General features: G+C 45.1%; 2 protein-coding genes across 4 annotated transcripts; one reads left to right on the top strand and one right to left on the bottom strand.

Moving 5' to 3' along the window:
• Positions 1-33,142: 33,142 nt before the first annotated feature.
• On the bottom strand, positions 33,143-48,904 carry Tyw3 (tRNA-yW synthesizing protein 3 homolog). Its single transcript, XM_075981037.1, has 6 exons — positions 48,731-48,904; positions 46,300-46,380; positions 43,876-43,974; positions 40,739-40,810; positions 39,048-39,181; positions 33,143-33,567 (listed from the first exon to the last, which is right to left on the bottom strand). The coding sequence occupies exons 1-6, from the start codon at positions 48,902-48,904 to the stop codon at positions 33,354-33,356; spliced, it is 774 nt and encodes a 257-aa protein (XP_075837152.1). The 3' UTR covers positions 33,143-33,353.
• A 110-nt stretch (positions 48,905-49,014) lies between these two features.
• Positions 49,015-70,320, top strand: Cryz (crystallin zeta). 3 transcript variants are annotated; one of them, XM_075981033.1, is made up of 9 exons: positions 49,015-49,138; positions 54,872-54,995; positions 58,048-58,200; positions 61,044-61,207; positions 62,640-62,691; positions 65,045-65,194; positions 68,576-68,677; positions 68,766-68,861; positions 69,272-70,320. In XM_075981033.1, the coding sequence occupies exons 2-9, from the start codon at positions 54,885-54,887 to the stop codon at positions 69,431-69,433; spliced, it is 990 nt and encodes a 329-aa protein (XP_075837148.1). In that variant the 5' UTR covers positions 49,015-49,138; positions 54,872-54,884; the 3' UTR covers positions 69,434-70,320. The 3 variants fall into 3 exon arrangements, with proteins under 3 accessions (XP_075837148.1, XP_075837150.1, XP_075837149.1); XM_075981035.1 differs by having other exon boundaries at positions 49,035-49,138; positions 54,879-54,995; XM_075981034.1 differs by lacking the exon at positions 49,015-49,138 and adding an exon at positions 51,174-51,305.
• Positions 70,321-71,534: the final 1,214 nt, after the last annotated feature.

The following is a 71,534-nucleotide window of genomic DNA, read 5'->3' as shown; positions in this document are numbered from 1 at the left end:
GAAAGCTGGGGGGGGGGGGGAGGATGGAGCCAGGTGCAGCTGGGAATGGAGCTGGGAATGGAGTGAGGAAGGCAGGGCATTTCCTGAGGATCCTTGCTCTCAGGTCGATCAGTGTGAGGCAAACCTGTTAAAGCAGGGCAAAGGCTGCACACTGTAGAGGGACAGCAGGGGACAGATTCCCAAGTGGATGTTGGAAACACTAGTGAAGGATAATTTGTTCTTCCAAATATTGTGATTTAGTGTTAATATAATTGAGTATCCACACAATGACCAAGGAGTTGAGTCAAGGTCACAGGGGTTTCTCCCTCTCCTCCTCCTTCTGTAGATGTGTGTGGCGTATAAATATGCATAAGCGTGTTTGCATGTTTGTGTATGTGTACGTGGAGGTCCGCGGTTAACACAGAGACTTCCCAGATGGCTCTCTGTTTTATATATTGAGGCAGGGTCTCTTGGTTGAGCCCAGCACTCACCAGTTCAGGTAGTATAGCTGGACAGCTAGGTCCAGGAATCTCCACCCCCATCCCATCTCTATCACCTGAGCTCCGGGATTCTGAGAGGGCTGGCATGGCCGCCTAGCATTTGCTGGGTTCTGGGAATCCGAACTCTGAAAGGAAGTTTCTTTCTAGAAGAACTGAAAAATCCAGGCCGTCCCAGTGCCCTCCCCCTCACTTCCTCCACCCCACCCCCACCTCCTTCCTCCTTCCTCTCCTACAGCATCGTGGTCTTCCAGGAACACTCTTCCTGCCATTTCTATTGTTACCTAGCTTACCAAAGAAGGCAAAGGTGCTTCCATTAGCTTTGCGATGGGGCAGGGGCAGCCAACGCAGTCCTTGTCCCACCCCTACCCCTGCAGACAGGCGCTCTCACAAGCCATGAGGGATGTGCAGCTAAAAGTCTGTTAACATAACTTCATAGGATGATGTTGAGGAAAGCTAGGTGAATTTTTAAAAATGATTCTTATTTTACATTGTTACAGGCTCTGAGGACTATTTGAAATTGCATCAACATTCCTGACTTACACTGCATGCAAAACAATGGAAACATACACATTTACCCAGTACTTTGGATTTCAAGTGGTTTTCTTAAAAAACAAGCAAACAAGCAAGCAAGCAAACAAACAAAAAACCCTCCAAAATCAACCAGCCAAAAACAAATAAAAAGCCTTGAATATCGTGAGTGATTTCTATGTGCCTAGTCAGGATCTTTCTCCTCCTCCTCCTCCTCCTCCTCTTCCTCTTTCTCCTCCTCTATCCCTGGGAACAGCATGGTTGGTTTCTTTTTCTCAGTCCCTTTTGTGTCTATCAAGAATCAAGTGGCTGACTTATATAGCTCCTTAAGTGTGGAGGTGACGTGTGCCACCAGATCTGAGGTAGACAGCAACCTGCGAAAGCCACCTTTTCCATTGTCTATGTGGATGAATATCATGGAGGTCTAAAGGATGTTTGACTCCATAAAAGAAGGTGCTTGGAACAAAACTGACCCAATGACGCAGGGCACCCTTGCCAGCTCACTGTGGATGATGTGATTGCTAAGTCATTCCCATAAATTACATAGCCTATGTCTACAATTGCGTGAGCATGTGTGGGGATAGAGCACAGAAGGATTGGAAAGTAGACACAAAATAGTCAACATTGGCTGATCCCAGAGTCTATGTACCAAATCCAAGAAAACAAAGTATTAGAAGCAATTAACAAAGGTTAGCTGTTTCTGAAAGGGAATTCAATGATTTAGATTTCATTGGTATTATATGTATATGCTCAAGCATTAAACGGAAAATGTTATTTATGTTTATAGTATCAACGCACCCTACATGGTTTTCAAGAACAAAGCTAATCAAAATGTAAAAGACTTCTGTGATGAAAGGTAGAAAAATGACGCAGGAAAGGGTTTGCACATGCGAGCAAGATCTGGCTTAGGGGAGAGTGGGGTCCAGCATGGGCAGAGATCCGGGGTTAGCTTCCCATGCCCCTCCAATGAAAGCCTGGTTTGCCTATTTGTATCATGTGATTAGAGATATGCAATTTTCCAGAGTTGCAGAACGAATTGGTAAAATGGAGACCCAGTAAGACTGACAGCCAGGGCCAACCCCCAAGATATCAAAAGCAAGAGCGTTGATAGTCCATGACTAGCTGGACTCAATCCAGTAAGAGTTCATCTTTTGATCTGTGTCTGAGGACAGGAAAACAGCCAGGGTCCCAATAAAATAGCAATATAAGACAAGCATTCCGACTTATTCTAAGGTAGCGAGGCCATTTTATTCAAGCCTTTAACTAGCTAGTTAGGTCACGAAGCATGCCCATTTATATCAGAGATGGTCCTCTGCCTTAGCCAGATTCCGATTTATGTGATACTCTTACTCAAAAAAGGCTGTTGTGGAACACCTAGAAAATATTTAACCAAGCACCTGAGCACTTCATGTCCTGATCAAGTTAACACAAAAAAATTAACCATTATTTCAGATTTATGAAATGAAAAGGTAATATTAGCAAAGATAGCATTTTTTTTACCAAGGTGGATAGAAAAAGCAAAACTATATTTCAACAATTTGATAAATATATTCTACAAACAATGAAAGAGTAAAGGGACAAAATAATTTAAAATATGGTAGAAGAGAACTATTATTTTGTATTAGTTTTCTATAGCTGCTGTAATAAATTGCCATCAAATTAAAGATGGAGAACCATACAAGCACATCCTCTTAAGTGTTCTGTGGATTAGAAACCCAGCATGGCTCGGTTACCTCTGGGAGCCAGAGAGTGGTGAGCCTTCTGGGAGCAACCGCAACAGCTCTTTTCTCGGCCTCATTCCCAGCTGGTGACTCCTCCCTCCACCTTCCTAAGGGACGACCTTCCCTGGTCTTCACTGTTCTGTGGTGGCACCACCTCCGAACTGGCCACAGCGGATTTCCTGTGTGCTGGATGAGCTTGCATCTGCCTGGATGATCCCAGACAATCTCCTATCACAGGGTCGGTCCTTCGTTTGATCTCATTCGCAAAATCTCTCATGCCATGAAAGGTAACAGGTGTGATCCAGAGGTTCCAAGATTTATTTCTCTGCCTACCACAGCGCTCGTCACAACGTCGATTATAGCATAAAAACCAGGACTCTAGCAGCAGAGGCTATGACAGCAAAGTTGAAAAAGGTCATGTGCAGTTGGTAGGTGACAGACCTATTAGTGATGTCACGCAAACGATAAAAGAAAAAGCAAAGTGCAAACAAGTACAACTCTAAGGTAAAATGAAACCCAGACTACACATTTGACAATGAAACACTATAGACTACCCTTCTGACATATGAAGGAGATTCTTCCACAGGAAAGGGAAAAGTTCACTATATTTGTACACGTTTACATGTAAGTAGTTTCAGAAGACAGCATCATTAAGTCGGTACACCAGTGAAGACAGGAATGTATTTGCGATCTACACCTTAAGAACTACTGGAATCCTATATAAAGTAAGAGAGCAACAAGCAAAAGCCAAGAGCAAGCAATCTTCAGGGGTGTGAATAGCTGCAGAAATAGAAAAGCATGCTCAGTATCATTAATAATCAAGGAATCGCAAATTAAAGCTCCAGAGGTATAATTTTATAACTATTAAAGACAGAATAATTAATGAGATTACATCAAGTGTGGGGAATGTATTAGTAATACTTTTCTGGTGTTGTTGCTGTTATAAAATGGCAGATAAAAGCACCATAAGGATGGAAGGGATTACCTTAACTCCTGGTCTGAGGGAATACAACCCCGGCTATTCTGAAACTCGCTCTGTAGACCAGGCTGGCCTCAAACTCAGAGGTCCACCAATCTCTGCCTTCAGAGTGCTGAGATTAAAGGTATGCACCACCACACCTAGCTCTAGGATTTTTGTTAATTCCTTTTCAAAAGTTGGGAATTTAGCTGTGTGGAACTTGCCCAGAAGTCACCACCCCCTTTATTCTATTTCTTCATCTGTTTATCTCCCTGAACACGGGACTTAGCTCCATTGCATTTCCTATGCCCCTTTCCTCCTCAAATATTTTACTTTGCTCAGCTTGCTCCTTTTCATTGTACATCTTCATTAGAGTTAATGCTAGGAATCACACAGTTTATACTATGCTGTTTTGAGATTTCCTTGCTAAGGGAATTAATCCAAACACTTTTCACTTTAGCCTCGGGCAGACTTTTTGGACAAGGGCAAAAATCAGCCACAGTCTTCACCAGCCATCACAAGAACAATTTCTAAGCAACATACTAAAATTCTTCTCTTCTGAAACCTCTTGAGCCAGCCCCCCACAGTTCAAATCACTCTTAGCAATGCTGTCTTCAAGCTTCTACTAGTATGGCCCATCAAGCAGTGCTTAAAGCATTCCACTGCTTTCCTAACCCAGACTCCCAAAGTCCAGATTTCTCCCAACACATCCGTGGTCAGACCTTTCACAGCCATACCCCAGCCCCTGGGGCCACATTCTATCTTAGGTAGGGTTTCTATTGCTCTGAGGAGACACCATGGCCAAGGCAACTCTTACAAAGGAAAACATTTAAGTGAGGTGGCTGCCCACAACTTCAGAGGTTTAGTCCATTATGGTGATGGCGTGGCAGCTGGGAGTGTAACAGCGTGTAGGCAGACGTGGTGCTGGAGAGGGAGCTGAGAGTTCTCACAACTTTACTCACAGGCCGCAGGAAGTGGTCTGTCTCCCTGGGTGTGGCTTGAGTATCTATGAGACCTCAAACCCACCTCCACTTCTGCCAACAAGGCCACACCTCCCGGCCATTTTCTTTCAAACCAGGACACAGTCTTTGTGTTAGGAAGGGCACACCCACAGAAGAGTGAGGCCTTGGTCACATGGTGTCTGCTGTCAGTCACAAAACACAGCAGGAGAGCTTCTGACTTCTGGGTGCTTGCTTAACTCACATCCTACCTTTCGTTCGGTTCAGAACGTCAGAGGTGCCGCTCACACCCAGGCCCCCCCCTCTGCTAAATCTCCCTGGAAACACCCACACAGACACGCTTAGGGATGTATCTCCTTGGTGATTCCAAATCCTGCCATGCTGACAAAAAACAACATCACAGTGCTGATGGAGTACAACAGGGACCCTGCTAATGACAGCAGGACTTGTCTCAGTCCTTTTGGGAAAGAATCTGGCACCATACAGAAAGGTTGACTGTTACTGCTCCAAGGGATCTGGTAGCTTGACTTCACACTTCTCTAGAAAAATACAGGCGTAAACGTGTTTAACAAGCAAACATGATGTCCATTCTGCAAGCTGGGATGAGCCTAGTAGATACTGAGGCCGAGCCTTAGGAGAGGAGTGTGTCCAGTACATGAAGCGGCAGTGGAGATCTATATTGGCCTGTGCTATAGCTGATACGAATAAATCTTAGAAACACCTTAATTAGGAAGTTGCAATGATGAAAGGATACACACAGCCCAAGGTCATGGAGAGAAATTATTGAGCAATTTCCACAAATTTGGTGTGCAGCATTTAGTAACACACGCCATGCAGTAGCGGTAGGAAGGCAGACGTAGAAATGTAACTTCTCAGGACTGAGGCTGGCTAAGGGCAAGATCATCGTGGGACAGGCCACAGCTCTACGCTCCTTAGTGGCTATACGCGGCGATGTTAAGTGTCGACTAACATCCCAAGCTAGGCTGTTTCAGCATTCTTTTCACCTTGAGGGTAGACATGAAGATCTGTTATATGACATTTTGTCCTTCTCTGTATGTTTTATATTTCAAGGAAGCAAAATCAGTGGCAGGCAAGAGACAAGAGGAAGGCCAAGGGTTGTAGGAAAATTCTGTTGATATAAAAATCATCCAATCGTTTTTTTTTCCCAACAAACATTTGCTACAGGTTTGCTCTGTGACTTATCTTTGTGCTAAGAATCTGGGTGGAATACTATTTTAATTTAACCTGTGCCAGAATTATTTAGTAGGTGAGCACTATGCCTTGTGACTTCAATCAGCTGATGCCAAACCCAATAGAGAGGCTTTATTTTGTGTAATACAGACCAGAGCAAGCCTTGGGTAACTGCCGAACTGGGCCTGACTGATTGGATGGCTGTTGAATCTTTTCAGGACATCCTCTGCCCGCTTGCCCGGCTCCTTCCTCATCATTCAAAGCTAAACCATCTGCGGTAATGAATGAAAGGCTTCCTGCTCTCAGTTGTCTCCTGATTCCTCTACTAAATGCTGCTTGTCGCTTTCAATTTAGGAAAACATCATTATGTTCTCCAATTCCTCCTGTAGGAGGTTCCTACCAGAATCTCAGCTCCTAGCCCACTGGAAGGGGCACTTCAGTTTGTCCAGAAGTTTCTAGATGTGGTATTAGCTCCACTGTGCTGACCAGAGAAGCAGTGGTGTTTTTTTTTTTTCCTTGAGCTTGCATCGTTCTTCAGGTTCAACATGGTGTCTGTGAAGAAGCCCAGAAAGTTGCTTTGAGATGAGCTTGTTACCTGGAGTGATTCAAATGCCAGTCCTGAGCGGACACAGGGAGGAAAGTTTCAGAAAAATGTTTCTGCATTAAAATCCAACCCGGAACCTTGCGCTGGCGGTAACTGACAGGATTTCAGCCTGTTTCCACTATAGGATGTGGGTGGTCTCTGCTTTGGATGCTGGTGGGCTGCCCCAAAACTGAATAGAAGCAGAGAAGGAGGCGGGGTACCTGAAAAGGGTCCTATGGAGGCTTACATAAGGGTAGGAAAGGCTCTCCCAGGGAAGTTAGGCCTGGGAAAGGAAGCAAGAAACAGCTTAGTTGTCAGCTCAGGATGCAGCTGTGCAGTCTGCAGTCTTTCCAGGAAGCAGCAGAAGTGGTCCTTGGGACACTGTCAGATCATGACTCTTGTTGGCCGCATCCGATCACAACAGCCTTCTATCACTGGTTTTCAGCCCACTCTGTTAAGGACTGTGACTTCCACCTTCTCCCCTGATCAACAGAGGACACAGCTTGCAGCACCCTGGACCACACCTGAGTCCTGAGTGCTTCATCAAGCCCCCTCTTGAGGATGCAATAGTCATGGTTCCTTGTGAGAGTAACACGATTAATCCGGCTTTATTAGAAAAATAAAAGCATCAGTGGCTTGATTGTGCAAACCCTGTCTTGCCATGTATCATCGAATAAGTTTCTTGTTCTCGGTGAGCAGAAACTATTTGTGTTTGCAGCACTTAATAATTAGACTTAGACTCTAACAGGAACATTCCAGAGAAACTTGTGAGGTTTCGTTCTCTTGCCCTTTTCCCTGACAGATTTGGATCTTTACTCCTTCAAGCCTATATCTTAAGTCTCTTTGTTAGGGACCAGCAATAAATTACCCGAGGTCAAGTTCTGTTTATACAGTGGACGGTTCTGAGAGAATTACCTTCTTGACTTAATAGCTTCCTTTCGGGTGACATTTCTCCCTGAAAGAAGACAAATTGTCCAAGGTCAGTCTGCAGATCAGCTCCGAGTGTAAGAGGAAATTGTAGTGGATCAGCCAAATTGCACCAGCTCCTCCAACCAGCGTCCGGCAGCACGCCGCCAGTCAGGGGCTGCCCTGAGGGACGAGCAGGGCAGCCTAGGGCTCACCCTGCAAGAATGGTTTTTGAAACTTTCTTTCTCTTCAGGCTGCCCTTCGATTTTTGTGGTCGTTCAGCCTCAGAAGTTCTTCCTGAGGTCTAGGAAACTTGCAGTGTTTGCTGAGTTCCTTTAAAATCTATCTCCCTCCACCCAAATCTCATTCAGGAGTCTGAAGGGAAAGAGTGTGTGGTAGGACTCAGTGTGAACTTGGACCTGTCTGGTTTCGTGTTGGCAGTGACATAGTGAGCGTCACATTGCCATTCTGACACAGGATGGAACTTGAGAGATTAGAAGTGGACTTAAGACCACTGATCATTCTCAGAGCACGGAAAACAGAGGCGCTGTTCCTGAAGGTGGCTGTCCCTGCAGGAAGAAGTGGCCTCAGACTCGTCTGTAACATATCCACATACCAGGGAAGTGGAAGACCGGCCATCGCTTCTCTCCCTCACAGAAAATCTCAGAGAAAGAGAGAAAACCAGACTCGCACGTCTCCTTTTAATTAAGCATTTCGCCCTTTGAAGTTACTCTGATTTTTTTTCACGTTGGTGATGTAATTTATGTAAATAATCATCTATCTATGGAAGGAGTGCGTCTGTCAAGAGCTGAAATAAAAAACATCCGTCATTTTGAAGTGATTAACATTCTCCAGATGTCTGCATCATCAGGTTTCAGGAGTTTCTCTTTGTTGTGATAATGACATAGTATCCAGAGCAAGGGTGTTTACTTTTTTGCATGGGTCAAATGTAGATCTTTCACAATCCTATTAAGGCATGCAGTTCATTGTAATTGTGTGTGTAGATGAAAGCATATTCGGTTATTATTATTCCTCTTAATTGTAAACTGCTGCTGGTAATTTTACTGTAAAGCTCAAACAAAAGGAGAGCACTTGAAAGGCCCACCACTGCCCACTTATGTAATCAATTTATATATGTCAAGTTTGTACTGGGATGGTTATCCCCTTCTGTTACCAGACATGTGACACGCTACCACCCTGCAGCTCCGGGCCACGCACGCATGCCTACGGTTCCCCATGCAGGCTGCTCGGAAATACAGTACATGTCGAAGATAATGTTAAATGACAGTTCCAAACTTGTTCCCTCAGGCCTGCTTGACCCTGGGGTTCAAGGTAAAACAGGAATGGTTCCGTTTACCTTCAGGGCCTGAGCATCCTCACGGCAGACAGATTAAACTCGGAGGCTCGGCGCAGGTCCCCGGAGGCCCAATTACCCCTGTTAGGGGACCCACTGAAGCATTAATGACAGATAGGTACTTCATTCATAAAGTCAGGCTCCACTCATGTCTAGCTTTACCCCCCGCACATCCCTGCTGGCTTCAGATCCAAAATGCTTGTAGGGATTTATTAAAACCGTTTGACTGGGGCACAAAATGACTACACGCTTATTAGGGGCTACCTAAGTGTGGGCAAGGGAGAGAGGGAGGTCTCAGATCCCAGCTCAGCCTTGCAGAGCTGGGTTAATTAAGAGCAAGAGGTGCAGAACAATTCCATGAAGACTGTTCATTAGGACTAATACGTCTTGTCACCGAACCTCCTGACACTTACGCCTCAGAACTTTACGTAGTCTTATCCCAACAATGGCCACACACTTTCCTCTCTCTTGAGCATGTCAACGACAATGTTTCCTTTAATATTCCCAGGATAAAGCTTTACGAAGGCTAGATGTTACAGAGTCAGACAGAATGCTTTTTTCCGACTGGAATGAGCCTTGGTCACAAGCTAATAATTAATAGTTGCCATCTGGTACGCCCTGTGCACAACCTCAAATCGTTCTTCATTTGTATTTGAACGCACACACATTTCTTTTAATCATTCCATGGGCACGTAAATACCTTGATAAGCCTTAAGTTCCTAAACGGTCCAATCAGGCCCATCTGATGCAGCCTTTGAATGAGAACTTCATTAAAGCCCAAATCCCTGTAATAAGTGACGGAGGGCTGGAATGCTGGGTTAGGGAGCCTGGACCATGGGCTCTCCATCTTGTCGTCCCCAAGCACCAGAGCCTGCGTTCCATTACCAATCTGAACATATGTAATGGCCTCTGTCATGTAAAGATGGATGTCTTAACCGTTCTTTCTGTGTGACCTTGCCTTTCCACCATGTAGAGTGCTGAGTCCAAGATTATCTTGGGTGCTGTGAACCACTATTTTTTTGTAGTAGAGAATAAGACACGCTTCAGGTTTTTTATACATAGGAACCTGGGTTTTTCTGTGTATCCAAAGGCTCCACATTGTCTTGAGTAAATATGTATGCATATGTATGTGTGATGTTTGTATGTATTATATATGTATGCATGTGCAGAGCAATCTGGGGACATATCAAGACCCTTTTCTGCTCAAGCACCTCCTCTGCCATCAGCACTGCTCTTCAGACAGATGGACAGTGAGTTTTACATCTACCTTCATATCAAACTAAAACGAGAATATTGATAAAAGATTAACAGATGGTCTACTAGGTAAGTGACTCACTTGGGGTCTTACCTTTGTTTACCTGCTGAGCACCCTTTTCCTGAGTAGTGTGCTTGCTGGTGACTGGGTGGTGATAAGGCTCCAGCTGTGTCAGATGAAGGAGGATAAGCCTAGGAGCTCCAGGGGAGGCTTGTTTCCTTTTCCCACGTTTTCTCTCACTTTGGACCCATTACTTCCACGTATAAAAAGGATTCGCATCATGATTTGCTTTTGAGAGCTAAGCTCATGAATCAAACTGTGGCCACACCTCTGCAGGTGGAACAGGTGAAGGCTGTGAGACAGTACAGGCTTTCTAAATGCTTATCCTTCTGCCTCAAGAGAGGCATCTAGGCCACAGTTCCTGTCTGTGTCAACAAACCGGAATGAGGTTCTCTGTGGTCATCCAAGAATTCCCAGCTTCCCACCTGCTTGGTCATTCAAGAATTCCCAGCTCAGTTTTCAGTTCTCTTGCAATTCCGTGGCCCCGACCCAGCTGGGGAATGTTGTCACTAAACCTCACCTCCAGCAGCTTGTCACTAACATGCTAGCGTCATGTAGTGTCATGCTATGGACCTGTGAAGTTCAAGGATGTATGAAGTTGAAAAGCCATGGAGAAAGTATGGCTGAGTTCTCAAGGCCGTGTAAGGACAAAGCAGGGACAAGAGACTATGCAACCCCCAAAGCCAAAGCATTTACAACAAACTTTTACAGAAACCGGTTTTTAGCATGTGTCCCAATGTCCAAGTTTAAGCATGTGGCCCAATATCCAGTTTCTAAAACTGGGTATCTCACTGCATACAGGAGATATGAAAAATTAGGCAACAGATGAAAAGTTCTCAAACTTGCAACAAACAAAAATTAATTCAGCATTGAATGCTAGAAAATTTGAGGTGTTTCTGGCAGAGCTCCTCCATGTTGCAGGCTTCCTTGCAGCCTTGGTTCTGAGACACAGGATATATACTTTGCATGGGTATGCAGCCACATCACGCATCACCAACAAATGCTGCCTGAAACTGCTAAGCCTCACATTTGGAGCTATTACATGTTATTAATTGTAGTGTTTTTAATACACACACAAAATTCCTTCTCTATAGAAGCATGATGTTTTCATTATAGATCGCAAAGGCTTCTAATATTTTCCTACCATCGTTCCTCTGCATGTGAGTATCCAATTAGTATTATCTCTGGGTTGTATTGAATTAGCATGCTAGATTTTAAAAACTGATGTTTGAGTTGAAGATTTGAGTTTCATAAAATATATTTTGATGGATGTTGTCTTGGGATTAGAACGGAGTATCTGGCAACTTCTGAAATCGCCCTAGAGATGCTTCCATTATTTTGTACTATACATTTATATGAAGCAGCATTCTCGTGATTGACAATTATAAATCAAAATACTGATTCATTCTGAGAAATATTTAAGATACTCTACATCCTGCAGTATCAAATGTTCAGCCAAGACTTAATTCTTTGTGTGAAACCAAACAAGCATACCCATGTCATTACTCTGAAAACTTTCTGTCATCTCTAACAGGAAGTAAAATACAAAGACTTGTTTAAATAAGGTTTGTAATGATTTGTTGTTATTAAATATTTGATTTATATTCCCATGTAACATACCTCTACATCTAGGGCATCATAAAAGTTTCTCATGAAAAAAGGTTGAGATAGGAAAAAGCTTGAGAAACCTAAGTCTAATGTATTTGAAGCTGGTATATAAGATAAAAACCAGAAATAAAACAAAAATGAAGGCATGCTTGTTCATGCTTTAACCCCAGCATTTGAGAGTCTAAACCAGGAGAATCACCAGGAAGTTCAGCCCAGGCTGGATACATAGAGATTTATCTGATCTCCAGCTAGCAAATGCTTTCCTAAACTTGACTGTAAATAAAACTAACTGTAATTTATTTATATAAAAAAATCATAATTGTGAAGGGTTTTCTTTCTGATAAATGAAATAAACAGAAACAACACAACTCTACATGGAAAGTACTTGCCATACTTGTGTGAGAAAAGGCATTAATATCATAAAACGTTAATAGTATTGTTATGCCCCAATAAGAATATTATTTTCACATAAAATCATCAAAATCAGTGAACAAATAACTTCCAGGGGAAGACAGACAAATGGCACAAAGTAGCTAAAAGGGCTCAATTTTTGTAACAACCTAAAACAAACATGGAAGTGATGCTTTGACTATATATAGAAATAAAATTCCAACAACTAACATTGATGAACTTATAAAAATATGGCTACTTAATATCTAATAATCAGCATTTAGTTAAATGACATAACGTCTAAGAAGTAGCAAGTTAAAATAAAAACAAATATAAAATATAAAGATAAAAATAAAATAAAAATAACTATAAAATGTTAACAGGGTTGAGTAGCCATGGCAAAGCTCTTGCCTAGCACTCAGGACCTGAGTTCCATCCCAGCACCACAAAAAATACTGAAAAGATATCCAGAATGATATGTTTAACATAACTAAAATAATTAATGAGAATATTTACAAAAATATATACCCAAACTCAAAAATCAGAGAGCTTTAAATATTGTTACCAGTGTTACCAAAGTACTCCCAAGTGAGGTAACCACAACAAACCCATCGAACCATGAAAATGACACTGACTTCTTTGTCATTGTCTTTCTCCATTTTGGTTGTGTCCCTAAGTGCCTATCCCAGCAGGCTAAATCTAGTTGACATGTTGCCTTGAGTTCTCAACGAGTCCCTTCAGCATGCTATCTCCTGAAACAGTCAAAGCATTTCTCAAGTTGTCTTTGACACTTCTGACCTTTAGAGTGCCCTTCCTTGATGTCTGTCCTGTACTCCTGGGACTAGACTCCAGCTGGGCAATAGTGGCAGGAACATCTCAGGACCTGATGCTGTACAGTTTCTCCTCTTTGCTCTGTGGTAGCTGGTGAGTTTAATCTGTGAGCACCATAGATCATGTCCACTCTTATTCCCTTATTAAAATCATGTCTGCCTTTGTGACTTCTAAACTAGGAAGTTGCTCTTCTTAGTTGTAACCAGGAAGTATTTTTGAAGAGAGATACTGTATATTATCTAAAGCATCCTGATCCTCAAACTGCAAGTCACTGTGGGTATTGTTTCTTACTTTATTGCAATCTGTTCATGACTCTACTCAAGCTTGGTGCGCAGTCTGCTCAAACAGCGAGAACTCATTCAGGTCACTAAATGTTCTTTTTTAAGTCCCTTCAACCATTCACAGATTTTTTTCCCTCTTTTTGTTCCAAGAAGACATTCTTGGGTTATGGCTTTGTGTTCTTACATTTGGGGGCTCCAGTGGTTGTGTGTAGAACTAGGAAGGCAAGTGGGTCAGGCTAGAGACCTTGATCACTGAGGGGAGACTGATCAAATTGCTTTATAGCGTTGATCATGAAATTTTAGGTTTCTTTGTTCTTCGTTTAATGTTTTACGTTGTGTTAGCTTATATGGTGATTACTGTGATGGAGACCACAGGGTCCTTTCTCCATGTCAGTCACAGTTCTTGACCTGCAAGTGTGTCGGCTTGCTATGTTCATCATGTTCATATTCACTGATAATACCAGCTTTACCCACATTTCATGTATGACAAAACTCAGGAACAAGGAACTTAAATAAACTCATTAAAATAACTACTGGGGCTAATTTTGATCATAAATAGTCCCGAGGGTCTAGCTTCTTGACCACTAAGGCAATTTTATAAATCTATTTACTTTTTTTTTCTATAACACATGACCCAAAATAAGTGTTAGGGCCTGAATTAGCTGTCCAAGAATTTCAGCTTCATCAGCAAGGACTTTAGGTTAGTAATGTAAATTATTCCATCCTAGCTCCTTCAGGTCTAAGCAATTTTTTTTCCTTGTATCATGTTTATATATATATATATATATATATATATGTGCATATATATATATGCTTATATCTATAGCAATGTTGCAATGCTTTGTAAGATACATCTCATCATCTTTACTAGATGTTAGTCTATTTATGGCAGTGACTTCATCCCTAAAGTCATTCTGCTCATTAGAAGCAAGTTGGCATTTCACTCATACTCAAAAGGAGAGATTTTTCTAGAATCTGAAGCCTTGAGGGTAACCACCCTAGAGTTGTCTGCCTTACCATATTTGATATGGAAAGCATTCACAGAGTTCTACAAAGCAGAGAAAGACATAAAGGATAAAAAGCGACCTCAGATATTAAAAATATAACTGGATTTAAAAAGAAATAATTATGCATATAACATAACAGAATTCCAAAGCCTGCTGAGATGTGATTAAAGTTCTGTCTGTGTTTCTGGTCCCCGGGAAGGGAGCACATCCTTCTGTCTCCCTGCAGTGCTGACTGTGTTTCTGGTCTCTGAGATTGGAAGGGAGCACATCCTTCTGTCTCCCTGCAGTGCTGACTGTGTTTCTGGTCCCCGGGAAGGGAGCACATCCTTCTGTCTCCCTGCAGTGCTGACTGTGTTTCTGGTCTCTGAGATGGGAAGGGAGCACATCCTTCTGTCTCCCTGCAGTGCTGACTGTGTTTCTGGTTCCCGGGAAGGGAGCACATCCTTATGTCTCCCTGCAGTGCTGTCAGGTTCATGTTCCACCTCTAGGGTCTGGCCAGCTGCCTTGTTCCCAATGAGAGGCAGAATTTCAGGAAACAAAATACATACATACATACATACATGCTTACATACATACATGCATGCATGCATGCATACATTCGTGCACACATACATAACTGGCTGCTGGTGCCGACTGAGATGAACCTAGCAGACAGGTTATCACATAAAATACCTAAATAACAGCGCCACCATTCAGCAGAAAGAAGTTTGGAGAGAAAAATCTGTGCCCATGTTCCCAAATATTGTTTATAAATGTTCTTTTACATTTAAAGGGGGAGATGATATAGATATGAATAATTTACATTGGTATGGTTTTTAAGGTCAATTTTATTATATGTATTTCTGTTCTTTATTTAAGGTATTATGGTTGTATAATTCATTTAAAAATGTAATGTATAATAGAAAATATATGTTGCTAATGAATAATCATCAATAATAATAAAGCTTGTAGTCATGTTAGTTAGATTTTCTAGATATATAGCGATATATTTCAATTAGATAGGCATTCTTCATATCTTTCAAAGACTAAAAAATATGGCATTTAATGTTTTAATAACTTAGGGTTTTAAATGACAATGAGACACGTCTGCTCCTGACAGCACCAGCTACTTCAAGAGGAAGATGGGCATCAAAGAGGATCCTTATGGAGTTGGTTAGCCATTTGGGCAAGAAACTGCTCTTGCCTGGACTGATGCATAAACTCGACACAAAACCCACAAAAAGAGGACAGCTGAACTTGCCTAAAGATGAGATGGTCTTTCGGGGTTCCTGATTCTTAAAAGCGTCTGCGAGACATTCTGCAGGACACAGCAGACAGTGACTAAACTGTCTTTGAAATTTCCTGCTTCATGAAAATGTCTGCTGGAAACTATGGGCCTGAAGACTGAAGATGGATGCCCCAGCAGTACAGAGGAACCTTGGGTGACTGTCCAGGCAGCAAGATGTCTCTGTCATTTCTAGAGTTTTGGACTTCTTGTTTGCTTAGATAATATTATATCCTTCTGGAGCCTTTGATGGAGTTAAAGAATGGTTAGTTATAGTTTTTTTAGTTATAATAAAAGATAAAATAGATATAAATATTATAATTATAATTCTTGCTTGATAACTATTTTGCTATATGTAATTTTACTATGTTAAAATAAAAGCCTTCTTTTTTGTTTAAACAGAAAAAGGAAAAATGATGTGGGAATGATTTCTTTCTTATCTGTTGCTTTTGTTGGTTAATTAATAAAAAAACTGCCTAGGCCCATTTGATAGGCCAACCCTTAGGTGGGTGGAGTAAACAGAACAGAATGCTGGGAGAAAGAAGCTGAGTCAGGCAGTCGCCATGATTCTCACTCCCGACACAGCCGCAGGTTAAGATCTTCCCTGGTAAGCCACCTCGTGGGCTACACAGATTATTAGAAATGGGTTAGGTCAATATGTAAGAGCTAGCCAATAAGAGGCTGGAATTAATGGGCCAAGCAGTGTTTAAAAAATACAGTTTCTGTGTAATTATTTCTGGGCATAAGCTAGCCATGCGGGTGGCCGGACGCCAGGAACGTAGCCCGCCGCCCTTATCACAACACAGCAGGTAAGAGCCCATACTGCTATTACAGAGAACCAAGTCCAGGTTCAGTATCCACTTCATATAGGTCACAATCTCCTGTAACTCTAGTTCCAGGAGCTCTGACATCCTCTTCTCGCCTCCCTGGGCACCTGCACTCATGTGTACATACCCATACACACACACACACACACACACACACACACACACACACACACACACATGCATAATAAAAGCAATTAAAAATATATTTTAAAGGACAAGCAAGTAGACACAAAGTTGTCTCCCAACTGACTCTGCTATGCCTTTGTTCGGTGGGCGGCAGACGACAGTGGAGGAGTGGACCATGTGGTCTAGCTGTCTTCAGCATCAATCTCAACCTTCAGCTCCTCTTGCTCCAGTTCCTGTGTTGTCATTGTCTGTTTCCAGGATGGATGTGTGAAGCAAGTGAGCCTCCTCCCCTCCTTCAAACACGGCAGGGCTGCTTCCGAAGCTGTCTGCTCCCTTCCCCATCCTCTCAGGCCTTATGATTTATGTCTATTTATTAGAAAGAAGAATCATGGACTTCGGGGAAGAATTGAATGCAAATGTATGCTTGGCGCACCATTTTTAACTTGAAATGACGGCTTGTAATTGACATCATTGATTTCACGCAGTATCAGGTTTCGTGTTCCACCCTATTCCTAGCATGTTTTTCTTCCCTGGGTCGCCCTCAATCTGAACCCAGCTCTTCACATGATCAGGAGAACCATCTCTCTTGGCTCTCTGGGTTTTATTCTTCCTTCTATTCTAGGAGACACACTTACTGTCCCATACATAGCCTGCACAGGATTTGGGGACTATGCTTTTATATCAGGTATCTCATTACATTACCAACAGCTGGCTCTTTAAATGGTGGACATGTGCACAGGATGGGGAAATGGCAAATGAGAAAACTGGGTTCAAAAGTCTCTTGTTTAGAGGCAGAAGGACTAGATTTGAAACCCTTGTCTACTGTTTGTACTTGCTTTGTGACATCTATGAGCCCAATTCCTGTGTGTGTATGCAAATGGAGGTTTGAGTATCTTCCAGCAGCCCACACAGTTAAGAGTTGTGAACTTAAAGGGATGTTCACATGTAAGGAGAAAGGGACACAAGCAGAAGAGGTGATGGGGTGGGGGTTGTAATTTCAATGCATTGTCTTCAGGACCCATGCTGAAACCTAGTTTGCAATGTGGTAGCATCAGGAAGTAAAGCCTTGATGACTGATTAGCTCAGAATGACAGGCCATTAAGGGATGGACTCGGTGTCCTTGTAAGAAGCCCAGGGAGCCGTGTGACCCCTCCACCAAGGAGAGGCACAGTAAGAAGGCACTGTCTACAAACCAGAAACTGGACCCTCGTCAGATGCTAGCTCTGTTTGCACCAGAGCTCAGACTTCCCAGCTTAATGCAGAGTAATGGAATTTCTATTGTTTATAATGGATTAATTTATAATATTGTGTTCTAATGGCTCACTCAGACAAAGACAGAGGTGATCTCTCTCTCTCTCTCTCTCTCTCTCTCTCTCTCTCTCTCTCTCTCTCTCTCTCTCTCTCTCACACACACACACACACACACACACACACAATCTACCCCAGGCCTTCATGGTGGCTTTGAGCAGGACAATGGGTATAGCAGTGGTGGGAGTGGACAATGCCTCTTAGCTCCTGCATCTGATTTGAGAAACAGTTTACAAAATCAGTGCCGATATGAGGGAAGCAGCTGAGTTCAGAACCCGAGTTCTTTGATACGGAGAACGGAAAGGATGCCTTTAGCTGAGCCAGGGGATGCACGGGAAAGCAGCCTTACACAGGAGGGTGGAAACGACAGGAACTGAGTTTTAGATGTGTTATCTGTCAAATCCTATCTTTGCTTGTTAAAGTACAAATTCAAGATTCACAATCAGATGAATGTATAAGTGTGGAACTCTGGGTTCTGTGCTGATGATACAAATTTGGGGATTATTGAAATAGAAATAATATATCTTTTGTGGGTGTATGTGAGAGTATAAATGTATATGATTGTGTGTGAGAGTGTTTGAGTGAATGTGGGTGTGTGAGTGTGAGGCGTGAGCATATATGAGTATGTGTGTGTACAAGTATGTGTGCAGGAATGATTGTAGGTGTGTGAGTGAGTGTATGAGCGTGTGCGTCCCTGTGTGTGCACAAGTATGTGTGCAGGAATGATTGTAGGTGTGTGAGTGAGTGTATGAGCGTGTGCGTCCCTGTGTGTGCACAAGTATGCGTGCAGGAATGATTGTAGGTGAGTGAGTGTATGAGCGTGTGCGTCCCTGTGTGTGCACAAGTATGTGTGCAGGAATGATTGTAGGTGTGTGAGTGAGTGTATGAGCGTGTGCGTCCCTGTGTGTGCACAAGTATGCGTGCAGGAATGATTGTAGGTGAGTGAGTGTATGAGCGTGTGCGTCCCTGTGTGTGCACAAGTATGTGTGAGTGACTGTGGGTGTATTGATGAGTGTGAGTGTGAACGCGTTATGGTGGAAATGGGAGAACTGTTGGGACATGCTTGCCGGTAAGAGTAAGGTACACATACCCTGGGGCCCTAGAGCAAAGCTGTGGATGTCACAAACAAGTGTTAGGTCTTTCTTACCGGTTCTGCCCCTCCCCACTCCCAGCAACTTCTAAATCGAAGCCTTTGTTACCAGCACTTCCACGTCACCATTTGTCTAACAGACTTGAGTGTTAGTTGGCTTTCCCCTGCTGTTATGAAGCATTCTGACCCCAAGGGACTTGGAGAGGTTGATGCTGTCCTATTTTTAAGGTCAGAGTGCATCGTGGAGGGAGGTTGGGGCAGGAACTGAGGCAGAAACCATGGAGGATGCCGCTTGCTTGCTTGCTCACAGGTTCCTACTCAGTTAGCTTTCTTCCACAGCCCAGGACCTAGGAATGGTGTGTGGCCATCCTAAAGCGATCATCACTCATGAGAATCTGTCACTGACACGGTCACAGGCTTACGGGATCCGGACGACTGTTGATGTGAGGTGTTCCCTCTTCCCAGGCGACTCTACGTCATATCAAGTTGACAATGAAATGTAAGTAGGACACTGGCATCCGGCAGTGACCGTCCTTTCCAAGAAGATGCATGAGGAATGACAGACTGCGCTGGGCCTGGGAGAGCGAGGCTCGGCCTTCTACCCATGAGATGATTCCTTGGCTCGATAATTTTCTTTGGGCATTTGCTCTTCTTAGCAGTGCTACAACAGGGATTTTTTTTTTTTTGCCTCAGGTTCATTTATAGATACATTCCTGCAAACAGCATGTGGCCAGGCAAGGCTGAAACTTAATGTTCTACCCTAGTTTTATGATAAGCATGATGCCAGCAGTGATATCTAGCAAACTTGTTCCCCTCAAAAGTTTCAGATTATTTTAAAGATGTAAACAACCAAAGCAGGATTTCCATTTCCTTATTTGGATGCAAAGATAATCATTGATTTGCCTTAAATCTTTGGCTTATTGATTTTAAACAACAGTATTTAAATCTATTTGTAAAGATTTATTTATAGTCATTGCATGGGTCTGAGTAGACAGTGGCTGTGGAGGCAGAAGAAGGCACTGGATCCCCTGGAAGTGGAGTTACACAGTTGTAAGTCACTGTGGGTGCTGGCGATCGAGCCCTGGACCTCTGCAAAAGCAGGCAGTGCTCTTAATTATTGAGCCTTTTCCCCAGTCCTATAATTGTATTCATAACTGGTAAAATATTGTGCTCCATTATGAGTTTAAGAGATTTTCTCAAAGCTAAAAACTTTGGGGCTTCAGAGAAATTAGAAAGAAAACAAAATTCACAGACTGGGAGTAAATCCACTAACTACACACCTGGTCACAGCTGGGTATCCACATGCTATAAACAGCCCAGCTTAAAGATGGGCAAAGGGATCAATGAGACATTCATTTAAAGAAATATACAAATGTCTGATATGATTATGGAATGATTGCTCCTGCCATTAGTCACTAGAGGGATTGGAATAAAAACCATGAGGTCATGCTGTCACCCACTGGAATAGCTGTGACAGTAACAAGTGTCAACATGGATACTTGTACACTACTGGTAAGAAAGGATCTATCTGCAAAAAGTTTGGCAATTTCTCTTCGTGTGTGTGTGTGTGTACGTGTGTGTGTGCATGTATTACATATATATCACCACAAAGGTTTGTGTAGGAATTGTGTAACAGCATATCCTTGCCGATGGCTGAAATTGAAACACTGTTACAGCCACGCCTCTTACATCAATAAATTAATACAATGTGATTCATTCACAAAATAAACTACTGCCCAGGAGTGAAAAGTAACAAAGGATGAAGAGAGCAACGATCTCTGTGTCTTCCTAAGCATCCAAGGCAGCCCAGTGAAAGCCCCGGATATAAGGAAGCATATACTGCACAACCGTATTTATAAAAAATGTCCTCAAGTCTCAAACCTACAGAGACAGAAAAGATATTAATGCTGCCCAGGCCGTGGGTGGGGTAGAGAGGGGCTACAAACAGAGGACCTCTGTTTAGGATGACAGAAATATTCTGTCTTTAGATTGTGGATACCTAAGGGCTGCACATTCAATAAATATACAAAAGCGAATGGATGAAAAATTATATTTTTTTAATTTTTAAAAATTGGAATTAAATATGGTTATAATATTTGGAAGCTGGTGAAAAGGCGATGGATTGTGATTTTAGAGACGTTGAGGAGTAGTGGCTTCCTGGGCACCTTACACATGCTCTTGTCACTCAGGTTCAGTGTCACCAAGACTTGCAGTGTACTTGGAAAAAGATGGGTTTTTTTTGGAAATTATTCTGACATCTTGGTTTGGGGCAACAGGGGCAGAAGAGGAGGGATAGGCAGGTTGATTGAGAAGTTGATGCACAGTAACTGGATCCAGAAAGTTTCCAGAATGATCAGCCTTCCAACCTGGAAACGCCTGTTTTCTTGGGTTTCTGTGCACCTCAAGGAGTGAGAGATGCCCAACTTGACTCTTAGGCAAAAACATCTGCTGCTCTTGACAACGAGGAATTCCTAAGTCAGAAGTCAGCCCATGCCATAGCTAATTTTGACAAAATAAAACTTCAGGAATTTAAAATCCCTCCTTAATACAGACCTTACAGTTTGGGGAAGATTTACTAAACCTCCCCCCACCCCCGAAACCCCAGACAAAGAGAAGAAAAAGTAGCCGTCTCTGTGCTATTTCCCTGAGAAAGAGGAAAATGTACATCCTGGTGCCACAGTTCCGACTCTGGACCCCACACCTGTCTATTTCTGAAGGGTTAAAGACATGGAAATATATGCTTCACGGCTCTTTCCAAACTTACTTATTGAGTATAGGAGTTCAAGGTCCAACGTGGTTGTTATCTCAAGTGAGAAACTTCTCTCTGAGAAACAGAAAATAGGTGCATTAGGGAGCGAATGTACCCTAGTTACCTGCTCCCATCCCCCACTCGCTCTGGCTCTTTAAAGACGCATTCTGCATGATGGTGGCTAAAAGGTGGCAGCTGTGCCAGAGTCGTGGACCCTAAATCGCTGAGCAGAAGCGCGCGAGGGGGGAAGCTGTGATTGCTCACAGTACAGGAGTGAATATGCGCTCTCAACCACAAATCAAGCAGGCTGGAAGAAAAAAAAAAAGGCCCAATCAAGGCAGTAATGGCCTCCACTTCACAATCAGACAAGTGCTTCATACTTGAAAAATCCTACCATTTATGGCTGATTGCTAACCCTGGCCTCATTTCTAATCTAAAGGGCGAGTAATAATTTGGACAAGGAATTAGAACAACTTCCCAACAATTTAGCAAATGGTTATTATTTTGGGGGGAGGGGAGGTGGAAAGGAGTTGCTTTTGTAACGAGTGTCTCTCGTGGGCTACCATTTTCATGACATCAAATCCCATCTCTGCCACGCTGGCGAGTAGCTAGCAGATAGTGGAAATAAGTGAAATAAAGGGGGGAGGGAGGAAGGGAAGGAGGGAGGAAGAGAGAGAGAGAGAGAGAGAGAGAGAGAGAGGAGTGTCTCCAATGAATGGAGAAACGGGGCTGTGGATTCTTTTGAAAACGCTACAGTATCCCCACATAAATTTGGACAATTGTCACTGATGGCTACTGTTTTAGAAAGGGTGTTGACCTTTCAGAGGATCTGACTTCTTAAAACATCGTAAAGTTTTTGCTGGGTGGTTGTTTTAGTAGCAGCAGATTTGAAGATCGGGGAAAGGTACTAATTGTAGACAGCTACAACACAGTATGTGTGTGTACTCCTGTTTTAATATGTCTTGTGGTACAGCACGTCCCTTTCCGTATTGCTATTTTTACTCATTAAACCGTGTACACACAGTTATTTCATTAACACATTAATCCACAAAATTGAGGAGTCTGTGATGTAGGTTATTTTGAGACGAATGTAACTTTTCTACCGAGCATGGCATATTTGTACAATTAATATTACTCAGACATATCAAATTCAGTATCATACTAGTCAAAAACATGCTGTTTTCTATTTTTAATTTTATTTTTATTTATGTGTATGTATAGGTGTATGCCATATGTGTATAGGTGCAGAGGCCAGAAGAGGATGTCGGGTCCCCTGGAGCTGGAGTTACGGGCAGTTCTGAGCTGTGCAGCAGTGGTGCTGAGGACAGAATGCACATCCTCCTTAAGAATATCCAGTGTTCTTCATCACTGAATTACCTCTCCAGCCCCTATCATAATTTTTTTCTGAAAAAGAATATGACTGGTGGGACTGGTGGACAGACAGACAGACACAGCAACTCACAGACTCAGGAGAGATCACAGAACTGCTTGCCCAGCTTCTTCTCCTACAAAGGAAGAACCAGAGGCAGAGGACAGGTAGGAATCTCATGAAGAAGGAGAAGGCAGTAAATGACGGCTCAGCCTGAGGCCTAATGTCCTCACCCACCCACCACACTTTCTGCGTTGGGAGTCTTTCCGTCCTGAGTCTGCAGTCTCCTGGATGTGCCACGGGCTTTAAACTGTTTTTTCTGGCTCTGGCACATTAGCCGCAGATAGCAGAGCCATCACGGACTCTGGGGGTTAGTGTGCAGGATGCAGTCCACGACAGGAATAACCACCTTTTACTATCTACCTAATGGGACTTGGATGGCCCAGAGAACACCTTTTGTATTGGGTCTGAGGATAACAACCTGCCAGCTTGGGCAGATACACCTCACTTTGCAAACTCTTGCATAGATATTTAGAACAGACACTTGGTAGTAGAACACAACACAGCGATGCTCTTCCAAGATGTCTGAGCTTCAAGGTACGCGACCAGCAGCAGGAAGGTCCTGCGGCTCCGCCTCCATAGCTATGCCAGGTAAATGACGGGTCTGGGCATCCAGGCCGAGCTTCCAAGCTAGAATAGGGGAGGCCTTGGTGAACATTTTTAATCATTTATTCCTTTCCAGTGGACAAAGTGACTTTCTTTCGGTACTTGTATGGTTAGCAAATACTAGGTGTGGGAAGTATGTGTGGTTTTTGAACTCAAGAAAGTATTTTTGTTTTAGACTGGAAACCCTGAACACAGCAGGGTGTCACTCCCGAAGCACGGCAGACTCTGTGCAGGTCTAAAACTCAGATTAAACGAACAAATACAACTTTTCTTCATTTCTGCAAGTCACTTCAGTAAGAAGGCTGTACCTTTAAGATACCCAGAATGGACTTACAGCTAGCAATTACCCATTCCAGTCCATGTAAACAGGATCATAATTCATATTACAGAGTCTACAGTGCATTTGAAAATGCCCACTGCGAATCTGAAAACAGCATCTATATTTGCATAATTTCACATGTCTGGCTCCCAGTCTCCAAGCGAGTTTTTACAAAGAAATAAGTAATTGGTATTGATAAATTCCAGGTAATGACAGCAAAGGTACTTTTTGAAGAGAGCCCGAACTTTCCACCACCTTCTGGAGTAGAATATCTGAGATATTATAAAGAAATGGGAATTGTATTATGGGTGGAACAGAGCCCCGTCCTCATGGCTGTGTGCTGCACAGCAGTTTGAAATCTAGAGATTCCCCGTGGCTCAGGGGGTCAGAATATTTGAAGCACCTGGCCACTGTGACAGAGTGAGGATAGCCCTCCACCCCCAGTCCTGAGTACCGGCCAATGACAGATGTCTGGGGAGAATTTACGAAAATGAACTCAGGAGAAACTGAGAGCATCTTGTTGTTTCACCTTCATAAAATCAGAAAAGGTTGACAGTGTGGTCCAGGTCAACCAGGATGCAGAGTAGGGACACCCTGGACAGAGACAGGCCATGACCCTGTCCCTACCGTGCCCTTGGGTCCTACTCTTATTACCACAAACTGAAATGACCCCTAGTGTTAAAACACGGACTTTCTTTTCCCAGGCACCAGACATTTCTAAAGGCAGGGAGGGTCAGCGCAGGTTTGCCAGCCTCGATCGATCCCACTCCCTGCTCAGTCATCTTCAGAGACCCCAACGCGGCTCTGTAAAGGACATCGCTTTTTCTCTTGTCCATTTAACACGGGAATTTATAACCCTCTAGGACTCTCGACCGAGCCAGATTTTCTTTCCAAAAGGGACTTCTCTTCAGAGTCACAGCGGATTCCTGGGACTCTGAGTTCCTAGAGCAGTTGTAGCTACAGAGGCAGAGGGAGGCAGACAACGAAATAAAACAGAGTTTCGCGATCTTTCCAGCAGCGTTGTTAAGCGCGAAGTGCGGAAAGCTAGCAGGACAGAACTGCCCAGGCGCAGTCCCCACGTTAGGAAACACAGGCAGGCTTTCATGGAGGGAATGGAAAAGTACCGCGCTTCTCAGCTGTGTAAATCGTGACTTCGCTGTGAGAAGGCGTTCGGCGTTTGTGTTTAAAAGAGCTGTGTCACCAGCCCTGCACAAATGCTGCAGAATCTGTTTAATTGATTCTTTTTCACATCTTAAAGAGCAAATCTGGGGAGAGGAATGGAGTACCGAGGGATTCGGCTCTCAGTCGTTCTCACAACGCAGCACAGCCTTTAGAAGGAAGCCATCTAACACTGCCACTGACCAAAGGCCATCTTGCTGGGTTTGCAACAAATAAAGCTATTAAATATTAGTGTGGTTTACAGAAGGAAGACATAATTTTTAAAAAAAAGCTTTAAAAAACCTGATTCTAACTATGGCAAAATGAAACTGTGTTATGCACAGACATACAGGCTTCATAGAAAGCCGTTTATGACATAAACACTTATTGTGAGCCAAGAGATTCAGTGATTGTAAATGAAAATCAGGAAGAAGCAAAAATAAGAACGAACAAAATGCAGGTTTGTAATACAGGCTGAAAATGAAAATTACCCAACAAAGTGTGATGTAATTAATTTCAGAAAATTATATACTGATGAATACTAACATATAAAAAACCACTTTCATATATATATATATATATATATATATATATATATATATATATATATATATATATGCTTTGAATCAAGCTAAGAGTTTAATTTGGAAGCCTTTCTGGAGGAAAAACATGAATGTCCCAGTGTGTTCATTGCTACCAGAGTAATTATCTACAAAGAATACTCCATGATGACAAACTTCATTACTCAATAACACTGGTAAACATTAAAATATTTAAAGAATAATGCTGTGCATCATGATTTATTCTATTTAAATGTCACAATCACAGCAGCCTTTTATGCCTGTATTTCATTGAATTGCTAGGAATTGATGTGCTACTTGTGCAAGCTGATATTATAGTCATATGACCTAATTAAACATCGGGATTCATATTTTAAATATATAATTACCAGAGTCATCATTTTAAAAAACGTAATTACCGCTTTCTACATTAATAGCAGAAATTGGTATTCAGTGTCAACAGGCTATGGAAAGTTCCTGGATAATGTTTGTCTTTTCTGTAAAGAAACAATGAAAATAATTTTGGTGTGGAAACCCATTTTAAATATTATTTTCATAGAGCAGATTGCCCTGCCTTTAAACACTGAGAATTCCCGCTTTCAGAACCTTCCAGAATTTTCTGATGTCATTTGCTGTCACTTGTAATTCATTCATTTTTTGTCGGTAGAAGCACATTTTCACTCTGAGAGTTTGGGAAATCCACACACAACATCAGCAAGATGTCTAAGTGACGCAACATTCTCCCATTATTTCAAAACAGAGCCGCTTCAAAGATTCGGGGGCTTTGGGGAAGATTTCATTTCTGAATTGCAGAATCAATCATCACGACCTCTTCGTGATTTCAATATTGCAAATCCCTTCTGATTAGCCCTCTTTAAGCGGGAGATGAACTGGCTTCAGGATTGTTCGGCCCTGTTGGAAGCCCTGTCTCAGAGAACAGCAGATGAGGTAATTAAATTGCATCGTGTGTTTTCCATAGAAAGAAGGCATGATTTGAGGGCTGATGTGAACGATCAACTCATTCCTATATTTAGACTGCTCACGTCAGCAGGGCAGCAGGCCACGGACCAACAGCTGAGGGTCCGAATCATATGTAGCTTTTTAATTTTAAAAATACGAAAAGATAAAAAAAATAAAGTAACTGAAAAATGGCCGATGAAATGTTCCCCCATTTAAAGAGCTATTCTCCATCCCTGGAGTGAAAGAACGCCCCATTTTCCCATTCAGAGGATTGATTGACTCAGACTGCAATCCAGAACCGTCTGGGGAAGCAGTTAAGCTTGGGATCCAATAAGGAGCCAGACCAGAAAGCAAGCCCTTCAAGTTCATGGAGGGGCGCCTGCCAAATTCCTCCTTAGTTTGTAAGTGAAAATACAAATGTGATATTTAACAAAAATGCTCCTTTGTCTTTTAAATGGAACGTGTAAACGAGAGATTATGCGGCTAAGCCAGATCTTATTTGAGCTCCATCTGGCACATAATAGCAGTAGCGAGGAGGTGAGCCATTGGCCGGTTCTCAGCATTGGATCACACTCGCATTTACAGGAAGGACGATAGCTCTAACCAGGCTCCGCTCTGGTTTCTCTTCACGGATTCCCACTTTTATAGTTAGACCACAAGGTTGCCCCACATTCTCGCTGTGTTATACTTGAAATTATCAACGCTGCACTCAGTTGAAAAGGGTACCATTTACCCTTTAGGGTCACAGAGAGAAAGCAGTGTCCCTTGACACCAAGAGATGGCACATTCTCGGGAGAGGCTGGGACGATGCTCAGTTGACAGGGGGCTGCATGTGCGGCCATGAAGTCCCGAGTTCAATTTCTAAAAACAAGTAAAAGACCAGAAGCAGTGGCGTGCACCTCACAGTTCCAGCCTTTGGGAAATGCAGACAAGAGGTTCCCGGGGTTCACTGCCCGGCCAGCCCATTCTGACTGGTGAGAAAACCTGCCTCACAACCCAGGGTGGATGGGTCCTGAGGATCAGCACCTGGGGCTCACTCTCTCCTGCTCTCTTCGATGCACAGGCTACATGGACCCGTGGACCCATGAACAGCACCCCTCCACAAACACACTTAATGAACAGGTGTGCAGTGTTTAGATGGGATTATTAAATGTAGATATTGAAAGGTTTTTTTTGTTTGCCGAGCGTGAAACAACATAACGAGCATAGATAGACAGACTCTTATGAAAACTTTAGAATTGTCGGAGAAAACGATTTAAGGTGAAAACTCATCCCAGGACAGCTGGAGATTTAATTCACATATATCGAGAGATCAATTTCTCTAGAGGCCTACACACACACACACACACACACACACACACACACACACGAGAGAGAGAGTCATCTTTTGAAATTATACAAATGGATTCTGATTATGAATTTGTTAGCTTACATACCCAACAAATGAAATATACTTACAGTATGAAGATGAGCAGAACAATTATATATACTAATACATATAATATATTTTAGATGTAGAATATATTGTATGTATATATACATATGTATATGTGTGTATACACACACATATATCTTTATCTACACACACACACACACACACACACACACACACACACACATATATATATGACTAAAAGTTTGAAGCTGCTGTTGTTCTGATGATGTTTACTTCTTTTTGTGTGACAATCCCAGTGTTGTCCTTCAACAACAAGGCTAAAATATCCCCAGTAAGTAGCTTTTTGGTATAAAAAAAATACCAAATGACTAAAATATCATTAAGTGATTTCATTATTTAAAAATGTCGATAGAAGTTAGCTTTCCAATGCGCTTTAAAAATAAACCGTTAGCATATTCGAGGATTATAAAGAAAGCTCAGCCAGGCTCTGCATGTCATGGGTGACTCGGGCAGCAATGTGGACTGTATGTCCTACTCTGCCACCTGGTGGCCAAGGTGGGCAATTAGACGGGTCCACATCCACCCACTTCTTGCTCCTCTCTCTTTTGTAAACTGGTTAACCAAGCTTCCTGCTGCTGTGATTCCTGATGCTGTGGAAGCCTTTGACAGTTCATGCAAATGACCCATTCCAAAGCAACAGGACAGACAAGACAGGCGGCTTTAGGAACCTACTCCTTTTTTTTCTTTTTTGTTTTTGGAGTCAGGGTTTCTCTGTGCAGGCCTGACTGGAACTCACTCTTTAGACCAGGCTGACCTGTGTGAGAGATCTGCCTGCCTTTGTCTCCTGAGTACCGGGATTAAAGGCCATCACCACTGGGCAGAAACCCATTGTTAAGATAAGGAAATTCAAAACAATTCTTTTATCTTTACGTGGTGTGTCTGAAGATGTATAACAGTTTATTTTAGTCTCGTTGTACATTGGAAGAGAAGCAGGGGTTTAGTCGTGGAAAACCGAGGAACAAAGGACCAGTAAGGACTTCTATGCACAACACTAGGGGCTTCAATGGGAACTTCTCACTGCCTTCCTAGAGAAGAAAGCAGCCCATGACATTCCTATCAGCACATCTTGAAGGTGACGTGCACTGCAAAACCTAACCTTGGAATAATGATCATTTGCTAATGATTACCATGCACGATGAACAATTTCATAATTATATACAAAGATAACCCACTGTCATAAATGCAGAAAACCTCTAGGCACAAATGTCAAATGGGCTGCAAACTCACAAGCTGAGCCTGGAGTTTCTTCTTGTGCAAGGTAAGAAGACCCGCGAAACACACAAGGGACAACTGGGAGACTCCCATGGGCTACACCTCGGACAATGTAAACATTAACACAGATAGTAACAGCAACGACACTTACATCATTGAACAGAACAACCTACTTGACAAATGTGTGTGTGTGTGTGTGTGTGCACGCGCGTGTGCGTGGTGCATGGGTATCCATTCCTGAGCATGTACACACATGCTCACGGACAAAGTAGAACCCCAACTAATAAAAAGAAATAAGAAAGCAAACATAATGATTGATTTGAATATGATTGTGAGTGGATGGTGAATCGGGTCAGTGAGACTTTGATAAAAAAAGGGGGGGATATTTATAGATTCCAAATTATAAAAGCTCAAACGAATTTCCTTTTTTCTAGCATTTATTCTCTTATGTTTCTAGCATTTATTCTCTCATCATACATGAGAACTCTGTCTACACCCTGTCCCCGGCTCCCCTCACTCCCTTTCACTTCCACGACTTTTTACTTACTTATCACTGTTTCCTGTGTGCACCTGCTGAGTCTCTGTAGTGCCGCTCACACGCACATGTGTTTAGAAATGGCTGTTCGGGGCTGGGTAGCCTTCCAGGGGCCTCTTTTCTAGAGGAAACTGAGTCTCTCTCTCTCAGGAGCCACTGATTACTGTAGCCCTTAATCTAGAGGGAGCCTTGTGAGATTTCCCCATCCAGGCTGGTGTCATTGTTCGGGGGACCATGCTATTGAGATTTCATGGGTACGGCTCCCGTCACAGATAGAAGACACTGTCTCATAGCAGCTAACCTCATCCCTGGGCTTTTATAATCTAGAAGACACCATCTCCCACTAGTCACCCTGGTCCACTGGCTCTTACAATCTTCCTACCCTCTCTTCTGTGATATTCACATTTCTTATGAGTTACAAGAGGAAAAAGTATAGATAGGACTGAGAAACTGAACCAACACCGTATTAGCCAAGTTGTTTAAAGAAAGGAAATACAGTTAGCTATCACATTGGTAGGCTGTGTTGAGGAAGCACAGTTGGCCATCACATTGGTAGGCTCTATTTCTGTGAATTTGCCAACCTAAGTCAAAAATACGTTGAAAAAGTTGCATCTATTCTGACTGCGGAGACCTTTCCTTGTTATTATTTTCTAAGCATTCTCAGGGCATAAAGCGTTATAAGACATCACAGTATGTTTTAACACTTATGGGAAGATATGCATGGGACATATGAAAATACATTGCTGTTTTATATAGAAGCCAGAGCACCCACTAATTTGGGTATCCAAAGGCATTCCTGATCATATTCCCCACAGATATTGAGAGATGACTGCATATATTGACATATGTAATAGTTAAAAAAGGTTGGGCTTTATTTCTATGGTCAGAACTGGGAAACAACCCAGATTTCTCTCAGCTGAAGAATGGATCAAGAGATTGTGGTACATTTACATGATGGAGTACTACTCAGCTGTTAAAAATAACGACATCTGGAAACTTGTGGGCAAATGGATGGAAGTAGGAAAAAAATCATCCTGAGTGAGGTAACCCAGACCCAAAAGGACAGACATGGCATGTACTCACTCAGAAGTGGATATTATCTGTAAAGGATAACCATGCTACAATTCACAGACCCAGAGAGGCTAGGTAACAAGGAGTTCCAAGCACCTCCCTGAGGGAGGAAGGACCGCTTGGCTCCTAGTTTCCAGTGACATAGCATTCTGTGATGAGGTCCGGCAGAGTTCATGACAGCAGGCTGTGCAGCTGCAGCCGCTCTCATCCCAGGACCCAGTGCAGAGGGCTAGGGCAGGAACCAGGCCTGACTGTAATCTACACTCCCCCCTCCTTTTCAGTGGTCATCTCTTCCAGCACGGCTCCAGTACCTAAAGATGTATGTCCTCCTCAGTGCCTGGGTGGCCAAGGACCAAGGGTTCAAACACATGAGCCTATGCAGGAGATTGCAAGTTCATTGATGACAAATGAGACCTAAACTATGCATCTTAAAGTGACCTTGTACCTTGTCAAATGAGCTCATGACTTTAATGTTATTTATTATATTATATTATTTAGCTTCTCCGATCTTACAAATAGTAAACTAAATGATACATAACATTTATCAAAACAAAGTATTTGCTGAAAACCAACCATTATCAAGGGCAGGGGACACAAAACGACAGAAATGGTGCTTCCTCCCTCTACCAATCCACACTAGCAGGGCAGTATTGGTCTATGTTTGTAACTCATAATCACTGACATACTGATTGATTTGTGTAGTTGAGAGTCTAAGCAAAATGTGCCTTCATAAAGACGGGGGCGGGGCGATGTGGGGAACAGGAAGGAGGAGGAGGTGATTCAGGACAGGAAAGAGGAGGTGGAGGTGATGTTGGGGACCGGAAGAAGACGGGAGGTGATGTGGAGAACAGGAAGTACAGAATGCATTCTGAAGTGGCTTTGGCAGGCTTCTCTAAAGCCCGGCCCAGGGTCCTGGCTAGCTACAGGGGCTCTTGATTTGGTGTTCTTAATCCTTGAGACAGACTTTCTGTACTGTGCTTGTTGGAGCCCAGTATGTAAACCAGGCTAACTTTGAACTTGAAGTGATCCTCCTGCTGTGGCTGATGCTGGAGTGTTTCAGCTGTGCTCAGTCACCTCAGCTGTCTTTGGTGATGCGGCTAAGGAGGCCAGGAGGGGAGGGGAGTATGTCCTTTTCTGACTGAAGAGTGCCAGCTATTCATGGAGGGGGCTCTGTCCTGTCCTACCAGATACATAGTAGCTGCTCAATAAATACTTAAGGGGGAAATGAGTTAATAATGAAACATTGTAATTGTTTCATACATATATAAATGCAAAGTCAAACACTTAGTCATTGAGAAGTTTTACTTTTCTTTTGCAAGGCTTGTAAGTAGCATAGAGGAAACAGTTTTTTGTGGGGTAAAAGAGAAAGTCGTTTCTTGTGATGTATAGACTGTGAAAAGTTTATGATAACAAAATCAATAGGCATTCTGGAAATGTGTTTGCAGAGAGGGAAAGCACTCCTGGCGTGGTCTCTGACAGACGTTCTATACATCGTCTAGAGTCTTTGTCAATTTGGTGAGATTCAGAATCACCCAGGAGACAAACCTCTGGTGTCCTTGAGGTTTTGGAGAGGTTTAAATGGGGAGGGAAGATCCACCCTGATGTGGTGGCTCCATCCCATGGGCTGATGTCTAAGACTGCATAACGAGGATGGAATCAAGCATCTGTGTCCCTCTCTCCCCGAGCTTCCTGACTACGGGTGCAGACGCAGCGCGGCGCCTCAAGCTCATGCTGCTAAACCTGGAGATGCCCCCTGCTCCCACGATGCTCCCACTGTGACTGGTGCATCTGAAACTGGGTATGACGTCACCTGCACTTCCAGTGAGCACAGATGGCAATGCTGCAGTGGACTGCTACAGGCCAATGGTCTCACACTTTCAATCCGGCCCAGACAGCACTGAAGTGTGAACTTAGCAGGAGCTACAGTTTCCATTGCGCAGAACTGCAAACCTAGAAAATGGATTAGGACCTCTGACGTCAGAACTCAAGCTAGCAGAGCACACAGTGTTCTTTTTTCTGGGAATGTCTGCATCTTGGTGATCATTCCCAGGCAAGCTTAGGGAAGCTACATCCAAGTGTTGCCCGGGCTGCCAGGAGCAAGCTCTGGTGATGAGGGGCTCAGCTATTTCCCTGAACAAAATGCCAAGGAGAACATTGGTCGCTTTTATTCACAAAACTGAGTGGGGAGGAAACACTTGTCCATGGTAAGGATGCAAACTCAGACCTTCCCCTTAAAAAAAAGCGGCGGGTTGGGGTGAGGTTGTTCCTATGGCTCCCACTCAAAAGTTCATGATGCTGAGGCTGCCTCTGAAGAAAACTGATCTTTTCCTACTTCACACAAATAGAAACTGGAACCAAAAAGACAGGCATCAAAGTTGTAAGTTTATTTGCAGAGTGACTGCTAATATGCTTAAGAAACGTGTTCAGAGAGCAAAGACACACAAAGCTACTTTGAAAAGGCATTTACACTTGGGAGCTTCTCTGAAACAGAGAAGAATGAACTCTTGTACCCGAAGGGCTGACGCACTCAGCAAACACAGCACTCTTGTAAAGAGCATCTTTATAATGTGTCTTAGTCCTCCTCCGAGGAGAACACAGCACTGATTCCCAGGCTGTCGCCACCTTCCAGCTCCTTTTCTTTGTCTTCAGGGACAGATGGGTCATGTGCTTTTTCTCGGTTCCTTTTATTCTTACGAGTACAAAGTGGGTTATTTTTCTCTTTGATCTCAGAATGTGAGTTGGAAATGGTTTTTCTTTCCATAGCATGTTGTAGACAGTTATAAAACCTGTAAGGAATTAAATATATGGTTATATATACTGACCAGCATTCTAAAAGTGAGTGACTGAAACACACCTAGACTTGATGTAGTTTTTAAGCTTGACAATGTCATGGTTTAGCCTGATAGATTATAAAGTCAATCAACTACAACTTGGCCTTCATCACTGTGAACTCTGTTCTCACTCTTTAAGAATGCTGTTCACAGACACCCGTTTCTAGCCCAGGGCTTGTTCCCATCTCTGTATCAGCATGCCTCCCTCTTCACGGTCAGCTCCTTCCATGCAGGGATCTCCTCCTAAACCCCACCCAGGGCTGGGCCAGAGCTTCCCTTCACCCACACTTCTGGCTGCACACCACTTTCTCTAGGGAATAAGAGCACCTCAGTTTGGAAACCCAGTGACTCCAAGGCCCATCTTGGGTGTTCACCATTCCTTGGGAACAATTACAGTTACTGGTCAGAATGCCCAGCTGTACTGTTACAAAAGCTGAGGATCTACCTTGGGCTCCTCTCTCAACCGCACTGCCTAGCAGGCCTGCACACTGCAGTGCTTTCTGAAAGAACACATAAGTACATATTCATCCTCATCCAGTTCACGGCCGTCATGAAAATATCAGCACACTGCTGATTCCTAGAGTCCTACTGTGGTCAGCACTGGGAGGGGTTAGTGGAGCTGGGGGCTGTAGCGGACAGAAGGACGGCCAGAGAAACATTTCGCCAACCCTTTACTCACTCAGTCACTAACGGTGTTGAAATCACCTGCTAGTTAAAGTAAATACCCATAAAAACCTAAACAAGAACTCAAACAAACAAATAGGGAAGCATCACCAGACTGAATTTGGCAATGATGGCTTTCTTGGGTTTAATACTGAAGACAACAACAGAAAACCAGACTTCTAAGAAGCTAAAACTCTCTGTGTAAAGACACTACTGCCAGGGCGGTGGCATTCCCTGCAGGAAAAGCTGTAAACTGCCCATCAACAGATGGACAGGGCATTGTGGCTTCTCTTAATGTTTTATTATTCAATAAAGTTCAGGAGTCAAATATTAGGGAATAAACCTGATGGATTCCTGGAGCGAGGGAGCAAAGATCACGTCACCCTCTTCTCCACCACCATTTTTGTTCCCCCTACTCTCTGCATCCATCTATCCCTTCTGCATCAGCCAGAAAACTCTACAGTCCACACCACGTGTGGACTCAGGGTGAAAACACAAACAAATCTCCCACAACAGGGAAACAAAATCAGATCCATAAACACAATGGGGTGTGGCCTATCTGGAAAAGAAAAGTGACTGAGGCACCCACAGCACCACAACGTCCTGAAGGTTAGTAGTCAGGGCTGTAGCCATGGCAGTCCTCTTGCAAAGCATGCGTAAGGCCTAGGTCCATACCAGGTACTGCGACAAACAAAACCACTACCGCACGAGAGTACCACATGAGAGTACACCAAGACGGGAGCTACACACAGGACAGATTGCGTGATCAAGCGGCTGGAGTAGCCACGCTCACACACACACGGACAACGGAGTGCTGGGAGCAGCTGTAGGATGGAGAGAGGCCGGAGCTCAGTGTCTGCTCAGGACGATGAAAGCTCTGGAGATGGATGGGTGATGGCTCCTAATGCGGACATACACAATGCCATTGGTCAGAATGGCTTCTAATGCGGACATACACAATGCCATTGGTCAGAACGGCTCCTAATGCGGACATACACAATGCCATTGGTCAGAACGGCTCCTAATGCGGACATACACAATGCCATTGGTCAGAATGGCTCCTAATGCGGACGTACACAATGCCATTGGTCAGAATGGCTTCTAATGCGGACATACACAATGCCATTGGTCAGAATGGCTTCTAATGCGGACATACACAATGCCATTGGTCAGAACGGCTCCTAATGCGGACATACACAATGCCATTGGTCAGAACGGCTCCTAATGCGGACATACACAATGCCATTGGTCAGAATGGCTCCTAATGCGGACATACACAATGCCATTGGTCAGAATGGCTCCTAATGCGGACGTACACAATGCCATTGGTCAGAATGGCTCCTAATGCGGACATACACAATGCCATTGGTCAGAATGGCTCCTAATGCGGACATACACAATGCCATTGGTCAGAACGGCTCCTAATGCGGACGTACACAATGCTATTGGTCAGAACGGCTCCTAATGCGTACGTACACAATGCCATTGGTTAAAACGGTAAATTTCTGTCACTCATCTTTTACCACAGTAAAAAGGTTAAAAAAAACCCAACTATTGCAAACAGATTACTTTGCCTTTCTGATTTCTTTATTCTTAACAATATTATATGCCAATATATTCAGCCCTTTATTCTGTTTTATTTAATATTTTATTACACAGTTGATGAAAAGAAGAACATGGTTAATTTCTTTCTACTCGGTGCCACATGGCTTCACCGGATCCAGGACTTGACCTGGTACTAACAAAGAACCCCTCCAACGGCAGATCTACAAACCTCCGGTTTCCCACCTGGATATCGTTATGTATGAAACATCTTTTGGTGTTTGTCAGTCCCTGTCTCCTCCAGTCTCCAAACTGGCTCTTTATGAAGCAGCCATGGTCCCAGGACTGCCCTGCCTGGCTCCAGATGCCCGCCGCAGGCTTTACGCTGCTCTGCTGGCTGAGCCCCTTCCCACAGAGAGGCAGGCATGGGGACTGTTTTTCACAAACATGAATGTGACCTTTTCTCTATTAAAAGTATTTAGGGTTTGAGGAGATGGCTCAGTGGGTAACAGTGCTTGCTGCGTAGGTGTCCGGGTCTGAGTTCGGACCCCAGCACCACAGCAGAGGCTCGTGAGCATCTGAGCCTGAGGAGCAGCTATGTGAGGAGCTGAACCTGAGGGCAGCTAAGGTCTTTCTGCCCCCATCCACATCCAGGTTTAGTCAGGGACTCTGTCTCAAGGCAGAGTCAGAGCAGAACACAAGACTTCCAGATCTGAACATATGTGTAGATAACACACATATATACATATATCATACATAGGCACACCTGCATAGATACCACCCCCCACACATACACAGGCACACCTGCATACATGTGCAGATACTACACACACATCACAATACATAGGTATACTTGTACACACAGTGCACACACCACACATGACACCACTCTCATACATGTGCACACATGTGACCAGATACACACATCATATACCTACATATACATATGCACGCATCTAACAACACAACAACATATTTGTAAGTACTTTAACTTTTAACTCTTATCTTTGTCACACTTCTAAACCAGCTGTTGCTGATGTTTGCTGGCTTGAGAGCTCCAGTTCTATCTGAACCACGAGAAACATGTCCCCCCCACGTCCTCCCCTTCTCCCCCACCCCCGCCCCGTGCTCACCCGCTGTTGCTGACGCCCTTTTCTCCTCCAAGACCAGGAGTTCTGTGCCTGCATCTGGCTGATGTGCAGACGGCTCCCAGAGGAGCACCTTAATTTGCTCACATGCTCTGAAGCCACACGTAATCTTGTAATCAGGATCTTAAGACACTTTTTACCCTTCTTTAATTTTTTCCTGATTTTATATGATGAGCCTGGCTCTCTTGATAGTGGCATGCAGACTATCATCTCAAAATACATTTCTGAGTCAAAGGATTTAACTCATAATTTGATTTTATGGTTGGTGAGCGTGGCTCAATTAACTTCACCAGGTGTATAGTTAGTTGATCTTGGGCTATATTTATAATCTTGTTGAAATTCAGGGCAGAATATAGAGAAACTGAGCCGTTGCTTCCTGCATCTCCACACACGGCCCCCATGGAGCACATCTGTAGACTTTTGACTCTGGTGGCAGTACGTGTCTGTATGCAGTTCCTGTCTGCAGTCTGGTGGGCGGCCAGGCACGTGTCAGCTGACCCTATTTTGGGTAGGAGTCCATGCTTTGTGGCCGGGTTTATGAGCAATTTTTTAAAACCAGGACCTATCTGCTGTAATCCTGAGATAGCCACTGTGGGTGAGGAACGGGCTTCTCACCCCTGCATTGCTCTGAGATAGCCACTGTGGGTGAGGAACGGGCTTCTCACCCCTGCATTGCTCTGAGATAGCCACTGTGGGTGAGGAACGGGCTTCTCACCCCTGCATTGCTCTGAGATAGTCACTGTGGGTGAGGAACGGGCTTCTCACCCCTGCATCTAATCTGATACAAGTCACACAGCTCCCCGGGGAAAGCTTCTAAGGAGTCTGCGCTTCTGGGTGGGATGATTGTATTAGGGCTCTCCTGTTCTGAGAGCCCACAGCAGGCACCGAGGCCTACCACAAAGAACGTGATGTTTAGTGATAGCAGTAACTGTTCTCTGGGCTAGCATTTCCCCAGGTTATTGATAACACAATCAGAAACAAGACAGTGACTTGGTGGAGCTAGGCTAAGGAACTTGGTGGGACAGGGTTGAACCAGGCTGCTGTGGGGACAAGTTCCTTTGGTCTTAGCCACAGTTGCAAATCTCTAGGTAGTTGAGGGGTTCTGGCAGGGAGGTCAGCGCATGGGTTTCCTCTCTAGTATGGACAAGACTCTAACAGTAGTACAGAGACCAAAGATAGACATCCTGTGTACACCCTGCTCTGAGAGCTGGGGGGCGGCTGCACAGGCTGTGAATAAAGAAAGGCAATGAAGACGGCAGGGAAATGACTGGAGAGGTGTTTAGGGAGTGATGAGACATCAGACTGTCAAGAGGATGGGAAGGAGAAAGGGAAATCACAAATGATGCCAATATGCCCATCGCTCTGTAACCGGGAACTCTGCAGCTTGGGCTGGTGAGCCACAGTGCAGTGCTCAGGGGGGAGGACCTCCACAAGTGTGCTTGGGCTGCGCATGCACACTCACATGACAAGTGCATGCATGCGCACACACAAAACAGCCCCCCCCCAAAACACACCAAAACCCAAACCGACAGATAAATAGCTTGCCCAGAGGATTCTGTGGCACTGCCCAGGCACGTGGAAGGCAGTGTTTATACAAAGCCCTGTACAAGGGAGCGTGTGCTAGTCCACTTGCCGGGTGGCAGAGCTGAAGAACGAGAACAGAGCTGTGAGCTGAAATCTAGTCTTCTTTCCAATGGGCTATGATGTGATTCCAGATCTGCTCCACGGCAACAGACGGCTGTTGAACTAGCCCAGGGTCTAAGGCACCATCAGACTGAAAATGTGAGTTTAGCAACATCCAGGGCAGTGTGCTCAACCTCCCTTCAATCTCTGTTCCCACAGCTGCTGGGCTCTCTCTCTAGTGCATTCTCCTGGCGGTCACATGTCTGGCTGTCTCTGTGAAGCCTCCCTCTGCAATCTCCGAGTGCCTGTCAGTGTGCCCTAGTCCCCCATGACCTCAATCATCTTTCTTTTCTCCACAGGAGGTCTACAATCACACAAGCAGTTTAGACTAGAACCTTAAAGGAGTATGTGTCTCTATAGGAATATATGAATTACGTGGAAATAAATAATTGACTGTACCTTTCAATCCTTCTCTTGTTTTCCTCCATTTTCTGATTTGCTATAGTTAGTAGGAACTCAATATATTCCTCTGTAACCATCAATTTTCCCTTATGACTTAATGGAACTTCTAATCCATGTGTGCTCCGGACAGCCTAGAAGAGAAAGCAGTTTAGGTATGAAGAACAGAGCTCAGTGAGAGAGGTTCTGACAGAGCTCAGCCGGAACAGTTCCCTTCCTTAGAGCACGTAGGCCCTTGATGTCTGTAATTTAGTTAAACTCAAGCAAAGCAAATGAGATAAAACAGAGTTCTTGTCATGTACAGCTTCTTCTCCAGAAGGACATCTACACATTCTTCTCAGAGAAGCGGATAATATCAAAGAATCCAGTAACTTTGAGCAGTTTCAATCCCACTAGAGCTAAGAAAACTTTAGTACGTGATTTTAGAAAAGGAAACAAAGGAAACATCTGTAGAGAACTCAAGGAAAAACCAGTCTCTTCCAGCATCTGCTGGAGCGGCGAATGGATGACAAGGAGAAGCCACGCTTCCTCCACCATGCAGCACATGGGGTTGCCTGCTCAGCGCATAGGGCCGGCAATCTCAGCAGCTCTGTCGGGGAAAGAGTCAGGATATCCCCCAAGGAAGCTCGAGAGACCCTGGTGTTTTAAAGGAGAGATTCTGACAATTATGGGTTAGAAACTGGAGAAGAACTCTCTGGAGCCAGCCCATCAGGAGACAGTCTTAGAAGTGAGGAGATGGATGCTGAGCTCTGACTCAGGGTATACAGCCTAGCTGGAAAGGCACAGAGGCAGATATGATCACACCAGTGACTAACTGGACCTAGGGGACAAAGGAGAGAAAGGTGAAGAGATGGTTGTGCTTTCTCTTGGGGACCAGATATGCTGTGGAGCGAAGGCTTTGACTTACTGTCTAGATGCTTCCTAAGTTCTTCGTAAGCCACCTCTATTTGGGAAATAGGCTATTTGTTAAAAACAGAGAGAGTGGAGAGAGCTAGAATGGCAGGAATTTGACATGTCCACACACAGTGTGTGCTGTGCAGACAGTGAGCACAACAGGATCTGGACAAAATCACTATGGGTTGGCTTGGCCAGGAAGGACAAGGAGAATGCAGGATTTAAGAACCTTGGGGACCATCTAGATTGAGGGCTGGCGAACCTTTGCTATGAAGGGGCAGATAATAAATGTCCTTGATTTTTCAGGCCATGCAGTATCTGTGACTACTCAGTTCTGATGGAATGGTACAAAAGAAGTGGTACCCAAGCATGAATCAGAAGGTAGAGTGGACTTGGTTTCCCAGGGGCTGGACATGGTCCAAAGAGAGCAGTCTGTTGACCTCCAAGCAGACAGCAGACCCCAGGCATCAGAGAGCTCACGCAGGTTATAAAGCATGGCTGTAATCAGGTCATTAACATGGAGGACTCGATACATGAGGCTCTCAACACAGAGCAGGCATACTCATTCCCTTATCCCCCGATGACTCAGGAGGAGGCTGGGAGAGCAAGGAACCAGGTTCAAGGTAAGCAGAGAAGGGGGATAGAAAACAGGCCTCAAATGTAAGCCCAAACTCTGCACTTCTACGTAGGGCAGAGCCTGCCACTTCAGTAAGGCATTCTGAGCAGGAGCGGTAAGAGTGGCTCAGGTGATCCGGATTCCGTCACAGCCCCAGAACTGTTCTTGCTGATGACCTTACCAGCATGGTCTTTCCTCGCTTTCCCACTGTGATGCCAGAGTTCCTGAAGCCAGAGTCGATGGCCACCGAATGCTGCAAGAAAACACAATACCCTAAGTTATGCCAGCTAGCCAGACCCTCACTTATGTCCCATAAGGGGCAGAAACAGGTAACTGCAAGACCACTAATGTGCTTGGCTGTGTGCACTGTGTAAAAGCCCCATCACAGTGCCTGCTACATGTACCTCAAGAGCAGCTCTGGAAATGTCACTAGAGAGGGTGAAACAGGCATCTGGCCAATGACCACGAACTAAAGCACATGTCTAAACCGTATTAGACAAACGCAAACTTCAAATGAAGAAGGTGTTTTCTCTAAGAAAGAGCAAAGGTCCCTCAGATCCGTTCCAGTCCTAAAGGAAACCATGAAATGCCACAGGACAAACACTTCTGGGCCTGAACATGCTGAACTTGTGATGTCCAGCGGCCTGGCTGGCCTATCTAGGGCACAGGTCTTCCTTCAGCTCAGCAGCTCTTATCTCGGTATGCTTTTGTCCCTCAAGGGCATCCTGCAACGGCATTTACAGGGCCATGGTGGTGGTGGGGGAGGCTCCAATATACAAGGAGTAGTACATTCTGTAGTGTAACGTGCAGACTACACAAAACTACACAAAGCATGGTCTGCTTCAGAAGTGCAAGCATGGAGAATTTGTTCTGGGCGGCTCTCCTTTTGAGACATCCGTTCCCTGGGTAAGGTACCACATGCACTGTGCTGAGCTCAGTTCCCCGTGTAAGGCACTGTGTACGCATTGTGTTTATGAGTCCCAGTTCCAGTTCAGATCACTCTTCCACAGTGGACTGAATGTTTCTCTCAGTCTTTGACAGAGGGTACTGTGGTGGATTGAAAGAAAATGGTTCCTGTAGGGAGAGGCACCAATGTGGAGGCCGGAAAATGCAGGTCCATTTCCATCAGGTCCATTTCTGATGGTTAGAGAGTCTGGAGATTGATAGGCATATTGCACACCCTAACTCAGGTGATCACTTGGTTCTTTTGAACTTAAGTCAGCTCCATGCCATGCTGAGAGGTGGTCAGGATATGCAAACATATTTCTGCTCCTTCTTTAGTAACTATGGTCATCTGGGGAAGGGAGGTCTTCAGAATAGTAACCTAGAGCACCTTTGCTACCTAGACCACAGAATGAGTTATTTGATGTCTATAGTGGTAAGACCACTGCCTGTGTAAGTTATCTTTTTAAACATGGGTGGTGAATTCCAGGATTTCAGTCACTGGAATGCACTCCTGATATTTTCTATGTTTTCTGTCCCTTTATTTTTATGCACCTTCATATTCTTTACTTATATTTATTCAATTCCAATGCCCCTACCCTAGTAAGAAATAATTTTGTTGAGGCTGGTCCCTGACATACCAATAGGAGCTAATAGGAGGTGTGGCTTTGTTAGAGTAGGTGTGTCACTGTGAGGGTGGGCTTTGAGGTCTCCTATGCTCAAGCTACTACACCCAGTGACACCGTTCACTTCCTGTTGCCTGCAGATCAAAATGTAGAACTCTCAGCTCCTTCTCCAGCACCATGTCCCACCATGATAATGTACTAAAGCTCTAAAACTGAAAGCCACTCCAATGAAATGTTTTCCTTTATATGAGTTGCTGCAGCCCAGGTGTCTCTCACAGCGATAGAAACCCTAACTAAGATAGGCACCATCATTCATACAGTGTCTCAGGCGCCAAAGAGCACTTGCTTTAGCTTTTGACCCCTCTACCTCACAAGAAATTCCTGTTGCTTCTACCTTCAGCTCACACCTTGGTTCACCCAGCTCTCCATCTCTGTCCATGGACTTTCTGTAGGTGTTTGCTTTCATCCATGACCTTTAACCCTCTTACAAACAGGCCACAACGGAGTCCAAATGCTATCCCATAATACATAACGTTCTATATGATTGAGTCCCTGCCTTCCTCTCCAGTCTCTTCTGGCTTCCTTTATGCTCTCTGAACACTCAAAAGCCTTTCTTGATAGTGGCCTCTATTTCTGTCATTCCCTCTGTCTGGACTACTCTGTCTGTGCTAGATTCTTCTCATATGACACGTTCCCATTCAGTGGGCAGCCTTCTCCAGCAGCCCTCTCTGCCCTAATCAGCACCCATCCCAATGAGACACTGTTTGTCTTCTTACTGCTCATCTGCCTCCTCTGGAACAAATACAGACTCCTCTGGGGAGACAGCACAGGTCTTTTCTACTTCCCCCTAGCATCCGACAGACTGGGCCATACTGAGCGTGCTCTCGGGCGGGGAACATCTGTGGCTCTACTGTGTCAGCTCTGCATGGCAGTCTCCCACCCCAGCTCTGATCCCGGAGAGTTCATCCAACAGGTAACACCAGGATTAGCTCTCAGGGCTGGACCTGGCATGGAAACCGGAGAGGTCAGGCTTAAGCATCACTGATGGTATACTCTGGAACAAGAGGAGATTAGGATACATCCAAATCTATAGGAAAAACTCAGGCTGCTGAGTGCTGCATCTTAACTGACATTTAAAGGGCATTTCTAGGGGCTTCACTTCTCTGGCACAGCTTTAAATGGTGCACGCTGGCATCTCTCTAGTGTGTTTCTTCCATCCCTCTACACAAACGCCAATCTCATCTTGGTGTTAGAGTTGAAGTGGCCTTCAAGGCATCCGCGGCGTGCTAACCCAGACACACCATTTGTAGAAAGACTTTTATGCTGGCTACAACTCAGCTGCTCTGTGAAGCACAGGAACGGAGTGCTCTTACGAAGTTACACTTGTAATGAAACAGCTCTGCGTGAAAATCAAGGTGTAAAAACAAACAGGGAGACGCCAAACATGCAGTCCCACAGCTTCCTCCTAAAACTTGGAAGAAAACCAAAGATGCAGGCCTGTGAAATTCACCTGGAGGATGGTGAGGATGGTGGCGGCCATGTGTGGGTATGTATTTTATTTTCCCAGAGATGACCAGGAGTTCCTGCTCTTAACACTCGATAAAAATAGCTAGACTGACCAACCAGATGAAAACAATTAAATCAAAACATTAGCTAAATAAACCACCAATGAATTTCAAAGTGTGGCTTAAAGCCTAAAGCTGATTTTGCCCACAGATGTTGAGATTCAAGAGCTGGCACAAAGTCTTACCAGGGTCTGTGCGTCCTGCAGAGTCCGGCACTGCACATGGAGGATAAACGGTTCGAACTTCAGAACGGCACTGCTGGTCACACCCTGCAGAGCTGCCATCTGTAGGGACCGAAGGGCAACATCAGGCATGGCTGCCCCGCCCCGCCAACCCTTCCCTCCCACCTTCCTTCGCTCTCCGAGAAAGTCTCGCTCGCTAAGCACATGCTGTCTGGAATTCCCTTCCTCTGCTTTCTTGGCATTCTTTCATTAAGAACATTATTACAGCTTGTTTTTATTTTTTTACGTTTATTATTTATTGGGTGGGGCGTCTGCATTATGACACCTATGCAGGTCAAACGACGGCTTCCCTTGGTTCTCTTCCTTTACCATGTGGGTCCCGGGGATCAACTCGGCCATCAGGATGTGCTAGCAGCCGGTGCTTATATCCCTTGAGCCACCTCATTTGCTTATTTTCTTAAAGGACTTGATTTCTACCTTTCCCACAAATCTGAGTCTTCTGTGCCCTTTCCAGCTGCTCCAACTGGCAAAAGTAAACTATTGTTTAATTTAGTTTCTTAAGGATGTAGTACCTGGGGCCTGTACTTGGAAAGCTGGTGACATGTTCTGATGTTAGACTGAGACGGGGCACATGCACTATGAAAGACTCAGGCAAAGCCCAATGCCTCCCTAGTGCATCCCAGAAGCACGTTCTGCTGGGTACGAGATGGGCTCCTAAGCATGGAAACCGTGAGACACACAAAGAACCCAGAGCAGCCAGCGCTTCTCTGTTCCCTCTGCACTGGTACAAGCCCATGTCCCTGAATAATAAACCTATTTTGCAGATGCCACAGGGTAAAAGAAAGGTCTTTTTATTGCAGCACACAGTGGATGTGCGTACAATGGTCCTTAACTGCAGCATAGCTCTACCAGCCAGGGTCCGCACAGTTTTACCGGCCGAGGCTCCACAAGGACATGGGCTACACCGTCTTTCCTATGCCAGGCTCTGGCTCTTACCCCTCATTCCTGCACTAAGCAACTATTATACCGTGGCCATCTAGCATGTGCTGCTTGTTCTTAGCAACCTGAGTCACACACTAGCTTCTTTCCTGAGTGGTATGTGCCATGTACAGCTGAAACAGTGGCACAAGGCAAACACGTAATACTATATCTGAGCTAAAATCTATACGAGTTATTATTTCTGCCTGCCTGGTATTTGGGGGCAGCACCTTCTCACCTTCACACTACTGATTCTAGTGAGCCGTCAATTATAACCCTGATCTCACTCTCCCTATCAACCAGCAGCCTCAACTGTCTGTGTCCAAACAGAGACTATTATCAATCAGCAGCCTCAACTGTCTGTGTCCAAACAGAGACTATAATCAACCACTAGCAAAAGCCATTCATTTAGCATGAAGCATCAAATCCATCCAGGACAACTCAGAGTCCGTCTTTAGGACTGGTCCGTGGATGCTGGAAAACGGGCATCTTTCTCTGCTGGGATTGCTGGCAGTTTCCCTGGCTGCTGCAAAGATCCTCTGCAGCAGAAAAACAAGTGCAGGCATTAGGAACACATGGTCCGCTCCCAGAGACACAGACGGAGCCACATGCAACATGAGAACACCTGAACCTCAGCCTCCACCTCTGTCCTTTCATCTTTTCTGCACAGGATGGAACTGGATTTCTAAAGGACCAGGAGGGAAAGGCACCTTCCTGATACAACCTTCCATGCACTCACCTCACACTTACGACTCAGAGACACACAACTGAGCACAGCCATGAAGGCTGAGAAACAGATCCACAATGTGTAATGATTCCAACCACTGAAGCCAGCATGCAGGGAGGGAAAATCCCCTTCTCCTTCTTTAATTTGTTACAGGTTGCAAAGTTATTAAATAACCAAAATGGAAGACTTCAATTCAATGTGCCAAATGCCCACAGATTCTATGCTGCAAAGAGGATGCTCTGCCGAGCTGCAGACACTGAGCTGCAGACTCTCCGCTGCGAGAGGATGCTCTGCAGAGCTACAGGCACTGAGCTGCAGAGAGGATGCTCTGCCGAGCTGCAGGCACTGAGCTGCAGAGAGGACGCTCTGCAGAGCTGCAGGCACTGAGCTGCAGAGAGGACGCTCTGCAGAGCTGCAGGCACTGAGCTGCAGAGAGGATGCCCTGCCAAGCAGCAGGCACTGAGCTGCAGAGAGGACGCTCTGCAGAGCTGCAGGCACTGAGCTGCAGAGAGGAAGCCCTGCCAAGCAGCAGCACTGAACTGCAGGCACACAGACACACTCAGCATAGCATTCTACAGCCCGACAGGACCAATGGAGCCAGAGTTCTCCAGGCTTCAGCATTTTCAGCCATTATAATTATACATGTGAATCTTCTATTCTCTGTACACAGTTAAAGGAACTGTGGAATTTTAAAGTTTATTTTTTAAATATTAAAAACTTACCACATCCTCTTTCACACAAGGTTTGTGTGTGACCAGCAGCCAGCAACAGTGCTGTTTCTGAACCCCAGAACCATTTGGGCTCTAAAACGACAAGCAAATTAATTATAGCATTTAACAAAACAAGTACAATGCATCGTATCGTATGATGAGCATTCTTAAATTAATACACATAAGGATTACTAAAAATATATTTTGGGGCAAAGAAAACGAAGAAGGAAAATCAACTCAAATAATTTAGGGCTTGAATGGTAACAGTACTCGTGTGTTCAGAAACACGGCTGTGTGTTTGCATCTGTGTTTGTGCTAGGATGCTAGTGATGGAGCCCGAGGCCTCATGAGTGCCGGGGGGTGCACTCACCATTTGGTCATGTGTTTGTTTGAAGAGAAGGATGCTGAGCGGTTAGATGCTAGCAGCATCTGATCGCAAAGGATGACAAAGGGAGGGGACCCCTGTAGAATAGTATGGTTGACACCAAGACCCAGCGTTTGCTGATACCTGGGATAGGCACGCCTCTGAACACGTTCCTCATCACTTTGGGCATAATTTTGTGATTTCTATATTAGACTGTATTGGCAAAGAAGCTAGGACCAAAGTGTCATCTATTTGAAAAGGCTACTATTACAACATTGACTTAAATGTTGTTTATTTGCAAATCCTAGTAGGAATATACAGATCCTCCTCCAAGATATTTGAAAGCGAAAGGAGAAAATCTTGCACGTGGAGATGGCGGTGTCTCTAAAATAACCATCTATACAAGGGCACTGGAGGACACTCTGCCATCTGGTCTCAGAAGCACGTCTCCTCAATAACTGTTTCCATAGGAAGACTTTAGTAAGATGTGCTTGGCCTTGTGCTGTCTGCTACAAATCTCAGAGCCAAACGAGTGGTCTACATTTAACCAATTTACAGGATCTAACACCATGACTTGGGAACATCTCCAGTTCCTCTATGCTCCTCTTATCCTGGTTTTTCACTTTCCTTCTTTTCTAATAAGAATTAAACCAAAAACCAATGAAGTATAATACGCTAAAAAGGAGTCCAAAAAGAGACCTAAGACAGTTCAGAGTGAACAGTCACTACTAAGTGGGTACTATCTGTGGGTATGTCTGTCTGCACCGCTTTGGGTGTTTGTAGAAGAGTGGAGTCTGGGGACTCATGTCTCAGATATTTGGGTTGAGGGCAAGCTTTACAGAAGAACAGCTACTCCAGAAGCTGAGGCAGGAGGATCACAGGTTCAAGACCAGCCTGGCAGCTTCTAAATACCCTGCTTTAAAAGGTACAAGGCAGCGAGGAGCTGGGGACACAGCTCAGTTGCAGAGTGCCTGCCTAGCACCTGTGAGGCCCCAGGTCTAGTTCTCGGTACTGCCGCTCCTAAATGAAGAACACAAGCCAGACAAAAGCAGGTAACAAAAGCCAAGAAGAAAGGAGTTTGAATTTGGCACTCGGCTAAAATGGGGATAGGGCTGGAGGATGTAGTACAATATAAATTTGGATTTTCTGAAGTAAGAAATGTGCCCCAAAGCTTCAGCACAGATGCTTAGCCAAGAAAATCCCGCCTTAAAAGGTGAATATGAAAGAGGACAAATGTGTTCATGTGTGACAAGGATTGGAGGCGAGAAAAGTGTTTCAGAGACTCATTGGGGACGATCTGAAAAAAAAAAAACAGATGGGGCAGTGGTAGAAGGTGTGGGAGCAGTCAACGTTGGTTGCCCATGCACAAAACGTGATGGAAGCATAAACGTGAACAGGCCTTGCTAACCGGGGAGTTCGGCAAAGGATTAATTACACTGAATCTAAAAACTGTACCCATGCATGTGTGCTCTTCGATGCTCTGGATACAGTAACAGTAACAAAATGAATACGAGGCAACTTTTAACGACCTGGACCAGGCACGGTGACAAATGCTGAACGATAAATGCTGAAAATAAACGACTCAATTTCCTCCACACGACATCCTATGCAACAGAAGTTGTCTAGGTATCCTCAGTTCTTGGGACAGCAGGAGATGGGTGCATGCACCTTTCCTAAGTCAAAACGGATAACTGGTCAGTGTTCTCAGCCTGAGGCTTTTGCATCTTGTACCATGTACTGCTGCATTTAGAGCTAAAAAACTGGGCAGAGCTGCAGTAGTGGAGTGGGCCACTGGGTGGCAGTGACCCTGAACCTCAGCGATGCTCATCTAGAAAGAGCAGGGACTTGAGGAGAGCGGCACAGGTGAGGATTGGGGTGCATCCATCCCTCTAGCATCCCACAAATCCAATTCTCCTAGCGGTTGCCGCTGAAGCTACTTTCACCATCCTGGGGGCGCGGGTGCTTGTGAGAGCAGCGACACCAACTGCAGAAGCGCCAGTTAGGCAGCCAGCACCGTTGGGAAGCACGGGGACCCGGGGACCCGAGGAGGCACGGGCAGGGCGAGCCAGGGAGCCTCACCCCGTCCAGGAGGAGGATCCGGCCTGCGCAGGAGCTGGTGGTGAAGAACTCTTCCCGTGAGTTCAGGAGCTCCACCACCGCCACCGCGTCCTCGTCCACGCTGCCTTTCCGGCTGAGGTCCGCCTTGCTCAGGCTCTGCGCCTTCCATCGGCTGAACTCTGCGCCGCGGTCCATGCGCGGGAGCGACCCGGGCTCATCCACCAGGTGTCTCCGTGGGCGCGGCCGTACTGCCACCACGGTGGCCGCGGAGGACCAAACTCCTGCGTTTGCACGGTCAGCGGATGTCGGCCCCCTAGAGGAGGCGTAGCGACGAGGAGGAACCCTGCAAAAGTTGGAAAGGCTGGCTGGTCTATCTTGCCGAGGAACTTCTGGAGCTTAGGAGGTTTTGATTCTTACTCTAAGAGAAGGGTAAGTAGTTTTTAAACGTCCATCTCTCCAAATGAGCTGCGCTTGGTTTTGACTACTTGTCTTTCCTTCCCTCTGTCCCGGGGTACCGGCTACAACCTGGCGGTTGACCAGGACTGCAAGCTCCTAGGCCTGTCTGCTGGGAGGCTTTTAAAGAGCAAGCAAGCAAGCAAACAAATAAAAACAACTCACAACCACCACCACCACCAACAATAACAAAAACAAGTCCTAGGCTTGAACTACCCTTGAGATATGCACAGCAGGTGGCCGGGTGGTTCAGTCTGGGTGTTTTCTGCAGCCGCCAAGGCTCATGTGCCCCGACTTTCCAGCTACAGGCAGAGAAAGGACTTTCTGTACTCTGGCCTCCAGTCTGCACGCAGCTGGCGTTGGTATCTTCCTTTAAACTCCGTGGCACCAACCTACCATAGTCTTCAAAAGAAGAGAGACAGAGCGACAGAAAGGGACCGAGAGGAAAAAAAAAAGTAATACTTTCTTAACTACATCTTGTACGTTTACAGCTTCTACAGAGCTGACATAAACAGAAAACACATGTTAATGATTGATTGAAAGGCACAAGGGTAAGGTTGGACTGTTTGCCCGTAGCCCGTGAGCCCCCAAAGCCACCATGACTCCCTCCCTGCTGGCTCCGGCTCTTAGGAAAGGCAGCGGTCACAGTACTTCTCCCCACGGTCTCACAGTGGAGCCAGGTGATCTCTGTGAGCACATGGCCACAAGAATGGTACCAGCCGCTTTAATTGTGATCATTTATCTGCATTTCCAAGTTAATAATAAGTCCACACAATACGACGAGCCATTCTAGAACAGTGGCAGTACATCTTAAAACTATTGGGTTTCTTTCTTGGCCCTCATTTTAAAATACCTCCAGAAATTCTTATTTTATTCTGTTCTTCTTTTTAAAATCTATTTTATGTATATAGGCGTTTTGCATGCATGTCTGCACCATATGTATGCCCAGGGTTCTTAGAGGACAGAAGAGGGTGTGGGCTCTCAGACTGGAGTGAGAGTTGGTTTTGAACCTGATCCACCATGTTGGTGCTGGAAATCCAAATGAAGTCCTCAGTAAGGGGACAAGTGCTCTTTGCTGCTAAACCTACCCTCCACCCCCTCTGCTCTTGGTAAGGTGGCTTTACGCTGAGTTTGAGAATTAACCCATCGGTTCTCTGTTAAGATAGATGTCTAACCTTTTTCCTATCCCTTCAATTTTCATTTAAACCAATGGATGAATTCAAGCATACCCTAGAGGAGGAACTTTTAACTATGTATGTTCTAGAAACAAAAGTAAAATAAAAATAAACCAAAGTACTGTATTTATAACATAGGTATTTGATAAATAGAAAAGTCGTTTAACCACAGCATAGTTAAAAAAGCAAAACAAAACACAAAAACAAACAAACAAAAAACAAAGCAGCCAGGCAGGGTGGTCCATGCTAGAAAGACTGCAGCAGGAATATCACCGAGACTCCCATTCAACCTGGTCTACAAACTGAGTTCTAGGTCAGCCTAGGCTACAGTGTGAGATGCTCCCAAAGTGGCAGAAAGCTCCGCATTATCCTTTGTGAGACCATGGATGATGCTAAAGCTTCCTGTGCTCCAGGCATCTGGCATGGGGTTCTCTCTGCTGTTGCAGGTGATCCCCATAGGTAGCTTATGCAGAGAGTGCGCTACCATGGGGTAGATTAGCTTTCCCGATAGACCCATCTCCTATGTGTTTCTTAATTTATAGGCATTTGAAGAATGCCCACGTAGATGGCTTCATTAGAAACATGTGCTTCAGTGAAGCGTTTACCTAATTATTCTTTGTCAATAGAAAATCGGGAGTCAGATATTGGAGTAAGAACTTGAAATGATGGGAAAAAGACAAAGAAGCCATCACAGACCTCCTCTCCGTTCCTCAGCTCAAAAGACCAAGCCCCTTTCTCAGCCCCGCCTCACTGCTTTCTGTCTCCTATCTGTCCTCAGTCCTCCAAGACTTCTATGGTTAATTTTGGTCCGCTAGTGGCTAGCTCCACCCTCTGACTCAAAGCAAACTAGATTGTCAGAGTTGTGACCACACAACACTCCAGCCTGCAGCTTGGTGACCCCAGTTTCTCATCCGTCCCAGGATTCATTTCAGAGACATTAAAGACAATCTAGGCCAATATTTCCAGAGGTGAGTTTGGAAGATCATACGTTAGAAAAACAGTGTCTGTCAACATTGAAGACTCAGGACTTGGGCTCTAGCTCCCTGTGACCTGTGTGACCCTACCCGGGCCCTGAACCTCTTCTGGTGTCTTCTCATTTTTAAAATAGGGGCTTTGCTTTTAGTCCTGCATAAGGTAACAGTTTTAGTAACTTTCCATTCTTGCCTATTGTGAAGATAATTAAATGTGTGGAGATAAAGAAAAAAACGCATACGTTTTAGGAAAAGCTGAATATTAGGGCTTAAAGAATTTCATAATTGCTGTTGGTATATCATGCTGTTTCTTTCTTTGTGATTCCCTTTGATACAGCACCAGGGTTATGAAGTGGATGATGATAGTGTGGTTGAGTTCAAAGGCAGAGAGTTTGGTCTGGAGCCTGAGCAGTCGAATGCAAAGGCTCAGCGGGGAATAAGATCAAGGGAGCTGCCCTTTGTAGCATTATCCAAAGTGGTAGGGGAGGTGAGGAGGGCCATTCTCCTGGGCCTGGGACTGCCTTCCTGCCCCTCTCCTGACCTCCTTCCTCCCCCCTCAAAATGTAAGAAAATAAATGCGTTAGCAACATGAGACAGGCCCTGGCTTAGAACAATTTTGATTTTATTATTACCATAGTCTTTTCAGGCTGGTAAGGGTGTCTGTTGGTCAGATGTGCTGGAAATGATAGAAACCGGAAAGTGAAGAAGCAGAGTGAGGTGGCAACATCCCTGAATCACAGCATTCTAGATGCGGAGGCTGTACGACCAAGAGCTGGGGGCCAGCGTGGGCTGCGTAGGATTTTCAAGACCAACCTGGTCCACATAGCTAGACACTATCTCATAAAAGCTGAAATCTGGTGTAGAGCCCAGATGTAGATGCTTAGCAGGCATAGGGCCCAGGTTCCAGCCTCAGCCTGGCAATGACAGAAAAGAAAAAAATGAGTTGCGTGTGAGTATGAGCGTGTGTGTGTGGTGTGTACAGTTCATGGCATTTTCTGGGTTTAGTACAGTAACTCTGTGGTGTGTGTGTGTGTGTGTGTGTGTGTGTGTGTGTGTGATCGTGTGTTTCTGTGTGTGTGTGTGTGTGGTGTGTACAGTTCATGGCATTTTCTGGGTTTAGTACAGTAACTCTGTGGTGTGTGTGTGTGATCGTGTGTTTCTGTGTGTGTAAGTGTGATGTGTATACAGTCCATGGCATTTTCTGGGTTTGGCACAGTAACTCTGTGATGTATGTGTGTGTGTGTGTGGTGTATGGTTTACGGCATTTTCTGGGTTTGGCACAGCACCTCTACTGGAAAGTGTCATCCTCTGAGCGAAGCAGCTGTGACCTGAAGCAGGAAGCTTTGACTCCTTGTTTACAAGAGATCCCCCAAGATCATGATGGGTGACTGTTGGCATTCCCTCATAGAAAGGTGGGGTTGTAGGACCCTTATCTGATATTCCAGCCTCTCCCCTTCTGTACCTCCGGGCCAACTATATGCAGTTCTGCCCTAAATGTGCTCAGCCTCATTGGCCCAGAAGGCATAGAGTGTTTGGCAGGTGGAAGCTTAACTGGAGAGGGTTTCTGTCTGTCCGTCCGTGCTGGGTGAGACTTTCCAGTGGTGTGGTTGGTGTGTGTCAGTCATCTGAGCTCTTGTATGAAACCCCTCACCCACGCTCTAAAAAACACCTCACCCACGCTCTAAGAAACCCCCACCCAAGCTCTAAGAAACCCCTCGCCCACACTCTAAGGAACCCCTCACCCACGCTCTAAGAAACCCCTCGCCCATGCTCTAAGAAACCCCCACCCACGCTCTAAGAAACCCCCACCCACGCTCTAAGAAACCCCTCACCCACGCTCTAAGAAACCCCTCACCCACGCTCTAAGAAACCCCCACCCACGCTCTAAGAAACCCCTCGCCCACGCTCTAAGAAACCCCTCACCCACGCTCTAAGAAACCCCTCGCCCATGCTCTAAGAAACCCCCACCCACGCTCTAAGAAACCCCCACCCACGCTCTAAGAAACCCCTCGCCCACGCTCTAAGAAACCCCTCACCCACGCTCTAAGAAACCCCCACCCACGCTCTAAGAACCCCCCACCCACGCTCTGTAAATCAGCCTTGCAAACGCACAGGAGCCCTCCGTCAGATGTGGCTTATGCTGAGGTCCCATAACGAGGTGGGGTACTTGTTTACATCTCTCCAGGGAGAGTTTGGCCACACTCACATTTAATATTGAAAACGTGTCTGTTGAGTGAACAACCAGCTGTACATGCGTGGCATTAGTGTTTTGCTTGACTTCTTTTCTGGACTGGATAGAAAACTCCGTATTTGTTTTTCTCAGGTTCCGAGGTTTGCTTCTCCGATATTCCTGGTGTTTGGGGGATGTGATTGTTCTTCCAGCTGGCAAAACCTCCCAGGTCATAGCAGAATCTATTTGATTGGATTTATTTAAATTATGAAAAGGTGCAGTTAAAATTATGGGGCTATAACTAAACCCGTTCATTACTTCTCTACCCCTTTGGTGTTCCCAGTTACATAATTTTATTCGTTAGCTAGCCTTGCTTTTCTTAGAGTTTATTTTTAACTGGGCTTTTTCTTCCTTTTAATAATAACAGGAGGGCAGAAAGGTTACCCGGACCTTTGTAATGTATAAACAGCCGCACTGTTTTCTAGGTTTAAATTTTCTTTCTGTTTTTGCTACAGTGAAGGGCAGAGGGCTGTGAGAGATGATTCTGTGGGGAAAGGCACTTGCCACCAACGCTAACCACCTCATTTTGATCCCCGGGACCCACAGGGTGGAAGGAAAGAATTGGCTCCTGGCTGTTCTTAATACATGACTCTGCCCTGCATGTGCCTACACCTTCTTTTACATACGCACACACTCATGTAAACAAATGTAATAGAAAGCTACAGGAAGTCTAATGTTTCCATAACCTGATGAATTTCAAAATCAGGGTGCTAAAAGGGAAAAGGAAATAACAAAATTCAAAATAAATAAAGTTACTAAATATAAACTAATTGCACACATTACTCTTGAATGCACATAAGCACACCGAGCAGTTACTAGCATTGGATTTATGGTACTAACCGATTCTTCAAAGTGTGGCTCGAGCTGGCTGGAGGATGAATGCAATGGCTTCAGTTATGGCTATAATGCTTTAGGTTATTAAAAGGCTAACTTGTTAAAGCTGGGCATAAATGTTTACTCCTTTTTTCCTCTGGACTTTCAGCATTTCATAATCTGACTGAAAATCCCTAAATCTAATGCTTGTAAGATTTTAAGACACCACAACCCAATCTAAACAAACAAAAGCCATCAGGTATGGTATCCTGCTATGTTTTCCAGACGTTTTTGTTTGTGTGTTGTTGAAGGCACTAACCCCCCGCGGGAAGTGGTATGGCAGATTTTGCTTTGTAGCTGAAGAATTTTCAGGATGAAAGGTCCTTGAACTTGAGATGAGATCAGTGGGAAGCTTCTGGTGTAAACTGCTGTTTGAAACTTTGTTTTATCTGTCTGCTCTGGGGGAGAGAAAACAGTGGCAGCCTGGGTACAATGTGATAATATATTAATGTTGTCTTAGTCTCTAGGTCACCATGGCAACTGGACAGAAGTTGATGAGGGCTGTTCGAGTGTTTGAGTTTGGTGGACCTGAAGTGCTGAAACTCCAGTCCAACGTGGCAGTTCCTGTCCCCAAAGACCATCAGGTGAGGATAACCATTCCGTGCAGGTGATACTTGCTCTGAGCAGATGCACAGCAATCTACAAAGGTGCTGGACTAGGATGCTATCTAACTGTCTCTGTGAATCCTGATGAAGTAACACACATGATAATTACTGAAGTAGACATTGAAAAGGAATGACCCTGGCTACCACTGTTGTGGGGTTCCCCTCTGTGTGCTGTGAATACCATTGGTGAATAAAGAAACTGCCTTGGCTTTTGATAGGGCAGAACTTAGGTAGGTGGGGAAAAACTAAACTGAATGCTGGGAGAAAGAAGGGTGGAGTCAGAGAGACGCCATGTAGCTCCACCGGAGACAGACGCTGGAACTTTACCCTATAAGCCAAAGCCTCATGGCTATACACAGAATAATAGAAATGGGTTAAATTAAGATATAAGAGCTAGTCAAGAAGAAGTTAGAGCTAATGGGCCAAGCAGTGATTTAATTAAGCAGTTTCTGTGTGGTTATCTAGGTTCTGGGCAGCTGGGATGAACAAGCAGCCTCATACAATGCTACCACGACGTTTCTAAGGCTGGACTTCACCTTTGTGGTCTAGTCATGGGATTTCAGTGTCGTCATGCGAATTCTGAATACGTTTGTTATCATGAACCTCCCTGATTTTTATTTTTCACATGGTGGAAAAGTAATTTTCCCTCTGCATTATTAAGAGAATTCAGTTACTCAGTTATAGGATTTTATTGTCTCTAGTGGTCTGTTTTTTAGCAGTATTTTTTGATTCAAATTGTGCATATATATATGCATGTATGTATATGTGTATCAAGGCGCATTCCATTCCACTAGTCTAATATCCTTAGAAAATCTTAGAAGAAAAAAATTTTTTTCAGCTAATCCATAGCTTATCTTTCCAGGTTCATTCCTTATCACCCTCTCAGCAGACTGTAGCAGCCTTAAGTTTATCCAGTTTCTTCACGAGACTCTTTCCATCATTGTACACATTCCTTGGACCTGAAAATAACCCCTCCCTATTCCTACAGAATTTCTACCTATTTGTTAAGTCCTTCTGTCAGACCTCCCTTTACTCTTACAGCAGAGATAGATACTGTGTTCTGAAGGAGACCATGCTTTTCTGCACTATGGGGGCTTGAACCCAGGGACTCCAGCACACTAGGTAAGCATTCTGCTGGCAGTCTACATCGCCAGCCCCCAAACTCAGCTTCTTTCTAGCCTCAGAACCTTAGTGGTCCACCAATAGAAGATTGAGCCCCGATTCCTGTAGAGCTGGTGGGGAGCCGTCTTCAACCAGTGACTTGGGAACCCAGGCCTCTTTCATTGTGGGCTTTGTAGGCTTTAGCAGGGAGCTTGCGTGGAAAGAGAAGGTTTTTGGGGAGGTTTTGCTGGACCAAGCCTGCAAGTGACTGAAGTTCTTTGGCTCACTTTTCTGTGCTTCCATCTCGGTCCCTTGGCTCCTCATGTGTGAAGGAGGACAGGTGTCTTAGTTACTTTTCTATTGCGTGAAGAGAAACCATGACCAAGGCAACTGATAGGAAAATGAACTTACTGGTTCTTACAGTTCCAGAAGGGGAATCCATGGGGTTTCTGTTGCGGTGACGAACCTTCCTGACCAAAAGTTACTTGGGAAGAAAAGGGTTTATTTCACTCACACTTGCATAGACTGATTCATCATTGAAAGCGGAGAGGGTAAGAACTGAAACAGAGAAGGAATCTGAAGGCTGGAGCTGAAGGCAAAGACCATGGAGGGCGCTGCTTACTGGACTGCTCCTCATGGTTTGCTCAGCCTGCTTTATTATAGACCCCAGGGCCACCAGCCCTGAGATGGTATCAAGCACTGGGCTTGGCCCTCATACACCAGTCACTAATTAAGAAAATACCCTACAGACCTGCCTACAGCCCAGTCTTGTTGGGGCAGTTCCTTAATTGGGTTCCCCTCCTCTCAGGTGACTAGAGCTTGTGTTGGGTTGGCATAGAACCAGCCAGCATAGTTTACAATTTGATAAACAACATTCCCACAACCTTTCCTTTCTCATTCATCCCCAAGATCACCAGCTAATATCACAATATAAAATATTTTACAAACTTAAGAACCCCACAGTCTTTACAACTTCAAACACTAAAATTTCAGTCTCTTTAAAAATGCAAAGTCTGTGTAAAACTTCAAAACCTCTTTTAAAGTTCAAAGTCTCTGAGCTATGGGCTCTTGTGAAATCATGGTAAGTCTTACTCTAAGAAGTGTAGTAACCTGAATGAAGCAAAACCAAGCTGCAGCAGTGCCTTCCACATTCCCCCCAAACCCAGCAGGGTCAGGCCCGTCACCTACCCCCAGGTGCCCACTTGTTTCAGGGTTGCTATTGCTGGGACAAAATATCGTAATCAAACGCAGCTTGGGGAGGAGGAGAGGCTATTGCACTCCCTGTACCATATCACAGCTCATGCAAGCAGTGAGGGCAGAAATGCAAGCAGGGCAGGAGCCTCAAGATGGAGGCTGGTGCAGAGGCTATGGAGGGTGCTGCTTACTAGCTTGCTCCTCATGGCTTGCTCTTCCTGCTTTGCTATAGCACTCAGGGCCACCTGCTTAGGAATGGCACCACCCACAGTGGGCTGGGCTCCCCCACATCACTATTTAAGAGACTACCTTCTGGGCTAGTCTCCAGTCAGACCCTGTGGAAACAGTTTCTCGATTGGTGTTCTCTGCTCTCAGATGACTACAGTGTGTGCCAAGTTGGCATACCAACCAGCTGGCACATGGTGTAGTGTTCCTCATACATATCGTGTGGACACATGGAGTTCACTGAAACACACCTCTCTGAGCGTCTTTTATTGTTTCCTGAGAGTTTTGAATAGCGTGTAAGCCAGTCTACCTTACTTCTTAATGTAGACTTAGAATGCAGACTTGTTGAAAGCACGGGCTTGTTGGGTCTTGATTTTTTTTTTTAATTTTCCTCAGTTTTTCTAGCTCTGTCATTACCCTTAAAAGGATAATGACATCATTGTAAGGTTAAGCATCATTGTTAGGCAGTACCACAATGTTCTGTGTGACCTGAATTGTATTGTCATTACAGGTTCTAATCAAAGTCCATGCCTGTGGTGTCAACCCCGTAGAGACCTACATTCGCTCTGGCACCTACAGCCGAAAACCCGCGTTGCCCTACACTCCAGGCACCGATGTGGCAGGGGTCATCGAATCTGTTGGAGACAGTGTATCTGCTTTCAAGGTATCTTCCATTTTTGATGATTTCAATTTTGACTTAGGAGCATTCTTCCGAAATTTAATTATAGCTTTAAAGGCTTTCAAAGGTACTGATTGCACAGTTTCTGCCAGTTGCGGGACTCCTAGCCAAAAAGAAAGTATTTCGTATCCAGAGGCCTTGCTTGTCAGCACAGCTGGGAATCAATAGTAGGTAATTTCGGTGTCATCACGACTCAGTGGATGAGGTGTGGTCTGTTTAGTCTAATAGAAACTTGTGAGTGAAGAAAACACATAGGGATGTCGGACGGCCCCGGCTCTTCTCACACAGACAACACACATAGGGATGCCGGACGGCCCGGCTCTTCTCACACAGACAACACACATAGGGATGTCAGACTGCCCCGACTCTTCTCACACAGACAACACACATAGGGATGTCGGACAGCCCGGCTCTTCTCACACAGACAACACACATAGGGATGTCAGACAGCCCGGCTCTTCTCACACAGACAACACACATAGGGATGTCGGACGGCCCCGGCTCTTCTCTCACAGACAACACACATAGGGATGTCAGATGGCCCGGCTCTTCTCTCACAGACAACACACATAGGGATGTCAGACGGCCCCGACTCTTCTCACACAGACAACACACATAGGGATGTCAGATGGCCCGGCTCTTCTCTCACAGACAACACACATAGGGATGTCAGATGGCCCGGCTCTTCTCACACAGACAACACACATAGGGATGTCAGATGGCCCGGCTCTTCTCACACAGACAACACACATAGGGATGTCAGATGGCCCGGCTCTTCTCACACAGACAACACACATAGGGATGTCGGACGGCCCCGGCTCTTCTCTCACAGACAACACACATAGGGATGTCGGACGGCCCCGGCTCTTCTCACACAGACAACACACATAGGGATGTCGGACGGCCCCGGCTCTTCTCTCACAGACAACACACATAGGGATGTCAGACGGCCCGGCTCTTCTCACACAGACAACACACATAGGGGTGTCAGACGGCCCGGCTCTTCTCACACAGACAACACACATAGGGATGTCAGATGGCCCGGCTCTTCTCACACAGACAACACACATAGGGATGTCAGACGGCCCGGCTCTTCTCACACAGACAACACACATAGGGATGTCAGATGGTTCCGGCTCTTCTCACACAGACAACACACATAGGGATGTCAGACGGCCCCGGCTCTTCTCACACAGACAACACACATAGGGATGTCAGACGGCCCCGGCTCTTCTCACACAGACAGAACACATGGGGTATCAGATGGCTCAGCCCTTCTCACACTGTTTAATTTCTTTTCACAAAGTAGAAGAAAAGCTAGCTCTTTTGGAGGATAAATAAAACTCGAGCATGTGCAGCGTCTCTCTGCCGTGTCAGAGTTGAGATCAGGGCTGTGGTCATGGCTGTCGTTACTGTTCTGCTGAAAGACTTGCCCAGCATGGATTGTGTTTTTGGAGGATGCTTATGCCTACCCTTTTTCCTCCTACTTCCTTAGCGTGGCCCTGTGTAGGAAGTGGGCAGATCCCTGCAGCTTTCCACTTCTCGACTTGTGCCAATGTGGTATCTGCCCCCAACAGTGTCTCTAAAACTCTCTTGCTAATGCCAGTAATCCCGGAGTCAGCGGGCCCTTCTATGTCATTATCATAACTTCCCAATGACATTTGACACTTTCAGTCACTTAATGTTTTCTTAAACAGCAAAGGCCAAGCCCAGCCTTTACTCTGGGTTCTGCAGTGCCCCTGTACTGCTTGCCCTTCCTCCAGGCATCCTTGTTTGCCATCGTTGCTCTGTGAATGCCACCTTAATCCTGGTACCCTCTCAGTCCTGCCCAGACCTGCCTCCCATGTTTTCTTGCTCTGCCATTGCCTGTCTCCCTTTCTCTTCCCTCCTCCTAGACATGAGCTTGCTTGAGATCTGGGACCGTGCACTGCCATAGATATCTCCCACAGGACTCCAAAGCAGTGTTCTCCTTCCGGCGAGTTCTTCATGTCTGAACCTCACAGACATCAATAGGGCATGTTTTCAAGTCATAAAGCAGGGCTCATCTACTTGGTCTTCCTTGCTCATTCCCAGACAACACTGCCCCCATGCTCACACTGGCCTTTGGTGCTCAGTTTTCCTCCAAAGCCTTTTCACATCCACCCTGCAGAACAGTGCTGTTGGCTTTTCATCTCTTTATTATGGGGCCAGTTGAGTATACGGAGGCCATCATTGCACAGTAGTTTATTCTAGGGTCTACCTTCCTTTCTTCCTTCCTCCCTTCTTCTCTCTCTTTCTTTTTTCCCCTAAAGATGTAAGCCAGGTATTCTTGTGGCCAGCCATTTCTGTAGGCACGTGGGACTTGTTAGCAAAAGTGTGTGCCTTTCTATGGCCAGGGTGTAGCAGGTAGCCATTACCAGGGGAGCTTGCTTCTTGCTGTGAGAGGAACTGGGGTCTGCTCTGTCTCTCTGCTATTTCAATCTTAATTGGAAGAAACTATGGAACTTAAGGGCACTCCAGTTTCCTCATCCGTCGGCGATGATGGAGCGCGCATGTTCCCTAGGTCACTGTGGTGGTTATGTAGAAGGCCACAGCGCCCAGCTTAGTAAGTGCTCAGCAGAACTACAGTCCTGTTCCCCTGCCTCCTTTAATGCTTCCTTTTATAAGTTCCCACTTAGAAAACATGCATAGACGTTCAGTGTTTCAGTTGCGTTCGAGATGCCGAGTTGGAGACACCCATATGTAAATGAGTATTTCTTGTCTTCCTGTAAGGTTGTCATTGTAAAAGTCTCATCCGTCTTGTCCTAATAGGAATCATGGCTGCAGGCTCTCGTTGATCTCTTTTTCAGAAAGGGGACCGGGTCTTCTGCTCCAGCACAGTTTCTGGCGGTTATGCAGAGTTCGCTCTGGCAGCGGATCACACTGTCTACACCCTGCCCGAGACGCTGGACTTCAAGCAGGGCGCTGCACTTGCCATCCCATACTTTACAGCCTGCAGGGCTCTGTTCCACAGGTGAGGGGCGCTGTTGCTCACAGCCCAGGCGGGCAGCTCTCCCCACCTGTTTGCTGCCTGTACCGTGCCTGCTTGTCATTCGCCATAAAACCTATCTGGGGTCATGACAGTTGTGGAGAGGGCAGGAGTTTGATCATTTTGAGGAAGAAAGAGGGAATTAATCCCTTGAATGGAGATGATTCTCTCAAAACCTGGGAATCAGGAGGGACATGTTACAAGATCCTGAGGTATCTTTCTGTGTCTTAGTCATTGTGCTATTGTTTGGAAGAACCACGATGACCATGGCAACTCTTACACAGGGAAGCATGTGATTGGGAGTTTGCTATGGTTTCAGAGCATTAGTCCACTGCCACTAAGACAGAGGGCATGGCAGCAGGCAGGCATGGTGCTGCGGCTGACTGACTGTCACACCGAGGGCTGCTTAAGCAAAAGAGACCTCAGAGCCCAACCCCACAGTGACACACTTCCTCCAACAAGGCCACACCTCCTCATAGTGCCTCTGCCTTTGGGAGCCATAGTTTTTCAAATCACCACATACATTGGGCAAATATTTCAAGAGAGTCAAGTTTTCTGATCAATCCAAGACTCTCTGGTGGTGAGATGGAACCAGGCAAAGGTAACAAGAGCTCTAAAGAGAAGAAGCAAGCAAGGGGGTGGTTACTGCTGCAGCAGTGGCCCCAGTGCCTGGTACTTTTCCGGTTATTCCCGTTGAACATGGAAGACAGTGGATGAAAGTAAGGGAACACCGGACATGGGGTGCTGAATATTCTTCATGAAGGGTGAGATCCAGAACACAGCTCGACTGGGGTTGTGTTATTAAAAGCCATAAGAGTTAACAAGTAAACAGCGTGTATACATGGTTTATACGGTGACGGTGACTGTCGGTGTTTAAAAGAGCATAGTTACATGGCACAGGCACAAAGCCTGGACATTTCACAAGATTTTCAGAGGTGTGGAGAGGCAAGGACATTTTCTTAGCACTGCCAAAAGCAGCCTACCTGCTATTACCTGGGTAACCCTGGACCCCAGGATAAAGACTGAGCTGTAGAACGCTTGTCTTGGGACACTCTCTGTGGGGACACCTGGGCATGAGGGACTCTAGTTCTTCTGGTTCAGAAGTTCCACCAACATCACGGACTGTAGCCTAAGAATTGCTGTGTGATTTCTGCATCCAACATGGATAGAGGCAGGAAACAGATTCCCAGTGGCATCTCTTGAGTGGGTACTGCACAGAAGAACTATTCATCCTGACTCTGGGAACCATCCTTTTGAGCCCTGAGTTAGAGGACGTTTGACTCCATGTCAGGATGCAGTAGCTCTTTGCATGTTGGCTGGAGCAAGGGTAGAAATTCCTCAGTGATGATGGAAAACACCAGCTCTTGGTTAGCCTCGAAGGAGAGAGTAATGGATGCACCTCTGCTTTGTTCCGCAGTGCCCGTGTGCGAGCTGGGGAAAGCGTCCTGGTTCACGGGGCCAGTGGAGGAGTAAGTATCTGTCTTTTTAAGTCTGTTTAAGTGAGCATGGAGTTACGGGTCTCATGTAATAGTTCATGAAATCTCTAAAAAGTTATTCTTTGAGCGTTTCATACATTGCATTCAGTGGGTTTGACTTTCCCAACTTCATGTCCTCTTCTTCTTCTTTTAAAAACAACCCATTGGGTCCAGAGTCAGTGATACCTAGATGAGAAGCCATCTGCAGGAACACAGTGGGCCCAGGAGGACCACACACTATAGAAAACTGTCCCTTCCTCCCCCAGCCGTCCTCAGCTGGGACAAGGCCTGGTGCACCCCTCCTCTCTCTGTGCGGGAAGCTGACATTGTACACAGTAAAGTCACTTTGAAGAGCCAAATTTATAGTCATGCTCCCACTCCTGGGCCTTTCAGCTGCCAAGCTTCTTGAGATGCAGTCCCCGAGTGAATCCATGGCTGATGCTGTAGCAGTTCTTGCTTAATAAATCCAGCAGGACACCTGATAAAAAATTAACTTGGTGGGCAGTGGTGAACTTCTCTTCTGTCCAGCCCCTCCCCTCAACACAATGCACACTGTGATGACATCCAAGGAGTGTGTGGTTTATAACCGTGTCCTCAACTCCACAATCCAAGGCTTCAAATGTTAGCGTCTAGTGGGGCAAAGATTCAGAACCTAGGACCTCAGCCCTTGTAGGAAATCACCAAGCACTGCACTGTTGACGCCTCCTCATTGAGCTTCCTGCAGCCTGTCTCCAAGGAGCAGGGAGGGAAAAGCAGAGTCGTGCATTTGGGATTTGGTAACTAGCACAGAGAGACTTTGGAAATGTTGGCGAGAAGATTTCACGTTGTTAAAACCCAGGACCTGGGACGCAATGACTCACCTTCAGGGAGCTTGTCAACCCTCAGTACTGGGGGCTCTGGGTAGCTCATGGGCATGGCATGCCCCATGTGGTGATGGTGGTGCCCTGACAACATGACCGGCCTCTAAAAGTGCCAGGTAACTCAAGAAGTCAGGGCACTTTGTGTCTCTTTAGAGATAAACTTCCTGTTTCGTCTCCAGCTTCCTGAATGCCTCAAAGAAATCAATCCTTGGGATTTCACAGATTAGACGATTAATCAATAAGCCCAAGGTGTCTCTGTGGCTTGAGGAGACACCAGCTGCGCTCACTGATTACAGTCACCAAAGGCTGGTTTGATGAAGTTTAAATTTAACCTAATAACCGAAGGTTTGAAAAGCACATGTGTTGAGAGCCTGGCGCTCTCTAGAGAGGAGAGATTTTGGTACAGTGCAGAGAGAGGAGTTTAAAGGAAATCTCTTTATTCCCTTCACCTTCGCTTCCGAGGGATTGGTTTGCTTTTTTAAAAGGTAAAATCCAAACTGTTGGTTTTCGGAGCTGGTTGAGCCTGCTAAATCCTGGCTGGCCGGGACCGCTGACAGCCCGCTGTGTGAAGCACCTGTGATCCTCCTGCCCTATCAGAGGGACACAGAGCCCTGGCTTTCTCTGGCTTCTGTCTGTACTCTCTGTTCTCACTTAATTCCCGTTCCTGGGGGATTATGATGCGGGTATAAGATGACGTGGATTTACGAACACAGCCATTGTCCTAGTGTGTTGGTGGGGAATGCCTCCTTTTACTGCTAGCAAAGTAAGTTGGAGACAAATAGCTGGCAAATAATGGCACATAATCTCCTGGAAAATATTGTGGGTCTAATTGTTGGCAAGGAAATAACAGGCAGAACCACGCAGAAGACGACTGAGAGGCCCGTCAGCAGACGGCGTTACATGGTATGTTTGCATCAAGTCTGCTCTAAAATGGGATTTTATTAGAGTCAGAGTGTTAATAGAAAACTTCAATCATTGGAGGCGATTGTGATGACCCCTTAGTGCAGTTTTCACCTAGTGGGCTGGCTGTCTTCTTCATTAGTGGAGTCCTGCATTCTTGTCTCTGTTAGAGTATAGAATCCGTGCCATAGCCTGACTTGCATAACCTCGTCCACCCCACGGACCTTATGGTCTTTTAACCTGTTTCAGCTCAGGAGGGTAGAATTTCTCCTGCTCTAGTGAGTTTCTCTCATTTTTCTAGTAGTTATTTTTTCTATCTTGCCCAACCCTGTTGGCCTTTCTGATCATAGCTTCTTCATTTTTAAATTTTTTTTGTATTATGTATACAGTGTGCTGTCTGTATGTTTTGCTGATATGCCACAAGAGAGCATCAGATCTCACTGTAGATGGTTGTGAGCCACCATGTGGTTCCTGGAACTGACCTCAGGATCTCTGGAAAATAGTCAATGCTCTTACCTTCTGAGTCATCGAAGGCTTTTCAGGAACACAGAGAAGATGTAAAGTCAGGCTTGTGTTCTCTTTTCCAGGTTGGATTGGCTACATGCCAGGTTGCCAGAGCACATGGCTTAAAGGTTTTGGGCACCGCTGGTTCTGAGGAAGGAAAAAAGCTTGTTCTGCAAAATGGCGCTCATGAAGTGTTTGATCACAAAGAAGTTAATTATATTGATAAAATCAAGGTAAAGTTTTCTACAGTTTTACGTAAGTCAAACATTGTTTCTTGATTTACTTAAGTTATTTTAACTACTACCCTTTTAATGAATAAATAAAATCTTGCTTAATAAATAAGATTGCTTCCATTTTTACATCTGTGCTGCTCTCGTCCCATGTGTGTTTTAGTTGACTTAAAAGGCACAGGCTTCTAGTTCTTGAGCCTTTGCTCTCGTGTTTGCATTGTGAGTGCATACTGAATGAGGTGGAGCTTTTTTGGAAGACCATGCTGTAAAGCAGAGTTTGCAGCTACACGGTGCTTGTTGGGCAGCTGTTACCATGTGAGATCCCACTGCAGTTGAGGGTCCCAGAATTACAAATCAGATGTATCTGTCCTGAAAAGATGCTGCTTGTGAGCCAGGTCATTGGGGAGGAATGGTCACTGCCCCACCCACCACGGCAGGGAGCATTCAGGTACATCTGTCTCATACAACAGAGTTCATACAGGGTTGGTTGTATCTGTCTGTTTTACCTGGCAAGTGCTCTGCCACTGGCTTCTATCCCAGTCCCCACTTCAACCCTCAGGTCCCTGTTTGTTTACTGCTGAAACCAGTTCAAGACAGACTCCCTTGCTCATTCTCAGCAGCACTTTTTTGAGCTAGGAGAATGAGAATTTCCCAGGCACCAAGTTCTTTAGAGGCCATTACCCAAGGAGGAAGAGTGTGTGTGTGTGTGTGTGTGTGTGTGTGTGTGTGTGTGTGTGTCGGGGGTGGTATTTCCACCATACTGCCTTGCTAAAAAAAAAAAAAACAAAAACAGCCAAGTCTCTCGTTTGTGCCTTGTGTAGGGGGCTGGCACCCCATGCTCAGTCCTGACACCATCCTTAGGAGTTTGTACAGTAGTTAGAGAAGCTGGTTCCTGGTGATCTTGCTGCTTGTTTGCGTAGCATTTGGGGTTTTGACTCCTTCACCTGTCCTGCGGCTCCTCTGTTTCTCCTGTTCTCAGAAGTCTTCAGGCCCCTCTCCTCCCCTTCCCTCTCCTCTCCCCTCCCCTTCTCTCTTGGTTCCTTTACTGTCTAACTTCTAGAAACACAGGGGCGCTCACTGTTCCCTCCTTTCCTCCTTCACAATGTAGTTCTGCTTTTGTGTCATTTGATGTATCTTGGGGGTCAGGAGTGAGTCTTTGTCACGAGGCCAGTCTTGTGTCTGTCTTCATCCTCAGGAGCATGAGACCTTGACTGTGTCTCCTTGAAGCTGACTGTCTTGCTACACACGGACATCATTTTAACTTCCTTCCTCTCGTGTTATCACACACTGTGTGTCTGAATGCCCTCTGTTGTCTCTGCTGAGTTCTATTCCTTTGGGCCTTGGTGTCATTCTCTGCTGACCTTCACTTTATAATCTGGCACAGGCTGCAGTGGACCCAAAGCTCACCATGTCCTGTAGACTGGCTGGCCAGTGAAACTGGGGTCTATATATCTCTGCCTCCAACTCTGGGGTTACAGCTTTTTCTCCCCATGGAGATGGATCTGGAGAAGCCTGTGTAGCCCACGGTCCACCCTAGCCATCTCCCTGACCAGCCTGATTATGCCCATTTTAAATCACATTCTTCTTGCTGCCCTCCAGGTTTCCCAGGTTACTCTGCCAGTTTTGCCCCTGTAAGCTCTGCCAAGTCCTTGTCACCCGCTGCTTAAGCCTCTGTTCCTCATCCTTGATACTTGTAACTGAGCTCAGAGCCCCTCTGTCTTCTACTGCTTCCAGAGACATTTGTTCCTTTAAAAGTATGAAGAAATAACTAGAATAAATTGCTGTTCAAAGAGGAATTTTGACCCCCTCCCGTTCTTATTGAGCTTCTAGTACTTAAAACATTGAACTATGAACACCCAAAAATGAAACAAAGAAAAACGCATAGCCCTTTCTGTGGCATGCAGTTCAGATGCTCAGTCTGGAACAGTTTGCATTGCCCTCTCCTACAAAGCTGTGGCTGAGGAGGCTGAGACCTCCCCAAAGGCCTCGGGTGTAGCTTTCCCTCACCTTCCTTTTTGTGTTTAGGGATCTCCCTTTCATACTCTGGGCCACTTTCTCTGACCAGTGTAAGCAATTCAACTCCAACTTTTTCATTCTGTGACTCAAGCCTTACATAAGAGCTGTGCTTGCCGTCTTCTCTTCCCCAACCCCTGGCTTTAGTGGGTTACGTCCATAAGAGCTGTGCTTGCGGTCTTCTCTTCCCAACCCCCGGCTTTAGTGTGTTACATCCATTCTTTGCAGTCTACCCCATGCTTGATTTAAGTACTCATTTCTGTAAAAACAAAATAAAACAAATGTAATATAAAATAACTAACTATAATATTGCTGGTTCTCCAAGAACCATTTTAAACATGAAGAACCAATACCCTACAGTGCAGACAAAGAGAATTAGTATAGCAAGCAAGTGATAAACCACTTAGTGCAACACTGAATACATACTCCACCCACAGAAACATACTACAGCCCCTCCTCGGCCCAGATGCACAGGTGTCCACTTATACATACATATTTGCACACACAAATATATAAATATGCATGTGTGCGTACACACACACACACACACACACACACACACCCTGAAAGGCCAAGGAGCTAGTACTTACTTGTTTACTTCTTTTTGTTTGTTAGTTTGTTTTGTTAAAAATGGGAGACCCCTAGGGCTTAGAAAGCTTTGATTTATTGTTTGCTTTCTGTAAACATTTTTCATGATAGGAAGATTTTAACTAAGAAAAAAGTATTGTAAATAGAAGTTTCTGTCCCACCCTGTCCTGCAGCTGTTCATTCCCAAAGAAATGCACAGAGGCTTATATTAATTATAAACAGGTCTATTAGCTCAGGCTTATTGTTAGCTAGCTCTTACAACTTAAATTAACTCATAATTCTTGTCTGTGTTTAGCCACATGACTTAGTACCTTCTCTCAGTGGTGCATTTTCATCCTGCTTCCTCTGCATCTGGCTGCTGACTGACTGACTCTCTGCCTTTCCTCTTCCCAGAATTCTCTTAGTCTGGTTACCTCTCCTATACTTCCTGCCTGGCTACTGGCCAGTCAGCATTTCATTAAACCAGTATGAGTGACAAATCTTTACAGTGTACAAGAGCATTATCCTACAGCCAAGTATTTTATATTCATGCTGACTACACACACACAAAGAATTCATCAGATTTCATCTCATTATGGCCATTTATCCGGGGCTTCTTAGTCTTCACACTGCACAGGGTGGCTGCAGTATCATTGCCTTGTAATTAGATCATTCTAAAGCAGGCATTGTTAGTCTTAAAAACGTAGCATTTGCATGCCATCTCAAAGGCATTTCTGTGGAACACGCTGCCGGAGAAGCGGTTTCACAGCAGCTCACCTTTATCTTCTTCCTTTTACTGTGCAGAAAGCTGTTGGTGATGAGGGGGTTGATGTGGTTATTGAGATGCTGGCGAATGTGAACCTCAGTAACGACTTGAAGCTCCTGTCCCGTGGAGGGCGGATAATCGTAAGTACTGTTCCTCGTCGCTTTGAGTTTCCTGCCGTTTGCCCCATTCACAGTAATCTTCACTGTGGGCCTGATGTTTTCTCGACAGGTTGTTGGCTGTCGAGGCACTATTGAGATAAACCCAAGGGACACCATGGCAAAGGAGACGAGCATAATTGGAGTTTCTCTCTTTTCATCCACCAAGGTACAGATGGACATGGTTCTGATGTTGCTAACTTAAACACTGGGAAATGTGTCTATCGGCAAATTGACAGTGAAAGTAGTTGTTGAGCTTGGTGACCCGACTAGAGCGGTAGATACCAGTCAGTCACTAGATGGTATATAATTTAGTCTGTGTGTGGGAGAGGGCATACTAGTCATAGCTATTTCAAGACAGTATTTCATGTACTAACACTGTCCCAGAATGTGTGATTGACAGAGAATTAAAAGGTAGTTCTGGGCAAAGTGCCAAATCCTGCACATTTGCAAAAGGGCTTTTCTGGAATGGCTCTAGATATTGAGGTTCCTTAATTTCACCAAATGCAAGTCCTGTGGTCTTACTGAGAAACAAATGACAATAAAACACACTTTAAAATTTTTTTCTCTCTCCCCTAGGAGGAACTTCAGCACTTTGCAGGCATCGTCCAAACAGGAATAGAAAAAGGTTGGGTGAAACCCGTGATAGGTTCTGAGTACCCTTTGGAGAAAGTGGTCCAGGCCCATGAAGACATCATCCATAGCAGCGGGAAGACTGGGAAAATGATTCTTCTCTTATGATGACCAACTCTTTCTGGGATGCCCTGTGCCACTGTGACACCTTTGCCTTCAAGTCTTTCTGATACCATCTTTAATCAGTATTCATTTCATTGAGTTTCATGTATTAAAAACACTAATTTAGGGAGTAGACAGTGGGGTAACACCATAGCAGACAGCAGTGTGTAGTCTTGCATGGTGTTAGCATGCAAAACTGTTTTTGCTTCTCTCTCTTTGTTTTCTTTGTTTGGTTTAGTGTTTCTATTTTGTTTCATTTTGAGACAGAATCTTGCTCTGCAGTTCATGCTGGCATTGAACTCATGGCAATCCTTCTGTCTCAACTTTCTCAGTGCCGGGATAATAGTCCTGGACTGCCACACAACTTCATTTCAGAACTTCTTAATTCTGTAACTTTATGCCTTTGCCTAAAATGTACAATTCAAAATAAGACTATTGATCTGCTTGGGCTTCCAAACCTACCTACCTTTATTAAGAGTCACCAGTCCTCTGATCGGCCGTGACTGTTCTGGACTCTGCAGGCTTTCTGGGCTGAAAAACATACTTCTAAAACTAACATTCTCTCATCCTCTGGAAAGGGCAAACATCAGTAATGGCTGGGGAAGCTGTCAGTCTGTTTTCCTCACATTCCCGAAAATGCTGACGACTTCACCGAGCGCTGGTCACCAGCCACGTTCCGGGAGGTCAGCAACCTTATCTAGGTCTGTGGTGTTCAGTGTGGTCCTCCATTAAATGCCTCATAGTTCTTTAGGGCTTCCTGAACATGTGACACAAGTCACATAATTTGACATAATTTCATCTGAAATTGTAAGTTCACACATTTCGCACATGGGCAAGGTCTGCTTTAGTTCTCATGGTTTTGTAACCTGGAATAAATTCTGTAGAACACTGAAGCCTGTGCCTGTCTCCTTCGTGGGGCATAAGCCTCATTTCCGCTTTGCTCCCGACCTTGTGGTTGCTTAGCAGGCCTGTTCTATGCTGTGATTTCTTTTAGATTAAAAATCTCACACCAGCATTACGTCCAAGGAGATGAGTTCCCTCATTCACTTTGGGCTTGGTGTTTTCCACATGAACGTATCACCCTGACTCTTGGTGTACTGTGTGGATGACTGTCCTGTTTCATTTGTTCTGTTGAATACCACTCTGCTGTCTGAATGTCGAACCCTGCTAAGTCATCAGCAGACATCACTGTTCAAGTTGGGGGACGTGGCCATTGACGTATGTGCTGTGACCAATGTGTTTTAGCCATTAGCATGGCCTATGTTCAGCCACCGTTATCTTACTAATTAACTGTCCTATTAAATAGCATTCAGCAGAGTTTCAGAAAGACGATGTTTTGGATCCTCAGAGTAGTATTTTCTGCGCTTCCTAAAATGGAGGGTTCTTTGTTCATGCAAAAAGAAAAAGGGATGATGCTTTGTGAGCAGCTTGATCTGTTTGCAGAACTGTGAATGAGCTAACACACTTGTGAGGGCAAAACTAGCCACACTTAGAGTGACCTGCCAGGTTAAGGCACTGCGGGACCAGGTGTGTTTCTGCGTGAGTCTCTCATTCTGGTGCTAGTCCTGTCCCAAGTTCTGGATCATCAGCATCACTAACTAGGACCCAGATCACCAGGGGCTGTCCTCCATGAAAGGCAGATAGTGAGCTTTTCAGTTCCCAGCCTTCTAGATTCCTGTTCTTGGGTTCTCTGAGTTCTGTGCCCAAGACTCGTGCTGGAGAACAGGATGATGAGCGACTCTGATGGCCAGAGTGTAAGAGCGTGCGCAAGACACATAACCCAGACTCGTGACCTGGCCTTCCTTTTTGTTTTTTTTTTAACATTTTTTTATTGATAAAAGAAGAATAAAGAAAAAAAACAAATTTCCACCTCCTCCCAGCCTCCCCTTTCCCTCCCCCTCCTCCCACTCTTCTCCCTCTCCTCCCACTCTTCTCCCCCTCCTCCCACCCCTCTCCCCTTCCCCCCACTCCTCTCCCCCTCTCTCTCCAGTCTAAAGAGCAGTCAGGGTTCCCTGCCCTGTGGTAAGTCCTAGGTCCTCCCCACTCCGTCCATATCTAGGAAGGTGAACATCCAGACTGGCTAGGCTCCCACCAAGCCAGCAGATTG

Source organism: Microtus pennsylvanicus, chromosome 7 (assembly GCF_037038515.1).
Source record: "Microtus pennsylvanicus isolate mMicPen1 chromosome 7, mMicPen1.hap1, whole genome shotgun sequence".
NCBI classification, from domain to species: Eukaryota; Metazoa; Chordata; class Mammalia; order Rodentia; family Cricetidae; genus Microtus; species Microtus pennsylvanicus.
The sequence above is the reverse complement of the archived record's forward strand: the minus strand, read 5'-3'. Positions and strand labels throughout refer to the sequence as shown.

Excerpts from the sequence above, each read along its gene's own strand:
- Tyw3 (XM_075981037.1), bottom strand. The coding sequence starts at position 48,904 with ATGGACCGCGGCGCAGAGTTCAGCCGATGGAAGGCGCAGAGCCTGAGC. Across the intron at positions 40,811-43,875 it reads TGCAGGACGCACAGACCCTG|CATTCGGTGGCCATCGACTC; the intron begins GTAAGACTTTGT and ends GTTTTCTTGCAG. Across the intron at positions 39,182-40,738 it reads AGCGAGGAAAGACCATGCTG|GCTGTCCGGAGCACACATGG; the intron begins GTAAGGTCATCA and ends TTTCTCTTCTAG.
- Cryz (XM_075981033.1), top strand. The coding sequence starts at position 54,885 with ATGGCAACTGGACAGAAGTTGATGAGGGCTGTTCGAGTGTTTGAGTTT. Across the intron at positions 61,208-62,639 it reads TGCAGGGCTCTGTTCCACAG|TGCCCGTGTGCGAGCTGGGG; the intron begins GTGAGGGGCGCT and ends TTTGTTCCGCAG. Across the intron at positions 62,692-65,044 it reads TTCACGGGGCCAGTGGAGGA|GTTGGATTGGCTACATGCCA; the intron begins GTAAGTATCTGT and ends TCTCTTTTCCAG.